This window comes from Quercus robur, chromosome 1, assembly GCF_932294415.1.
Source record: "Quercus robur chromosome 1, dhQueRobu3.1, whole genome shotgun sequence".
Lineage (NCBI taxonomy): Eukaryota > Viridiplantae > Streptophyta > Magnoliopsida > Fagales > Fagaceae > Quercus > Quercus robur.
Genome location: NC_065534.1, coordinates 11,944,085 through 12,004,083, shown reverse-complemented (window position 1 = coordinate 12,004,083; position 59,999 = coordinate 11,944,085). Strand labels below are relative to the sequence as shown.

At 34.2% G+C, this 59,999-nt stretch overlaps 4 protein-coding genes and 1 long non-coding RNA gene across 7 annotated transcripts; 3 read left to right on the top strand and 2 right to left on the bottom strand.

Moving 5' to 3' along the window:
• Positions 1–3,579: 3,579 nt before the first annotated feature.
• LOC126713667 (serine carboxypeptidase 24-like) lies at positions 3,580–8,508 on the bottom strand. The gene is made up of 9 exons (XM_050413500.1): positions 8,243–8,508; positions 6,728–6,886; positions 6,527–6,622; positions 6,315–6,407; positions 6,119–6,204; positions 5,633–6,036; positions 5,302–5,409; positions 3,907–4,012; positions 3,580–3,775 (listed from the first exon to the last, which is right to left on the bottom strand). Exons 1-9 carry the CDS (start codon positions 8,502–8,504, stop codon positions 3,608–3,610), a joined length of 1,482 nt encoding a protein of 493 aa, XP_050269457.1. The 5' UTR covers positions 8,505–8,508; the 3' UTR covers positions 3,580–3,607.
• A 17,456-nt stretch (positions 8,509–25,964) lies between these two features.
• On the top strand, positions 25,965–35,980 carry LOC126721033 (NAC domain-containing protein 60-like). The gene is made up of 4 exons (XM_050423995.1): positions 25,965–26,437; positions 28,573–28,826; positions 35,004–35,276; positions 35,377–35,980. The coding sequence occupies exons 1-4, from the start codon at positions 26,212–26,214 to the stop codon at positions 35,890–35,892; spliced, it is 1,269 nt and encodes a 422-aa protein (XP_050279952.1). The 5' UTR covers positions 25,965–26,211; the 3' UTR covers positions 35,893–35,980.
• Positions 29,094–34,301, top strand: LOC126721053 (uncharacterized). Its single transcript, XR_007653800.1, has 2 exons — positions 29,094–29,407; positions 34,225–34,301. It is a non-coding gene; the product is annotated as an uncharacterized LOC126721053 (long non-coding RNA).
• A 2,303-nt stretch (positions 35,981–38,283) lies between the features above and the next one.
• On the bottom strand, positions 38,284–42,556 carry LOC126721043 (uncharacterized). 3 transcript variants are annotated; one of them, XM_050424007.1, is made up of 7 exons: positions 42,413–42,556; positions 42,282–42,330; positions 41,406–41,607; positions 41,040–41,233; positions 39,825–39,909; positions 38,723–38,788; positions 38,284–38,629 (listed from the first exon to the last, which is right to left on the bottom strand). In XM_050424007.1, the coding sequence occupies exons 3-7, from the start codon at positions 41,487–41,489 to the stop codon at positions 38,537–38,539; spliced, it is 522 nt and encodes a 173-aa protein (XP_050279964.1). In that variant the 5' UTR covers positions 41,490–41,607; positions 42,282–42,330; positions 42,413–42,556; the 3' UTR covers positions 38,284–38,536. The 3 variants fall into 3 exon arrangements, with proteins under 3 accessions (XP_050279964.1, XP_050279973.1, XP_050279963.1); XM_050424016.1 differs by having other exon boundaries at positions 41,040–41,213; XM_050424006.1 differs by lacking the exon at positions 42,413–42,556 and having other exon boundaries at positions 42,282–42,403.
• Positions 42,557–46,198: 3,642 nt separating this feature from the next.
• LOC126721049 (uncharacterized) lies at positions 46,199–53,190 on the top strand. Its single transcript, XM_050424030.1, has 3 exons — positions 46,199–46,484; positions 52,052–52,232; positions 52,658–53,190. The coding sequence occupies exons 2-3, from the start codon at positions 52,074–52,076 to the stop codon at positions 52,823–52,825; spliced, it is 327 nt and encodes a 108-aa protein (XP_050279987.1). The 5' UTR covers positions 46,199–46,484; positions 52,052–52,073; the 3' UTR covers positions 52,826–53,190.
• Positions 53,191–59,999: the final 6,809 nt, after the last annotated feature.

Here is a 59,999-nt window from a genome sequence, read left to right as displayed (position 1 = left end):
GCCCAATTGAACCAAAGAGAGAACCCAATAGGTCTCATCTCATGAGCTGACCATAAAAATTAAAAAGTGGAGATGAAATCCAATAATAGAGCTCCATTGGTCCAGTCGAACTAAAGACAGAACCCAATGGGCCAAAAAAATCAAACTTGTAGTAATGTCCAAGTATGACAATTTGGCCTTTTAATACCATAATACTTTCTATGAAGAGAGATGAGCCTAGACCTTACGAATCTTTTGTCTTATAACGCTCATTTCCCTTTTTTTTTTTTTTTTTTTTTTTTTTTTTTTGTTAATCGCTGAACTGCTAATTTTGTTGCTCGTAGCTTGGGCAATGGCCCTATTTGTTGGGTTTGTTTGTGGGTATCTCATCCTGTTTTGAAATCATACCCTTTCAAAGTATGGTATTTTTAAACTTCATTTTCTAAGTACTAATCTTCCTTCAAGCAGTTCATTTTCAAAAAGTTGAAAAAATTAAGTACTAAAAAACGGTTGGTAAGCTCTTTTGATTTTTTTTTAGATGTTTCCTATCTATAATATATTATAAAAATTAGATCCCAAAACTGGTAGATGCATTCTACAATAACACTTATTCATTTTCAAAGTATTCTATAACAACATATGGCAACTTCTTATATTTAATTGGTATGATTAGACAAACAATGCCATGTGTTCAAATATTATTTTTACATGTCAATGTATTTGTCATAATACTAGACACGTGGCATATAATTAAAATTTGGAATGAAATAAATACATTTCTTAAGACCAAGTTAGAATCCAACACAAAAACACAAGAGAGAGAGAGAGAGAGAGAGAGAGAGAGAGAGAGAGAGAGAGAGAGAGAGAGAGAGAGAGAGAGAGAGAGAGAGAGGGTTGTAAATACCATGCTTCATTGGACCACCAGGGTGGCCTACAACTTTCTTGAAATCTTATGCTCCGGGTCTGATACCAATTTAGCCAAAATATTATATTAGTTCACAACTGATAGGAAGGTAAAGAAAGGGTTAAAAAGCAGCTTGAAAAAAATTGAGATAGTGTTCTTATTAATGTGAGTTGCATTAAGCATCAAAGATTACTAACCTTTAGATTACATGGCTGTTCTTAGAAGAGGCATTCTGTTTTCCCAACAAATGACAGCACCGAATTTTCCAATTGGAGTTTCAAAGACTGGAATTGTCGATCCATCTCCAAATCCCCAAATAATACACTCCATTATTGTTGGCACAAGTTTCTGATGCTTTCCCAGGTAAACGACCTTGAGAATCAAAGAACAGGACAATACAGTAGAGTGTATATCCATCCCTATCACACCCATTACCAAATATACCTTATACTTTCCAGTCATTGTTGCTAACCGGTCAACTTTAGGACCTACATTGTATCAAATAAATCAATTAAACTAAACATACCTATTATTATATGGACTCGTTAAAATCTAATTTAGGCCTCCAAATGGCATGACAAAGGAAGTATAGGTAATTTTTTGTTGTTGTTCTGTGCTGCAACTTGATGTTTTTCATTTAAATCACTCAAAAGACTTGAATATCAAGGCAAAATTTGCCAAACAGTGAAAATTCTGAAAAATTTTAGCCGGACAGCACGCGTACAAACTTATTTAGTTAGTTAGACTGTTTTTGAAAATCGAGTTTGCCAAACTCGACTTTGGGCTGGAATACAGAGACAATAGTGGCATTTTTTTTAGTGGCATTTGTCAAAAACGCCACTATAGGTTCCCTATAGTGGCATAAACGCTGCTATAGCCACTAAAAAAACGCCACTATAGTGTTTGTTTTCCAGGCCAAAGTCGAGTTTGCCAAACTCGACTTTCAAAAACAGTCTAACTTACTAAATAACTTTGAACACGTGCCACGCACCTAATTTTTTCCTAGAAATAGTCTGTTTGACAATTTTTTCCTTCAAATATCATGAGGTCAAAATGACTTGATCTAAAGTTACCATACATCAACAAAAAGCTTCATAAAAAGGGATGAAAAATTCTACAAGCACATACCTGCACACATGCACGCACACACATTTCTATCACATTAATATGGGAATGATTTTGCATTGCATAAAAATTTGTTGATGTAAGGTCCAGCCAGAAAGAAAACCATAAAAAATAGACTTTCATCTCCTAGTTGAAAAGATAATGGAATTTGAGTATCCAAAAATGTTGAAATTTGGTTACATTATATCATAGGTAGGATTTCATTTCAATTATAGTATAGACGTATAGTTATAATAACATATCTAGATATGCATCTTACCTAAACTAATTTAAATCCAACCAATTTAGAACTTGCATTCTTGATGCAATTACAGGAAAAAAAAAACCCAAAAGAGCTAGTTTGTTTTATGATTTTTGATAAATTACTTGCAAGTGAGTCCCAATTAGCTCAACTAGCTGGTAAAATTTCTGGTCATTGAATTAGAGTTAGGGGAAATTTCTGGTTTGGTTTGATGGCCTGGCTCGACTGGCCTTTCCCTCACCCTAGCGGGCTCCTTTTATTGTGGTGGAGGTTTGCAGAAAGTGGAATTTGACCTTGTCAATATCCTTTAGATTTTCCCTTTAGTAAAAATTACTCAGTGTAACACTTCAAAAAAAAAATCTTGATAACTATCTAATGATGCTCAACCATTTGATGTTTAGGCTAAAAAACATGCCTATGTAATGATCCAATTGTCATAGACTGCATAGGTTGGAAATATATTTAGAAAAGAAGAAAACTATTTAATTGGTTATTATGCGGTTTCATCACCCTTCCAATTGTGAAGAATCTTCAAAGGATGTAGGAAATAATTTAGAGTGTCCAATTGGTTTGGGGTTCTGATTACAGTAATGGATGGGATACTATATGGGATACTATGTGCAGAAACTTTCACTTTTAGTTACTGAGGCATACAAGGATGCACATCAGAAGAGTGTCCAGGTCATGAGAATTTCCAGTTTTTTGTATTCGAAACTCTGACTTTCACCTTTGCCAATTGCCATAAAACCGAAAGTCTCAGCTTTTATATTTTTTAGGCCATGAAGGAGAGGATGAGTGATCTTGCTCAGAGCTTGGGAATGCCTCCAGGCATTGGTGAGGGTTCAAAGTAATTATTTCTTCATCTCATACTGTTATCTGAGATGCACTTCAATTTTGTATACGATTACAAACCAAGGCAGGGCTACTTGCTTGTACTATGACCTTGAATCCAGAAATGTTCTAAGGATGTCTTTTCCTTCATTCGGTTAGATTTGTTGTTGAAATTGTCATTCATTTTCCGGGTGCTAGTAATGTGTTTTTTTCATAATATGTGAAATGTCTTTAAAGAAAAATTAAATATGCTTTTGGTCCTTAATTAAGGATTGAATTGGGTTACTCAATTGGTTTCTAAATGGCATGCAACATAGAGAAGCCATTGGTAAAAATGCCACAGTTAAGATTTTATTTATTGGATTTGTGACTTGAAATGGAGAGGATCTTGTTCCATATGTAGAGACACTAATTTTGGATTTGTAATATATCAATACAAATCATGAAACAATTACACTCAATCAATTGCTCAAAGATAATCAATTTTCTTTAGTTATAATATCCAGGTAATTTTGGCAATTCCATAATCAATAATCTATATTCTCATATCCAGGTAAAATTGGCAATTCCTTCCCTGCCAAAAAAGATTTGAAAAGAATGAGTACTCGCTTGGGTTGAAATAGTGGAACCTCGTGGCCAGCCCCTCTCACTGTAGCAAAAGTTAACTGATCGTAGACCTCTGTCCATCCTCCTACCTATAAAAGAAGTTTAATTTTCAGATTAATATAACATTTCTTTGTGAGTATTTTTATCTACTTATCTATATATTTTTGTTAGTGTGTTGGAGGTTTTGATTGATTTTTGGTAAGAAATTGTGTTTAATTACCTGATCATCTTCGTTCCATGGATACCACAGAGTTTTAATGGTGAGATTGAGATGGCTGAGGGATAGCCTAGTGGCAGTCACTGGAACTACTGCATCTGTGTCCCCACTGCATCAACATAGAAGCAATGGCCTTTAAAAATTAGATCTTTCTCGTTGTTTATACTTCTTTATTACTTTTCAAATCAAAAACAATTGCAATTACACTGCTCATTAATCTTCTCATCAACATAGGGGCAATTGCCTTAAAAATTAGAATATTTACTATGCTTATTTTGTTTGTTTCGATATGGAATTGACCATGTTTATAAACAAAAGCTTTAAACTAAAAACAATAAGTAATCAACAATGCATGGGAGGCAAACACAGATGATCATAATATGCATGTAAGATTTTATAAAAAAAATTTAAAAAAATTTGCATCAGCATGTGAGAGCAACATATTGAGTATAGACTACAGAGTGATAATTTATAAAAAAATTCTCTCATAATTAGGATAAAGCATTCAATCTCAAGTTGTTCAAAATATAAATTGTTGCTAAAGGACTCTGGCTACAAATTTGAAGTTTAATACACCAAGAAGTCTACAAGGAAGATGGCTAGGCAAGCCCAAGGTTATGCTCATTATGCATATATAGGGCCTTCCAAATCAAGAGATGAAATCTAAAAGTGAAGGAGTCGCTGACTGCAAAAGAAGAACTTCTACCAACACTAATGTTAAAGTAATTCTAGAATCTAATTAAAAAAAAAAAAAAAAAAAAAACAATTATCTTATCTACCAGATTGTAATTGATTATCGGTTGCTTTCACATAAACCTACAATTTTTTTTTCACAACTCATATTCTGCCACATTGCAGTTATGACAAGAAGTTGTGATAAATTTTGTTATCTTAAACCTTTTCCAAATGTTATGGTGAAAAAGAAAAGAAATGGTGAAAATTTTTCATTGGGATGTTTCTGTGAGTAGACATTGTGAAATTGATTTTCAACAAAAGGATAAGTATTATTGGACTACGTAAGGATATTGTCCATATCACTATCAATGACTTTAAATTGCTCAGAGACTCAGAGGCCTACAAGTTCTAGTAGAGTGCTTCTTTTTACAGTGCGCATGTTATTGAATCAAAGAGCAGGTTAGAGAATTGTTCTTCTTATTTGTTGGGTCGTGTCAAAAATTTATTCACACAGGTTTTCTCAAGTATAGTCTTTTTGTTCATTGTTGTAGTGTCTCAATGTTGTCTTGCCACTTGTAGTTGTACGTAGCCCAATCCAAGTCACCAGCCAAAAATTACTTACCAGTATTGTAATGTGTATTAATACAAGTAATGTTAGTATAAAACCGATAGTACTTTAATTAATTAGAAAAATTGTTATCCTCAGCATTTAAAAACTTTTACCTGAAAACCCAGATTCGTAAACCAGCTGTAAACAACTTCTTGTATGTTGGCAACATAGAAAATTCAGAATCTGTCCAAATTTTGCCTGGTCCGATTCCGAGAACTTCACTACACAATAGAAAAGTATATATAGGAATCAGATGCATCATCAAACGCCTAGGATTATGTTTTCAATTTTAGAAACAAACAAAGTTAACAGCCTTATAGGTCAATTGATATTTTTTTAATGTTTCTAATGAAGATGTTCACGTTCAAATCACTCTTTCCCAATTATTGGATTATTAAAAAGTAAATACATAAACAAAAATTATTGACTCATTAAATAGTAAACCTGCAAACAGTCCAGTTGCGAAGAATTCCATTAACATTTGCATGCATTGCCTTTTGTACTTCCGGCCGATTATAATACTTCTCAGCATAATTTGCACTACATGGATCGTACTCAGAAAGCCTTCGACGCAATAGAGTATTTTTGAACCTTATAGGGCTCATGGTATTATCATGCGATGCCAAGCAAGTTGGTGTATAAATACTGTATTGATCTATGTTTCCAAGCTCCGTAGTGGCATGGTACATTGCTTGTTTACATGGTTGTGGTCTTTCACTTTCTACCACCTTGAAATCGCAATTCTTGAGAACTGATCGATATCTTGTATCAGATATCATTGAATGGCTCCACCAATATTCTATTGTTCCAATTTCGTCATAGTAATAATCAAAAACTGCATTTCCCACCTGCATAATTTGATTGAAATTTTTTAATTAGAGTTATGATCAAACTTGGTGTTCAAATTTGTGTTAATTATGTATTACTTACTATAAATCCTTTAAGGTTGAGGATAGGTTGCGAGAGTGCCTTATTATATTCTACAATTTTCTCTGCCAACTGGGGAACAAAATGCCCTATAAAAAGAATGAAAAGATTAGCTTATGATTATTTAGAATTACTCATAATTGTGTAATAATAAGTTATTAGTTGTTTGTTGCAAATATATATATATACACACACATACCAGCATAGCTCTCCCCAGCAATGTAGAATTCTCGATGTTTGTATTGTGGAAATCTTGACATCCATCTAGTTAGAAATACTAAAGCATCCTCAGCTGTGTCACAAAATTGGTAATGCATAGGATTCACTTACAACATAATCTTATGGTAATCTAATAATAATAATAATAATAATAATAATAATAATAATAATAAAATCATCATAATCTAGTACCAGTCCGTTTATCTCCGGAATTATTAAGGTCGGATCTTGTATTTGTGTACGAAAAACCAACACCAGCCGGCGATTCAAGAAATAAAAGATTTGCTTCTGTAAACATAAAAAGTAAACACATGATAGATTTTAACCACAAATTTGCAAAGATAAGGGTTCACCAACTTGCTGAATATTAATTATTTGAATAGTGGTTGTTACCTCTATTCCATGAATATTCATTGAGATAAAGTGATAAACCAGTCTTGTTAATCCTAAATGGCCCAATTTCCTCTGATGCTCCAAATGCCACCGATGAACAACCTGGCCCTGCACAATTACATAATGTATAATTAATATTTGGATAAAGTTTAGTTACAAAATTGGTTATAGTCTTAGGCTACAACCTTAATAAAATAAAAATTACAACATATTTTGAAAATCTAATCGTTGAATTGTATTTTCTTTACTCTCTTAATACATATGTCAAATTTTGTGTCAATTAGATATTATTTACTATATGATCTATAAGTTTGTATTTTATACATAATTTTAAACTACAAAATCTTGTAATTTAAACAATTTATTGAAGACATAGCTATTAATTTTTAATTTTCTAAAAATTTTGCAAGCATGGAGGTTATAAGAAAAAGATGTAATCCAATGTTGAATTTGTCAAACTTTGTCCAAACTAATTTCCTTAAAGCATTTGTTAACATTTCACATGAGGGATAACAAAATATGTACCGGGTACTTAGTTTAGAATTTCACTACATAATATCTGTATAACCCTTCTAATTTTTTATTTAAAAAAAAAAATATATATATATATATATATATACTATTTATGAGTATCTGTAGTTGTGTGCAACCTTTTCACAAATATATTATTTGTCTCCTTAGTAATCCACATTGAAGCACCTCATCTATGAGGTTATAACCTTCCCCCCCCCCTCTTTTTTTAGTAAACAGTAACACTTATTAGAACACATACAAAAATAGTAATATTAGTGTTTTAAATCGGGTTTGTAATACATTACATAATCAGAATACAACTACAAAAGGGTCTAACCCTTTTCATTAATAATTGTTATTATGCTATATATTTTTATATTAATTCTGATGTCGGTCTCCATTATTTAAACACAATTAGATAGTGACACGTTTTATTGTTATTGATGTTGATTTCAACTATTTAAACACAAGTAGATAGTAACAACTTTTATAGTAAGTAATGTTAGGAGGCAATAGTTTTCATAGTCATTTTTCACATATGGCAAATTATTATAATTAATATAATATCACTTTCATATAAATTCACTATTAACATCATCAATCACATCATATGTCATTTTAAATCAATTGTGCAAAAGTTGGTTAAAATTGTTGTATTCTTTAAACTCATTTTTTTGAATTGTTCTTCTTTAATGAAAGAAACTTATCATCGTCACCATTTGTGATTTCTGAATGCTTATTAATTCATGGCTTCTAATTAATTCTTGTTCTTGCTTCGAATGGAATGTTTTTCTGAAGTTCTACTTTTAATGTTTTCCAAAAGAGAAAGAAAGAAAAAACCCTATGTAATTCATGCTTCCTATATAAATGTTGTGAAGAGTGCTATCAAGATGGATACATTGTAACTCATTCCTAGTAGAGCTAGACTAGCACCCTAGAATTACAGGAGAAGAGTAGTCGGTGGAAATTAAAGATAAAAAGTGAGAAAGAAGCTAAACTAACCTCCGTTGAACCAAAGAACAAGAGGTTTCTTTTCTGGAAAAGCAGTGGCTTCTGTCAACCAGTAGAAGAGAGCTCGTCCAGGTTGCTCGTTGACCGTAACGTAGCCAGAAAATTGAGAAAATGTTACTGGTGGCTGTCCAGGCAGTGCTGAAATTCGATCTAGCTCTTGTTGTTTTGGCAAGGCAGCAATGGCAGTGGTGATGGTTGAAGAGAAAATGAGTGAGGACATGAAGAGAAAAAGGACTACACTTTGGAACACCATTGGACCCTCCTGCAAGCCAACTGAATAACTGATACCTGGATCAGAACTTGGTTAATAGTCAGCATAGCATCATAAATGCATCACAAGAAACCTCTCACTTATGGTTACAATAGTAATTATCCAGTTATCTAGAATGATAGTGACGTAGTATTTTCTCTCTCACGTAATTAAGGATGTTACTAATTAAAATCATCCAAAATAAGGAAATATTATGTCACTGTATTTTGGGAATATCTAGTGATTTTTCAATTGATAAAAACGTCTTAATGAGAAATTATTAGGTTCACTGGGAGGATTGCTGAAATAGTCCTCCCAACCAATGAAATAATTTCATTTATGCAAGTATGTGAGTTAGAATCCTAACCAGCACAAAAATTAAAATTCACTAGATGATATCACATTTGCATAAATAGAAGCGTTTTATTGGTTAGAAAGACTATAAAGACCACTTCAATAGTCCTTCTAGTGGACTTAATAATTTCTCAGTGTCAAGAGTCAAGCCACTGAATCTACTCTCACTCATTTAATTGAGAGTTTAAGATAAAATGAGCAAATTTTAAATTTAATTTTATAGGCCCATTAGTTCAAAGCTTAACCTTTTTTTTTAGAGAATTTTAGCCTACGACATCTGCTAATGATAGCTCTTTAGCATCAGATCAAGACACCAATCGGTTTTTTGTATAAACAGTGATTTAATCTCAGATCACTTATTCAACCATCAAAACTTAACCATTTAATTGAGAGATTAAGGCAAACCAAGAGTATTCTAACTCATTTAATTAGGATATTAAGGCAAACCAAGTTATTTAAGTTTGGATTAGAAAATCCGATTTTATAAAGGAATGTCATTTAACACATATGGTTCGTTTGGTTGAAGATAGAAAAGTGGGAGGATAGAAAATGGAATAGATGATGGAAAAGTAGGGAGATAAAAGAGATTTTAGTTCTAATTATTTGTGTTTGGTTAGAGAATGGAAATGTGGGGAATAGAAAATAGAGTTTGTATAAATTTACTCTCTCATGCTCCTATTACATGAATTTTTTTATACAAATATTTTATAAATGAAAAAAAAAATTATTATTTTGGAATAAAATAAGCAAGTAAAAAATTTAATAAATAACCCATAAAAAGAAAGAAAAGAAAAAAAAAAGATTGGTGGGCCAACCAACCTTTTCTCCTCCCCATTTTCTCTCCGATTTGGAGGGCTAAAAAGTGGTAGGCCCAGGGGAAAAAAACCGAACCCAACATTTTCTCTCCCCCCAAATCACTCTAATCAAACACCCTTCCCAGCTAAAATTTCTCTTATTTTATCTACTCCATTTTCTATCTTCCCTATTTTCACTCCAATCAAAGTCATCAATAGTGTTATTCATTATCTATTGAAAAACATAGTTTTGCATTACATACAACAAAATTGCAGAAGCAAACACAAGGATCTAATTTATTTATGAGAGATAACATACAATTTTAATTCTACAACAAAGAATACAAAACATACCTTAATGTGATGATTCTAAAAAACAAAATAGAAGGTCAATTTTAGGAAACCTTCTACCTTTACCCTAATTCCACTTGGTGCCCAAGATGTGTAGTCTCTTAATCAATTCTTTGTACTTTTCATTAAGATCTTTCTAAGGATTAAGAAGTAAAAGAAGATAGTTTGGGTTGAATTCGAGGCCAACCCAGCCTCCAAGAAGTGTGGAAAAGATGAGATAGGGAATTAGAGAGATTAGGTACTGGTTTGGGTTAGTTCTTCAATGATTCCATTATTGAGATCCTTGTTCCCCTTTATACACTTCAGTTGTTAGCTATTTGTAACAATTCTGGTATTCCTAGACAACTAACTACTAATTCTAGTATTCCTAGCCAACTAAGTACTTTAAATTCAGTTGCGGGATATTTGTAACCAATTCTAGCAACTAAGTACTTTAATCTAATGAACTAACTATTCTAGCCAACTAAGTACTTTAAACTAATGAACTAACTACTTTCTCAATTCTACTATTCCCAGCTAACTAACTAACTACTTTCTCAATTACAACAAATTATTACATCTCAATCTATTAAACATCAGCGCAGCTTTGACACATCTGTAACCTCCTAACTAAAGTACACTCATTTGTAACAGTTTCACGCAACTAACCTCATACTGACCTTAACAAGTTCTTTTTCTTGTGTTATGATCAGTTCGTTTGAAGAGAGATACAAGAGAAAATTGTTTACTTTCCTTTTAATCGTATTTATGTTTTAACTGTCTAGGTATTTATTTTATTAAATAACTTTTATTAAATAACCGGTTGATTATTTAATTGGACTTGCCTTTTTGGGCTAATGCAATTGGGTATTAATAAGTGGCTTGAGTTGGGATCAATGGAACAAATAAGACTTTAACTCCAATACGCTTCGGGCTTCCATTAGCTCCTTGACAAGTCCAAAGTTAACATTAATTACATAACAAGTACCATTGTGAAAAATATACTTACACTCTAGGCTTTATAGTCTTCACAAATAAAACATCTGATTTCATCATCGACTATGAACTACGTTTTTTAGTTTATAAGAAACTTGTGATTTATATCTTTTGTAACTAAAGCACATAGATTACATATCATGCATCTCAAGGACTATATGATAATGTCCAATTAGTTCATGTGCAAAATAGTCTCATGTAATTAAATACTATTACTTAAAATATGACAACAAATTGGATTTTAAGGCACAAACCCAAACATTGTCTTCCAAATAAAAGAAGATATAGGTTTCTAAAATTAAATTGTTTAATTTAACCTCTAGTGAAAGAGTGGTATTTAAATACTAAAGAGTGGTATTTAAATAAAGTAAAGGGTAATTTAGAGAAGTAACCAATTCATGTCTATTAGTTTTTCAAAGGGGTATATATTTTGGGACATCTTAAAATAGAATACAAGGCAAATGAATAAAAATCTTATATCTCACTTTTTTATTCCACTTTATACTCCACTAATTACAACTTTTTAGTTCCCACATACTCCTTTTCCTTTTCATTATAACATAACCAAAATTTAAAATAGAAAAAAAATTTCGACACAGGAATTTTTATTTATGGCCAAAATATAGAATGAAAATAAATTCTCTATCATACTTTTTTGTATTTTCTATTTTATTTTTCATCAACTGCAATATATAATGTGTTTATTTATTTATTTATTACTTATTTTATAAGGAAAGTGAAAAGAATACATGATGATGGTGCAAAGGAAAAAATATCGTAAAAAATTTCAACAACAAAGGAAAACCACTTGGACTTTTAATTTTTCAAAATTGGCCTGTTAATTTACTTTTATTATAACAAATTATCTGTAATTAATTGGCTAATATCCCATGTGGTGGATAGTCCTAGAAAAACTTGTTTATCTGGAGGATCTGATTTGGAGTTTGGTCATCCTTCCACAAATATTGAATCCCTTTCATGTTGGCTTATAATGAAATTAGTGCACCAAATTTGATTAATTGATTAAATTATTAGTTCTTCCGGTTGAAAAACAAATTTCAAATTATGACTTAGCTGAAATCATGAAAATGATTTAGTTATTCCTCACAACTGAGAAAAGGGCATATTTATTAGATGACTTATGAGTGACCTTGAATTTGTGTGCTACCTATATATTACATACAATTTGATTGAACTTGACAAATGAAAAAAATGATTAAATGATGACTAATAAGTGACCTTGTATTAGGCGCACCTGCAATTTGGTTGAACTTGACAAATGAACGTAATTCCAAAGTGTTGGATATAAAAATATGAGTGGAAGTACCAACTGAAGAAAAAATAAAGAAGTCAATGAATTAATATTAACATAAACGGATAAAGATTAAACTTTTAGTTTCACTTTTGGGGGTTAAAGTTTCTATTTAGAGCATCAATGCACTAGACATGATACGATACAGACACTTATCTAATTTTAGTTTGGTTTTTATGTGCATTGTCTTTTTTGGTTCTTCAAGATATCAACTAGTTTTGTTGGAAATCTTTTCTTCTTTTCTTAGCAAATTAGAGATTTTTTATAATGGGATTGTAGTAAGGATTTTATTAACAATAATATTTATGTTGTTATATATATAGGGTCATGTTATCTTGTGCCCTTAGGAAAATTGTTAATAAATAATTTTAGGAAAGTTTTGACACAATTTCATAGGAAATATAAAAAGCGATAAAAAATTTTTAATTTCTTTTTCTTTTTCCATAAAAAGTTTCTAAAAATATATCTTAAACCAGTACCCTTAAGGCATTGATTAAGATTTTCCATATATATATATATATATATATCCCTCAATTATGGAAAATTATTAGGTATTCCCGGAGTACCATAAATGCGTACTCCCTCCTCTCACGGGAAATTATTGTGTACTCCCGAAATATCATAAATGCGTACTCCCTTCTCTCACATGAATGGTGAATCCCACCATGAATTTAATTAGTGGGACCCACTATTTATGTGAAAGGAGAAAGTACGCACTTACGGTACTCCGGGAGTACCTAATAATTTTTCCCCTCTCACATAAATGGTGGGTCCTACCATGAATTTAATTAGTGGGACCCACTATTCATGTGAGAAGAGAGAGTACACATTTATGGTACTTTGAGAGTACACAATAATTTCCTCTCAATTATATAGTATCAAACTTGATTTCTATTTCACCAAAAAAGAAATTGAATTTCTTTAAAATATTCTTACCACATAAGCTACTTTGCTTAGTTGTTAAATTTAATTTGTTCAAAGACTCAAAATCGATGGGGTTCTCCCTTTCCTTTGTGACTCATATAGAGTGGGATAACTGGATAATTGCATTTTCATTTTGTTTTTCTAGAGGTATGTTCCCCCCGCCATTGAGGCAGCTTGTAAGGGAGATACCCCTGCTTGTTTTCCACCGTAGTTTCTTTGAATGAATATGCGTGCAGTTTATCAAAAAAAAAAAAAAAAACTGGATAAGATCAACATTTTTTTTTTTCCTTCAAGTCTCAAATGTTACAATCTATCCCATATGTATCATCAACATTAATTGCATGAGGAATTAAAGAAGTTAGGGGGTGATATTATATCTCTGTTTAGGAAAAGAGTTTAGACTTCATGGAATATTACAAATATTGGTTTCATATGATGGTTATGATCTCGGCCATCGAGGCACTATGTCCCAACGGCTATGGTACCGACTGTTGACCTATATTCTTGCCTTAAGAAACATCAGTTTGCTGCACTGTTTTCTCTCTTTATTCATAAGACTGTAAACAAGTTGAATCTTATTTAGTTTTAGTTTTAGTTTTAATTTTATTTCAGGCTAGTTGCTAATCCGTGTAATGCATGGGAATAGCTACTGGATGAATTTTTTTTTAAAACCATTATTTTTTAATTAGAGTAGTAAGCAAAAATGCATGAAATTAAAAAAAAAATATATATATATATATATATATAAATTGAAAGAAATAGGACAAAGTTTTATTAAAATATATATATATATATATATATGTATATATTGAAAGAAATAGGACAAAGTTTTATTAGTTAGATAGAGGAAAAAAAATGTCTTATTTATTAGTTATTTTGGGGAAGGAACTAGAGACAGAATGTTGCGTCTCTAGTTTAGTTTGTGTTGTATATATAGATATGTACAAGATAGGGTGTAATATATATACCAAAAGGTGCCTATTGAAAGGTCATAACCCTTCAAATTAAATATACCAAAAGACGACTATTGAAATTTCATAACCCTTCATATTGGATATATCAAAGGATGTCAATTGAAATATCATAAGCTTTTATATTGGATATATATTAAAGGAGTTTATTGACCAAAAAAGTTCCTATGAATGAAAATGTGTCTATTGATCGAAAATGAGCCTATTGAATGAAAAAGTGTCTATTGACCGAAAAAGTGACTATTGAATGAAAATGTGCCTATTGACAAAAAATGTACATATTGAATGAAAATGTGTCTATTGAAGGTTCACAATCATTTGGGTATAAATAGTAGTTCATATTCATTTGGTAACTTCTTCTCAATTTCTTATCTTTCATCTTTCTTAGAAACACAAGAAACCTGTGCGTCTTCACTAAAATTGCTTGTTTGTTTTGTTTAGACCCCTGTACACTTAGATTGTTTAACCTAATTGATTAATCAAGTTGATACTTAGGTTTATTATGAGATCAAGGTTAAACACAAACAATCATATCATAAAGTGTAGAAAAAATAAAGAAGACAAGCGATATGATTACCTAGGGAAACCAATAAAACCAACAGTTTCAAGGTAAAAAAGCTTGGGGAGGATTTGACCTAATCTATCCTCAAGGCAACAAATTCACTATGATAGAATGAAAGTTTTACAATAGATTTAAATCCTAAATCTAAAGCTACCTCTTGTAGTACTTAGTCACACGACCACGTGTAGTTCCGAATCGACGGACTCTTCTATCGGAATTTGTTACACACAAACACTCACATTTGTGACTCTGAGATCCCACTCAAAACTTTAAATCATCAGCTATGTATGATTTTGTTGCAGCAACTTCAGATCTATCAATTCTAATAATGTAGATGGAATTCCGGTAATGACTTTGAAATGAGAAGGCTCAATATATTTTAGATCTCAAAAAAGCACCTCCAAAGTCATAATAAAACGTGTATGAAGGTTTCCTTTAAATACTAGGAGAATTAGATCTGAAACTCTAACACTTAATGGGCTTAATGAGCTGTTGGACTTTAATTAAATTCTGTAGATTTGTGTCTCGATTGGTCAAACCTGGCATGTTTCAAATTTCCTAAACTTGCAGTTTCCTTTTTCTTGTATTCTGACTTGCAGCACCTTTAGCATTGTCTAATAAACTTATAGACTTAGGAATCTATATCTAGATAAGTTTGTGTTCACAGTTTGCCAATTATTTTAAACTTTTAGAATCTAACAATCTTCTCCTTTAGCAATTCGTGAAAAAACTTACATACATAATGAAATGCTCAAATACAGGAACAACCCAATTACAATAAAATGTCCAAATACATCATAAATTTCAATCTAATACTTCTAATCCAAAAATTGAAAGAAGAGGCAGAAGGTCTTGATCAGAATGTACTTGTCTTTCCTGAAACACTCAAAAGAGCACATCAACGCATGTGTGGAAATAAAGACAAATAAACAACAAATAACAAATATGCAAACTAACTCTCCCCCTGAGTTAGATACATAAAAATAAAAAATAAAAATAATCTCCCCATTTCAAAACAATTTCATCTAAAAAAATTTCATCTCCCCCTAAATAAAAACAGTTAAAAACCTTTTCAACATGATTCTTAAATTTCATCTATTTCTTTCCCTTTTTGTCACATATTGACAAAGACAGCCCAATTAGAAGGTAGACAAAAAACATACACAACAGAGGGCAAGAAAAAATAGAGAATCAAGGAACACAAAAGAATTATGCTCTATAGAAAATAGAGGCAACTCCCCCTATGAAGAACAAAAAGTTTTAAAAACAGCTTTCTCCCCCTATAAAAATAGGAAAAACAAAACAAGTTTTGGGAAAAACAGTTTTGGGGAAAATTTAGGAGGCGAGGAAAAAAAATACAAACCAAAAAAAAAAAAAAAGAAGCTAAGGATTCACATTAATAGAAATATTCTCTCTTTCAATATATGCAAACTTGATAGTATGTTACTCATAAATAGATGCATGCAAACATTCCAGGCACAATTAGTTAAGATTGTACAAAATAGATCTTAATGATATAAGAAAATTAGCATGCAATGTTTTTTTTTTTTTTTTTTTTTTTGTGTCAAGATATTTTGAACTCAAATCAACCTTAAGATTAGAGAAAATATTTGCACATTTATCATCCACCATATCTCAAAAATATATATCCAATTTTTAGTAGTTCACAAATCAAGAAAAATAGCAAATATTAAAATGTACAGAACTTAAAAATTAATCAATCAATTTTTAAATCAAGTTGAGTGCCCAATTTAGCAAAGTGTATGCATGTTGTGTGTGAAACTATGAGAGATATGACTACAAAAATGCAAGATAGATAAAGAAAACAATGCAATGCATGTGAATCCAAACACAAATGATGCATGAAAAAACTGATCGGTCAAGAATCTAAAACTAAAATTTTCCAATTTCGATTGGTCGAACATCAATCGAAAGAGGCAAAGAGTTTTGAACACAAAAGCTCATAGGTATGATCGGTCGAACAAAGTACAAATCCTCTTTCAAGCCGTTCATTTTCAAAAAGTTGAAAAAAATATAAATGGTAGAATACGGTTGGTAAGCTTTTTCTTGGTTTTTTTTTTATTTTTTTATTTTTTAAATGTTTCCTATTTGTATTTGTCTTTTAAACTTTTCCTTCAAATCGATTTGGGAATCTCTTTCAATCTATTATATGACAAATTTTATAAAACTATCAACATCTATTATTTAAATAAGTCATATGACTCTTTTTTTTTTTTTTTTTTTTAAAGAAGACTTAAATTTTATTCAGAATTCGAAAAAGGAAGTACATCATGAGCACATGTGTGCATAATTTGGCTAGGACACTCCTCAACATTTGTAGCATGCTGAGCTAGTAAATTGGCAAGGACATTTCCTTGCCTTTTAGGTTGCGTTTGGCATTAGTTTAAAAAACCAGCTTATTTTACTATTTAGCTTATTTTTGCTACTATTTATGGGTCTCATTGTATTTTTTGGTACTATTCATGGGTTCCACTATACTATTTCAACTAACTTTTACATTTATCTTCAATACTTTCAACAAAAAAATTTTAGTTTTAGCTAAATAAGCTATTCCTAAATGGACACTTAGTATGTGTAAAAGCAAAAGTTCTGTAACTCTGAACGTGGTGGAGGATTCCTGAAACATTGTTATGAACAGAGGAGGGCACACCCAGACCTTGGATCAAATTACAGATGCTTAGGGAATCACTCTTAAAGGTCGAATCCCTGACCCCTACGTTCATTAAATTTGAAGAAAATCTAAGGTTACTGGTTCAACCAATGACTCTATGATGTGGATTTCATAGGTTATAACCACATGGTAAAATAAAAAAATAAAAAGATTAAACAGAAAAATAACTGATCAAATGAAAACAATCCATCTAAGTTGCACAAAATATAAAAATACATGAAAATGATTTGTAGAAAATTTTCCTTTGAACCAATTCATAAATAAACATTTTTTTGCTCTTTTATCCTTTCAATAAACTTCCCTTATTTTAGACCTGTTAAAAAAAATTACAATTTACCCGCTTATGGTTTGGCCAAAATTTAAGTTACATACTTGTGGTTTAAAATTTGACACATTGCTCACCTGAGATTAGTTCAGTTAAATTTCCTCAACCCACATCTGTTAAAAACATAACTAAATATGTGATTTTGCTTTACTTTTATGTTTTTCTCCTCCAAAAACACAAAAAACATAAAAATACAAGATCAAATAAGATTCAAAAGAGTCTAATAGAACACTTGCATCATGGGATTTTAAACCACAAGTAGACAAGTTAAATTTTGATTAAACCTCAGGTGGGTAAAGTGTCAAATTTTAAACCAGTAGTAAATAATTTAAATTTCAGTAAAATCACAAGTGGGTAAGTCATAATTTTCTTAAAAAAATAGAAATGACGAGAAAGTTTGGATTGGGCTTATTTCTAGCGCGTCGGAATTTTCCCTTTTTTTTTTTTTTTTTTATACACGCGTTTCACTGTTTCAGGAGACAAAGAGCACTGTTCATGCACTGTTCACACATTTTTATTCAGAAAAAAATATTAAAAATAGGTCCCACTGTACTATTTACATATTTAAAAATTATTTTGTTATAGTGTTTTCAGTTTTTAATTTTCAATTTTCAGCAAAATAAGTTATATCTAAACTGATCCGATAACGTTAAAAAGTAGCTTATCCTACGTTTCCTCTGGTCAAAACTAGCCCAATGGAACCAAAGGCAGAACCCAATAGGTCGGTCTCGTCTCTTGTGCTGGCCAACAAAAATGGGGATGAAATCCAACAGAACCTAATTTGCTCGATTGGCCCAATGGAACCAAAGAGAGAACCCAATAGGTCTCATCTCATGTGCTGACCATCAAAAAATGAGATGAAATCCAATAATAGAGCTCCATTGGTCCAATGGAACTAAAGACAGAACCCAATGGGCCAACAAAACAAACTTGTAGTAATGTCCAAGTATGACAATTTGGGCTTTTAATACCATAATACTTTCTTTGAAGAGAGATGGGCCTAGACCTTACGAATCTTTTGTCTTATAGCGTTCATTTTCCCTTCTTCATTTTTTCGTTAATCGCTGAACTGCTAATTCTGTTGCTCATAGCTTCGGCAATGGGCCTATTTGTTGGGTTTGTTTGTGGGTATCTCATCCTGTTTTGAAATCATCCCTTTTCAAAGTATAATATTTTTAAACTTCATTTTCTAAGTACTAATCTTCTTTCAAGCAGTTTATTTTCAAAAAGTTGAAAAAATTAAGTACTACAAAACGGTTGGTAAGCTCTTTTGATTTTTTTTAAAGATGTTTTCTATCTATAATATATTATAAAAGTTGGATTCCAGAACTAGTAGATACATACTACGATAACACTTATTCATTTTTAAAGTATTCTATAATAACACGTGGCAACTTCTTATATTTAATTGGTATGATTGGACAAACAATGCCACGTGTTCAAATATTATTTGTATATGTCAATGTATTTGCCATAATATTAGACACGTGGCATATAATTAAAATTTGGAATGAAATAAATACATTTCTTTAGTATGGTAATTAAGTTCACATTTTTATTCTTATTTATGACCACTAATTCTTAATTTGTTATTTGTCAATTTATTTTCCTAGCGATTCCCATTCCAAAGACTATTGAAGTATATGTGTAATCAAATTAGATACATTAGATATTGATATTTTTTAAAAAACTTATTTTTGAACCATAATTAAAGACATCACAATTAGAAAAGAAGCCTGGAAGTCTTTTTATATTTTCACTCTTTTTTCATTTATCTACATGTATTTCATCCTCTTCCCCAACCTTTCATCTTCCTCGTCCCTTATATATATGTGTGTGTGTGTTCTCTCTCTATCCCTCTTATGACCAACAAACTTAGAAATTTTGATGAAAATTTTGTTTCACAGTTGCATTTTAATTTTTGTTCTCCACTATTAGAGGTACCTCTCTCTCTCTCTCACACACACACACATGTTAACCCGCGTCTATAATATATTAATCTCTAACTTTATTCTCTGATTTGCTTTAATACTTTGCATTTTACATATTGCTTTTTGTATATGGAATTAAAGATTGAACAATATTTAAGACAAAAGATTGATTTATGTATTTTTATTGTTTAGAAATTGTCGTTATTATTTTGATGTTAATGCGAATATATATATATATATATATATGTGGGGGTAAAATTCGCCAGTCAACGTTGGGCCATGGTACCTGTACTAAGCCCAACCACAATAGGAAGCGAAGACATGGGCAGAGGACCCCCCAGCCCAATCATGTTGGGCTGGGCTTGCTTAAGGGGCGTCCGAGGAGGAGTACCTCCTCGAACGCACCAAATGGGAGTCCGATTCACACCCTTTACATGGTGAAAGGCCATCCCAAATCAAGGAAGAATGCAGGACGTTCAAAGGGGGGGGGGGGGGCAATCACAACTGCCGCATTAAATGCAGGGAAGCCACTTTTCCAGCCGCATTAATGTGGAAAGGACAGGAGAACATAATTATCTTGGCCAGTGCAACTCACAGAAAAGAAGGAAGATGTCCTATGGGACAGGCACTTAAGTAGAGGCCCAGATGATTAACAAGTGTAGGGTCATTATCGTTCGAAGGATGCTATATAAGAGAAGAAAATCCCCATGGCCAAGGGATCGGGAGAAGAAGGAGAAAAAAAGAAAAAGGAGTTGGAGGAACAAAGCATAAGATACAGCCCCACGGACTGTTATCCCAAGAAGCTTAAAGGAATATCCCCACGTCCAAATGGTTGCATGGCTTGCTTATAACTACGTTTACTCTGTCAAGACCTAGTTCTGTAACCTACTCTCTATAAATTCATTGTTGAGAAACTTTTGGCCCAGAATCGCTTGCCTGTTGGGCCTGAGCCCCAAAAACCACCCCTACAATATATATATATTGGTTTTTTGATTGGTGGGTGATTTTTTTTTTTTGGGAGAATCAATTAGTAGGTGATGTTCAATTTTGTTATTTTGTATAACTTTTGTCCAATTGTGATCCAAATGTTTATTAGTATTTTCATGATTATGGAATTTATTGTGTATATGAAAGTTTCTAATAGTCACATTTTTGTATCCAGTATTTAGGTTAGAATTGTTTATATTCATCCATAAATTATACAACGTTTTCCTTTCATGTTTCAAAAAAGAAGTTTTAACTTCGTTTTCATGTTTCAAATAAGAAGTTTTAACTCCATTTTTATGCAATTGCAACCTGCTAAAAGATGGTTACATATTGTTTTATATATTCTTATTAAAACTCACTACTAACATACATGATAAAAATTGACACTCTACATTTAAAGGAAAACATTTTTTTAGATGTTTTACTTTCCCCTAATTTGCATCTCATTATCAAATAAATTTTATTATCCTTTTTTTTTTCCTTTACATTAAGAATAATATAAATATATTATATATCATACTATAGTCTCAAATTTTATATAATAATTGTGGGGCCCAATAATTTGTGGCCCTGGCCCATTTTTACATTGGGGCCCAAGGCCCGAGCCAAGGAAGGGTATAGCCGAGGATGGGTAATACAAGTCCAAATAGTCTTGAGACACAGCCGAGGATGATTTTGTCCTTGGCATATCCAAGGTCCCCCTGGAAGAAAGAGCAAAAACGGTATAGGAACAGTTTAGGAAAAAATCTAAAATATCTATGTCAATAGAGAAGGAGACGCTGGATAGTATAACGACCAAGGACAAAGGGAAAGCTGTCATTACTGTCATTCAATACTCTGCACCTGACAGAGCCATGCTCTTCAACTTTTACAACCACCCCCAACCACTCTAGGTATGGGCTGACAGGACAGGTCTTAAGTCCTAGGAAAGTGAGCTCATACATGGACGCTGGTGAGATGATAAATGCCCGTATAAAAGGATAAGAGAGGCAGTGTGAGAGAGGGGGGGGACAACCCGTCCTCCCAACCATGGTGTCCTAGAAGCAAGGAGAATAAGAAGAGCATAGAGCTCCCCAGACTCCCCAGATGAGATTTACTGACCAGAGCCAACCCGAACTACCACCCGGTGACCAAGACCTAGCCTTTCAAACTCACGCTCTATAAGTGATATTGTTTGAGCCTTTTTACGTGCGAACCCAACATTATTATGGGTCGTTACAAATTGAGTCCTTACAATTGGCGCCGTCTGTGGGAAAGGCTTGTGTCTTGGCATAGGTGGTGGGTTGAGACAATCCCTCACATCATTTCCAACAGCCGGATGTAGTGTTCTAGCATAAAGTTCCACTAGGGGCTACGTTTTTTCACTAGGGGCTGCGCTTCGTAGCGTCAGCAGCACGGATGGTTCTAGGGGCTTGGCCAAGAAGCTAATCCCCCTAAACCAAGGTCCCACGCCATAGCCGAGGGGTTAATTCCCCCAACTATTTAAAAATCAAGTTTTGGACAGAACTAAGGTATTGCATGGTCCTCGGACTCAAACCTATGGGGAAACCAACTACTTAAAAATCAAGTTTTGGACAGAACTAAGGTATTGCATGGTCCTCGGACTCAAACCTATAGGGAAACCAACTACTTAAAAAATCAAGTTTTGGACAGAACCAAGGTATTGCATGGTCTTCGGACTCAAACCTATGGGGAAACCAACTACTTAAAAAATCAAGTTTTGGACAGAACCAAAGTATTGCATGGTCCTCGGACTCAAACCTATGGGGAAACCAACTACTTAAAAAATCAAGTTTTGGACAGAACCAAGGTATTGCATAGTCCTCGGACTCAAACCTATGGGGAAAGCAACTACTTAAAAAATCAAGTTTTTGACAGAACCAAGGTATTGCATGGTCCTCAGACTCAAACCTATGGAAAAGTCAGCTACTTAAGAAGAATTCTAAGTCGCTCAGTCCTCGGACCAAATACCAGAAAAGGCTAAGGCTATGAAGGTCATTAGGCAGTTAGCGAAACGCCTTAATTCTCAGCGACCTGCAGGGGCTGTTCATTTTGGGTTATATATCCTCGGATGATTACTTCCTACACGGCACTGAACATTTGGCCATCATCTCATTCAAGTTTGGGGTATACAACCCATTTTCAGGTCGGTCTTATTGTACACGATAGCTCCAATAAGTTCATAATAACATCTTTTTTCTTGATAAGAGATTTCGGCCCTAAGTATTGTTTTCTCAGGTCGGCGTTATTATGCCAGACAGCTCTAATAAGCTCATCATAATATCTTTTTCTTTTTTCTTAGTAAGGGTTTCTGCCCTAAGTATTATTTGTTCAAATCAGCATTATTATGCCGGATGGTTTCAATAAGCACAGAGCCAGGCCTTTTTATTAACTGGGATTTCGACCCTAAGCATCGTTCGGAATGTAAAAATAAAAAAAGAAGTCATATGGTAGTACTTTTATTCACGGCATAACCATTTCAAAAAGAAGAGGTAGAATATACGAAATAAAGCAATGATGATTTTTATTAATATAAAGAGGTATTACAGCGTACAATGAAGGGCTTAAACAAGCCTATATAGAAAACAAATTACAAAAACAATAAAAAAAAAAAAAAAACAAAAACAAAAACAACAACAACAACAACAATAAGACAAACAAACAGCCAGAAGTCTTTTTAAGCTCTGTTCCGAAGTCTTTCCAAATTTTGCCCCAATAGCACCCATATTGAGAGAAGGACCTCCCTTGGTGGAAAATGAGAAGAAGAGGAAGAAGGAAAAGCACCAAGATGGATCTGGTGATGGGAAAAAAGAAGAAGGGAAGGCAAAAGAAGGCACCAGTGAAGGATGAGAGGAAGAAGCAAGGATACTATGTCCCTGTGTCAGTCTTGACTCTTAACACGCTGGTGCCATGTTAGCTATGCTCATAAGAGAGCGGCTGGTACTGATAATGGGTGACCCCAGCTCAGTCGCATCAAAAGTTTGACGCGACGAGCCTCTGCTTCGGATTTTGGCTGAAGGGAGGATGAGAGATATCTTGAGCCTCTGCCATCCCTGTCCTGACCGAGCCATCTTAAGTTTCGGAGGGACAGAACGCTTCTGAGAAGGATGTGATCTTTTCATCCCCACTTCTACTTCAAATGTGTCACACTATAAGCTGTGGCTATGCTGATAAGGAAGACTTAGAGCACAGCCTGAGGGTTGAGGCTTTAGGAAGGTTAAAGAGTCTTTACGCGAAGGGAATACCCTCTTGTTTGGCTTCTTATATGGAAGGTGAATTCAGTGGCATTTAATCCGTACATATCTCCAAGAAGATTTGCAAGTAAGGTAGCGTCTGTTCAACTCCCCAACGTCATCTGTAACTGTCAGATTTGATTGGCCTCGTAAAGGAAATTTATTAAAGACGCGCCTCGTACATTGAAACGAAGGGAGCACATCGTGTGTAAATCTAGAAGAATGTCTCGTAACCTAGCGCATTTCCTAAGTAGATGAAGAGACGCCAACATTAATGAAGGGCAGAGCTAAATGAACCGTAATAAAGGCTTGGCATCATCAAAACCCTCCTCTTCGACCAAGAGGTCGGACAGCAGGATTTTGAGGGGCTATTGTGGGGCCCAATAATTTGTGGCCCTGGCCCATTTTTACATTGGGGCCCAAGGCCCGAGCCGAGGAAGGGTATAGCCGATGATGGGTAATACAAGTCCAAATAGTCTTGAGACACAGCCGAGGATGATTCTGTCCTCGGCATATCCGAGGTCCCTCTGGAAGAAAGGGCAAAAACGGTATAAGAACAGTTTGGGAAAAAATCTAAAATATCTATGTCAATAGAGAAGGAGACGCTGGATAGTATAACGACCAAGGACAAAGGAAAAACTGTCATTACTGCCATTCAATACTTTGCACCTGACAGAGCCATACTCTTCAGTTTTTACAACCACCCTCAACCACTCTAGGTATGGGCTGACAGGATAGGTCTTAAGTCATAGGAAAGTGAGCTCATATGTGGACGCTGGTGAGAGGATAAATGCCCGTATAAAAGGATAAGAGAGGCAGTGTGAGAGAGGGGGGTGGGGGGGGGGGGGACAACCCGTCCTCCCAGCCATGGTGTCCTAGAAGCAAGGAGAATAAGAAGAGCATAGAGCTCCCAGACTCCCCGGATGAGATTTACTGACCAGAGCCAACCCGAACTACCGCCCGGTGACCAAGACCTAACCTTTCAAACCCACGCTCTATAAGTGATATTGTTTGGGCCTTTTTACATGCGAACCCAACATTATTATGGGTCGTTACAAATTGAGTCCTTACAATAATCTTTCTAAGTGTTATATAAAAAATGTTAATATATTAAGAGATTTTTAGCGTACTTTGAATGTAATATTATTAACTCAAATAATAGAAATAAAATTTTATTTGTTGTTCCATTGATAATGTCTATTGATTAGCAATGATTGGAAGCAAAATTTTTTTTTTTTCCAGGATTATGATTATGTTTTTGTTAAATTGCTACTTTTACCTAATATTTTAAATAGCAATACTTATGAGTTTTCATACATCACAATAATAAAAATACTAATTTGCAAAAATCTTTTTTTGAAAAAGTGTGTAATGCACGGGCCTATTTCTAGTTTATATTTATTTTTTAAACTTTTCTTCCAAATCAATTCGGGGAATCTCCTCCAATCTATTATATTACGATTTATAAAATTATCATCATGTATTATTTAAATAAGCCACATTTGGCAAATTTGATTCATTAAATATGAAAAAAGTTTAAAGTTATTGGCTCAACCAATTACTTTGTGATGTGGGTTGCACGGTTATAACCACATGGCCAACCAAATAAAAATATAAAAAAGATTTTTAAAAAAAAAACACCGGATGAAAAACAATCCATCTAAAGTTGCAAGGTTTATAAAAGTACACAAAAATAATTTTATAAACTCCAAGGGTTGTAGAAATTTTTCCTCTAAACCAATTTAGAAATAAACTTTTTTTTTTCTCTTTATCATTTCAATAAATTTCCCTTATCTTAGACCTCTTTAAAAAAAATAAAAATAAAAATAAACTGACAACGTTAAAAAGTAGTAAATCCTACGTTTCATCTAGTCAAAAAACAAGATCACGTGGACTAGCCATATGACAGCCACGTGGACCGACCATGTGACAATCATGATATGTACCAAGTATCCAACGTGCCTATCCTTCTGCAAAGTAGCTATAATCCACGCGCGCAGGCTTACACGCGCCCAGGCAAACATCGACAACACAACATGTCTACTCGACACAATTCGAGAGATCGAGAACTCGAAGAAGCAAAGCAACCAAAAGAAATAAAGAAAGAAAGAAAGAAAGAAAGAGAAACGAATAAAAAGCCAAGGAGGATACACGAAGTGGGGTTTCGAATTTCCCATTCTTTTCAGTTTCCGCTGGTTCCATTAAATTCCATTTCCCTCTCATTTCATAATCCCCATTTGCCAAACACACACACAAAGATACATAGACGTAGAGAAAGATAAAGATAACAGAGATCGATATGGAAGGAACTTCGAGTTCTCGAGAGGCACAGATGATTGGTGGGGTATCGAGGGAAGTACAGGTCTCGATAGCTGCGACGACGATGTTTCCTGGGTTCAGGTTTGCTCCGACGGACGAGGAATTGATTTCGTATTACCTGAAGAGGAAGTTGGAGGGTTATGAGCAGAGCGTGGAAGTGATTTCAGAGGTTGAGATGTGTAGACACGAGCCTTGGGACTTACCAGGTTAGTTACGCCCTCACAAACCATGAAACCAATATATTTCATATTACTCTGTCTCTGTCTCAGTGTCTTCTTTTTGCTAATTTAGTTTTTGTGTGTGTGTTTTTTTTTTTTTTAATAGGAGACGTTAGATTTTGTGTTCTTGTTACACATGTACAACCACGTTTTGTGTTTGTTGAATTTAACCAAAAAAAAAAATCAAATAGTCCTATTTTTGTGGAGAGTAATGCTAGGATATTGCAAAATTTACCGTATCTCGTGCAAAAATTTCTATCTAGTATAAGAACCTAATTTTTATTTTATTTTAGGTAACACCTCATGTCATATATATATATATATATATATGTGTATATATATATATATATTTATATTTTTTTTTTGGGGGTAAAACACATCATATTATCTATTTTACACATTTTTAACTTGACTGATTTTGGAGCTGAAAGGTGTAAAATAGAACCATTTTTCTATTTTGCATTGAATAATTCAAATGCTCAAAGTCTTACCAACAATCACAAAAGGGTGTTTTTTTTTTTTTTGGAAAAATGTAATTCAAACGCTCATTTATTATCTTATAGGTGACACCAATCAGGGTTGTTATCATTCATTTATATGGTGAAATGAAATTTTAAATAACATGTTACCATGTTTACCCTTAGATTCATGAAAACTAAATCTGAACCATGAAATGAACCATCTCCATTTGAGGCAAATGAAGACTTTCTTGATCCTTGTTTCAATGGTTTTTCCTTAAAAATAAAAAAATAAAAAAGAGTTTCAGAACACACAATTTGTTTTATTCTGAAAACATGTTTTCAAGAACTTTTCTTTTAAAACAGCTTCTGACTACATGTCCGGTAGAGCGTCTTTAAATGTTTGGTTTAGTTGAAATTGGATCTCTACTTTGTTCTACACTATGGTGTTGCCATTTTTTTTTGTTACACAGTTATTGAACAAGTCCTGTTTGAGCAGGGAGTTATTTGGTGGTCTCATTTGACCACAATTGTATGGTTAATAAGGCTCAAAATTTGTCAGATGTGATATGACTAAAATTCATTTGCCAAGATATAATTTTTCAGAAAACAATAGATATCTTATTTGAATTTTTGTAAGGTTAGGCTGATTTAGATAAAATATCGCAAATTTTGCATTTTTTCTATATTTTGAGAGTTTAAGGAGTCATTCGATATGGGATAGACACTGAAAGACTTTGACCTGAAGAGGATGGGAAATTAAAAATCTTTAAGGCAGTCATTACTCTAGCTGGTGTGGAATGTAGTGACATGAGTGCTTAATGTGGTATGTTGAGCTAAAATAGTACCAAGATCATTTAAATTTGAATGATTCTAAACTTTTTGAAGTTTATAGCACAGAGTGGCGAAGTTATATCACTGCACTTTTTTTGGCATGAGCTATCCAATGGGATCACTACCATCATCTGGCTTTTATTGCCAGCTTATGAATGTTCTGCAGATTTTATTTCTGTTCATTCAATTTTGTTTCAGATCCCTAGTGAGTGATATGTTGTTTTAAGTTAATGAATTTTAGAAGTTTCTTTTAATAAATTGATTTTGATATATTTAAAAAAAATATGATTTCATTTCATTATTTTGACTTTATAATTGTTCATAGTTAGTATAAGCAAAATATTTTCAATCATTTATAAAACTGGAGCTTTTGTTGTCCCTTCTGTCTTTGCTAGAATATATTTAGAGCTCAAAAATTTCCCTTGTACCACGAAGATTTAAACCTTTATTTGCACATGGGGTCATGGGGTTTCATACTGGCAATTAGTCCAGCATACTTTTAGTAACTGAAATATTTGTTGATGTTCTCTTCTGATATTTAATACTTTTCTGGGTTGAACTATTACCAGAGGTTTTACCCTCTTGTTTCGAGTTTGCTTGATACTGTGGAACTTTTGAATCTTGATAGAATCTAGAAGCTACAAAACTTCAAAGAAAAAATTGTTCATTAAAGTCTGGAGTGCTGAAACATGTATAAATACTTTTAGGTTTTTATATATGCAGTGCTGAAACATGTTACAAATTCATGCATGCATGGTGGTGCAATTCTCTTGAGAAAGTTGTTTTTACTTGGGATTGGTTACTAATTATTGCTGGTGTATTTGTAACCAGCCAAATCAATCATTCAATCAGATAATGAGTGGTTCTTCTTTTCTCCTCGTGGAAGAAAGTATCCAAATGGCTCACAAAGTAAGAGGGCAACTGAAATGGGTTACTGGAAAGCTACTGGAAAAGAACGAAATGTAAAATCAGGTACCAACGTGATAGGTACGAAGAGGACTCTAGTGTTCCACATAGGTCGTGCTCCAAAAGGGGAAAGGACGGAATGGATTATGCATGAATATTGCATGACCGGGATTTCTCAGGTGACTTGTTATCATTGAGAATGTAATTCTTCTGCTAAGTATTTGAATTATATAGGGAAAAAAAAAAAAATCTTTGTTTGCTAGGTATATACAATTTATGCACCTGCAACCTTACCCTTGGGTTAGCAACTTAGGCCCATTTAACAGGGACGTCCAGTACCTCCCTGCCCTGCCCAATAGAGAGTGAGCGATTTCCTGCATAAAATGAGGACGGATATGGATGTTCATGTTACTCAAAGTGGGGTTGAGGTGGAGAGGGGATTAGTTGTCAAGATTCTACAAAGAAAGATAGAAAGGATCATGACAGAAGCAAGGATCAAGTGAAGAAGAAGACTCCCAAGTCTGCTGCTTAAACTACAGCAGAATACACTCTGCTGTTTATTCTGCTGCTTAAACGACAACTTCATAGGCTGTGTTAGTTTTCATTTTATACTGCATGTAGTTTTTGTGTCACTGGTGTTTGGTTTTAGTAAGCACGTGAATAGCACGTGTGTGGAAGTTAGTTTTTATTAATCCGGTTTTAAGGGAAATCTGTTAGATTAGTTAGTTGATCCGTTTCCCCTGTTTTTCCTTTACCAGGTGTATATATATATATAGTTAGCCTCTGTAACAGATCAGATAGATGAATATACAGAAATTTCTCCAAGCTCGAAATCCTTTTTCTCTGTTTTCCTAATATGGTATCAGAGCAATTTTTAGCTTCCGCTTAAATTTCTCAATTCCTTTTCTCCCCAAAAGTTCCTTTTCTTCTTTAGAATCGTGAAGCTTCATCAATGGCTTCTTCTGATCAAGCTTCTGCGATCTTCACTATTGACGAATCGCATCCATTTTTTCTTCATCATGCTGAAAATCCTGGTGCGATATTAGTCTCACAACCACTGATTGGAGGTGAGAACTACCCTACATGGGCGCGATCAATGGAGAGAGCTCTAAGGATCAAGAATAAGTTTTGGTTGATTGATGGATCAGCTTCTCTGACTTCAGCCATGGAGAAAGTTCCTCTATTGGTTCAAAGCTGGTCACGGTGCAATGAAATTGTGGTTTCTTGGATTGTTAATTGTGTTTCTCCCAGGATAGCCACAAGTATGGTGTACCGTAAGACTGCTAAGGAAGTCTGGAAAAAGCTTCAAAACATGTTTTCTCAGGGTAATGGACCTAGGGTTTATCAATTACAAAAGGATCTTGCAAGTTTTTCTCAAGGTGAGCTATCTGTGACTGAATACTTCACCAATCTTTCAATTCTATGGGATGAATTGCAGAATTATGAACCTTTTCCTACATGTTCTTGTGAGAAGTGTGTGTGTCATATAAATGAGAAGATCTCAAATATTCATCACAGAGAGGTTGTTATGCAATTTTTGATGGGTCTCAATGACTCTTTCTCTCACGTTCGTGGACAAATTTTGTTGATGGATCCTATTCCATCTGTTGAGAAAGTCTTCTCCTTGCTGATTCAAGATGAGAAGCAAAGATCAGTTGGGCATGGCAGCAACAATGGTCTTTTTGTGGAATCCACAGCACTTGCAGCTAAGACCATGAATCTTGATTCCAAGACCTTCAAGAAAACTAAGGAAAAGCCTACTTGCAGCCACTGTGGATTGCGTGGTCACACCCTAGAGAAATGCTATAAACTCCATGGCTACCCTCCTGGCTACAAGACCAAGCCAAGGGCTAATCAGGTTTCATATTTTGATGATGCTCAAGAATCTGTTCCTGTTACCACTCATCAAGCATTTCCTTTTACAATGGAGCAATGCCAGAAATTGCTTGCTATGATTGGAGGGAATGATGCTCAGGCCAACACTATTGCCATGGCAAATAATGTTGCTTTCAATCAAGCTTCATGCTCTCAGTCCACACCCCTAGCAGGTAATCTCAAGCACTCCATATTTTCTGCAAAACTTGTTAACAGAACTGCCTTTGGTGTTGATACTTGGGTCATGGATACAGGAGCAAGTGATCATATTGTCTGTTCTGTCTCTCTTTTTCAGTCTTATACTATTGTTTCACATTGTGTTGTTGAATTGCCAAATGGTGAATCAGCACATGTTACTCACATTGGCATTGTTAAACTTTCTAATTCTCTTATTCTTGAACATGTTCTCTGTGTTCCTTCCTTCTCATTCAATCTCTTGTCTGTCAGTCAACTTACTCAAAAATTGCCTCTGTGTCTTGTTTTTTTTGTCTCAATATTGTTTCATTCAGGACCTTTCATGTTGGAAGACGATTGGAGTGGGTGAAGTCCATAATGGTTTGTATCTGCTACAGAAGAGTACTTCCAGGACTACACCTTCTCTGTCAGATCATCTTTCCAATCACAGGTCCTTCAAGTCAGCTTTTTCCTCTTCTGTTTCTTCAAAAGACATGTCAATCTTGTGGCATTTTAGGTTAGGCCATCCATCCTTGAGCAGAATGTCTGTTTTACAGAATGTTTTACCTTCTTTTTCATCCAAATGTACTGATGTTTGCACCATTTGTCCTTTGGCAAAGCAAAAGAGATTGCCTTTTCCTTCTCAAAATAATCTGTGTAATGTCCCTTTTTCATTAATACATGTGGATGTTTGGGGTCCATATTCTGTTTGCACTCATGATGGTTTTAGGTTTTTCCTTACAATTGTTGATGATGCTACTAGGTCTACTTGGGTGTACCTCATGAAAGCTAAATCAGATGTTAAACATCTGTTAATCTCATTTTATAACATGATTTATACCCAATTTGACACTGGTATTAAAGTAATCAGGTCAGACAATGCTTTTGAATTCTCTTTACCTGATTTTTATAATGCTCATGGCATTGTGCATCAAAAGACTTGTGCTTATACACCACAGCAAAATTCTGTGGTGGAAAGGAAACACCAACACCTTTTGAATGTTGCAAGGTCTCTTAAACTCCAATCTAATCTCCCTTCTGCTTATTGGGGTGATTGCATCCTCACTGCCACTTACCTCATTAATAGGCTGCCTGTTCCTTTGTTACAAAATAAGTCCCCTTTTGAACTTCTTTTCCATAAACCACCTTCATTTGATCACCTTAGAGTTTTTGGATGTTTGTGTTTTATCTCTACTCCTCCTGTTCATAGGTTGAAATTTGACTCTAGAGCCCTTCCTTGTGTCTTCCTTGGTTACCCCTTCAATGTGAAAGGTTACAAAGTCCTTAATCTACATACTAGGAAAATCACTATCTCTAGAGATGTTATATTTCATGAATCAATTTTTCCTTTCTCTCCTTCTTATAAGTCTTTGTTATCTGCGTCACTTCCTTTGTCAATTCCTTTACATACTACTTCTTGTCATCCTGTTTTTGATGTTTCTTCTAGTCCTAGTTCTGTTTCTGCAGACACACCTTTGAATCCAAGGACTCCCTCATCTAGTCCTTCCTCTATTTTGGTTGGTTCTTTACCAATTCCCTTGCCTGCTGATCCTGATCAGTCCACTTCCATGTCAGTTGATCATCCTGCTGTGTTCACTAATCAGCAACCTTCCACCATGTCTAATGATCAACATCTTGTGCTGCCTGATCAGCCCACTTCCTTATCTAATTCTGATCAGCCTGTTACCCTTAGAAAATCTACTAGGGTCAGTCATAAACCAGCCTACCTAGATGCTTACAAATGTCATCAAGTGTCTTCTCAATGTCATGCTCCCTCTAGTACTGCCCATCCTTTGTCTTCCTACTTGTCTTCCCACAAGTTGTCCTCTAAACATTTACACTTCTGCAATATGATCTCCTCCATTGAGGAACCTAAGTTTTATCACCAGGCAGTCACTGATCCCAAGTGGAGAGAAGCTATGGCTGCTGAAATTTCTGCCCTTGAAGCTAACCATACTTGGGTTCTCACTCCCTTGCCTTCTCATAAGAAAACTATTGGGTGTAAATGGGTATATAAGGTGAAATATAAGTCTGATGGGAGTGTGGAGAGATATAAGGCTAGGCTGGTTGCCAAAGGCTTCACTCAAAAGGAAGGCCTTGATTATTTGGAGACTTTTTCTCCTGTTGCTAAGTTGGTTACTGTCAAAAGTCTCCTTGCCATAGCTGCTGTGCAAGGCTGGTTTTTATGTCAACTTGATGTAAATAATGCCTTCCTTCATGGTGATTTGAAGGAAGAGGTATATATGGACCTTCCACCAGGCTTCCACAGCAAGGGGGGGCTTGTATGCAAACTTGTCAAATCCTTGTATGGTCTGAAACAAGCTTCCAGACAGTGGTTTGCTAAGTTTTCCACTGCTTTACTCATGCTGGGTTTTACTCATGCAAGTGGTATTAGCTTGTGTCAAAGGAAATACATCCTAGACCTATTAAAAGAAGCTGGCATGATGGGGTGTAAACCAGCCAAGATTCCAATGGATCCTAATGCCAAGCTTAGTAAGTATGAAGGTAAAGCTTTGCAAGATCCTAGTTCCTATAGGAGGCTTATAGGAAGGCTTCTATATTTAACCATAACCAGACCAGATATAACCTTTGCTGTGAATCGTTTGAGTCAATTCATGGCATATCCTAGAGAACCACACTTACATGCAGCCAACAAAGTCTTGCAATACCTCAAGGCAACACCAGGTCAAGGCCTATTCTTTTCAAGTAAATCAGACCTACACTTGAAAGCCTTCACAGATGCGGACTGGGCTTCTTGTCCTGACACTAGAAGGTCTGTGACAGGGTTTTGTGTCTTCCTTGGTGAGTCTCTAGTCTCCTGGAAGTCTAAAAAGCAACAAACAGTCTCAAGATCCTCAGCAGAATCAGAATATCGAGCTATGGCAGTAGCTGTTTGTGAGGTAGTTTGGCTTCTGTATTTGCTTAGTGATCTTCAAGTCAACCATCCTCAAGCAGCCCTTCTGTTTTGTGACAGTCAAGCAGCCCTTCACATAGCTGCAAACCCGGTTTTCCATGAAAGGACGAAGCATATTGAAATAGATTGTCATCTAGTGAGGGATAAGGTTTTGGAAGGGTATATCAGAATGTTACATGTTAAAACTAATTCCCAAATTGCAGATTTGTTGACAAAGGCTTTAAATGCTCATCAATTTTCTTTTCTTGTGTCCAAGTTGAATATGGTCAACATTTTTGCCCCTCTTCCACTTGAGGGAGGGTGTCAAGATTCTACAAAGAAAGATAGAAAGGATCATGACAGAAGCAAGGATCAAGTGAAGAAGAAGACTCCCAAGTCTGCTGCTTAAACTACAGCAGAATACACTCTGCTGTTTATTCTGCTGCTTAAACGACAACTTCATAGGCTGTGTTAGTTTTCATTTTATACTGCATGTAGTTTTTGTGTCACTGGTGTTTGGTTTTAGTAAGCACGTGAATAGCACGTGTGTGGAAGTTAGTTTTTATTAATCCGGTTTTAAGGGAAATCTGTTAGATTAGTTAGTTGATCCGTTTCCCCTGTTTTTCCTTTACCAGGTGTATATATATATATAGTTAGCCTCTGTAACAGATCAGATAGATGAATATACAGAAATTTCTCCAAGCTCGAAATCCTTTTTCTCTGTTTTCCTAATATTAGTCTCTCCCTTCCTTGCCCCACTCCATGTATCCTTTATGTTTATACTAAATGTGTTTTCATAATTTTTGGGGGGGGGGGGGGGGGGGGGGAACTTTTATATAAATAATTTTATGAATTTCTTTTAATTTCTTTTCCATGTATGTACATTTTTTACTAATTTTATGTATTTATATTGTTCAATATAAAAATAAATTAATAAAAAATAAAATATTATATAAGATGGAGTGCGTGTGAAGTAAGGACAGTGATTTACCATGTCTCTTGTTTAACACCCCAAAATCCACCATCTTTCGTTCCTTCATTTCTTAACAATCAAACACCAAAAAGAAATAGTTCCCCCTTACATTACATGTCTTTCCCTTCCTGTTGCACGTCTTTTCTATTTACCCTTGTTGAGAAAGGGCTTATATCATAATATGTCCTAATTTATTTTGTGAACATTGGGATTGAGAATGTTCTTTTACATATCTATTTCTTATTCTTATTCTTTCTGAAAAAAGTTTAGGGATTATTTTCCTTGCTGCTGATGTGATTTTGATGGGAAGTGGTTTTATTGAAATGTGCATTTTCAGTGTACTAGCATTTATTAATTGTAAGATGTTTGATCTTGTTTAACTTTGTTGTATTCATCCTGGAGAAAGTTCATTAGCTGGATTCTTCCCTTCTGTTTGTGCAGGATTCTTTGGTTATTTGTCGCCTCCGGAAGAACAGTGAGTTCCGTCTAAATGATTCTTCAAACCGAGCTTCTCCAAGTCAAAGGATAACTATTCCTACTGGTAATGGTGCAGTCTCTGAAGTTGGTATTGACCAGACTGGATTGTCAGAGGGGGACAGGGCAGCTGGTAGTTTTTCTGATTCTTATTCCATTGACCAAATTGATTCAACATCTGAGTCTGAACCGAGACTGTCAACTGAGGTTACTCTGACAGAAACTTCTAGCCAGCAGAAGGTAGGTCGCATTGTTGGTTAATTGCATTTTTGAACTCCACATGGTAGCCAACAACTTGTCTAACTATAAAACGCTGCTGTGTCTTATTGTTACATTGTAGGAAACTGACTTTGAAGAAGACTGGTTTGCTGATATACTGAATGATGACATTATTAAGCTTGATGAATCTTCCCTGTCACTGGTTACTGGTAAGTTTGAGGCTGAGAGAAAAGATCAAGAACCAGTGCAAGCAACTTTTTCCCGGGTGATTCCTTTACAAGGCACAGCAAATCGGAGAATCCAATTAAGATTACGAGAAACAATGACCTCTGCTGCAGAGGTATCGGAATCATTGGAAACTGGCAATGACAACTACGTCGTAGTGAAAGATAATTGTCCATTGGAAACTGGCAATGACAACTACGTCGTAGTGAGAGATAATTGTCCAAACCAAGACAAGCAACCAGAATGTCTGTTAGATATGCTTTCTCCTAAAACAACCAATCATTGGCGAGTATCGATAGTTTTTGTTATTTTGGCTTTGCTAGCTTTGTTTGTGTCTTTGTGGGGAGGATCCAAGCAAGTCAAAAGGATAACATATACCGCTTTATATGAGCACTTTTGGCAGCGGATGTAAAATTCAGACTGGGTCTTTTTCATAACTAATGTTGATTATAAATGAAGGTTTAAATAGTCAAAACTCAAAAGAGCATGGTGTTTTAAAATTTTGGTCTTTGCCTAGTGGTTTTGCCAATCTTTTTGTATTGACGCCACTTGTTGAGAGAGAGTTGTGGTTGGGCATAATGATTTCTTATGTGATTTTCTGGTGATGTGGCCCCTGAACTTAAGTTGCAATTTAAGGTTGAACTTGAACCACCTTAAGAATACATTTTTCTTTTTCTTCTTACAATTACAATCCTTTTATGACCAACATATAGGCACGTATCATCTCACTTTTTTCTTTTCCTTGGTGGAAAATGGAAATTCAACTAAGAAAACTAAAGTGGTACAAAGTTTAGGGTACACAACACCCCAAATGTCTGCTAGTAATTAGCTTACTTGCAATACAAGGGGGTTTAAAATACAATACAAAAGGTTCCGTAGAACTATTTCCATTTTTTGCCAAAAGATCTACACAAAAGTTTCATTCGTGGTGCAAATTGTGAAGATGAGCCTCCTAAGGATTGGATCAATGATTTGCACTCATAAATCAATGCACAATAAGGGTGAGAAATGTAAGAGCATTCACATTAGCTCATCTAAAAGATTCCGTCTATTTTACACAAAAAACCTACTTTTTCTATTTTACACCATCACTTTTACAAAACACCCACATCAGTTCATCTATTTTATAACCTCTCTTATTTAAATAATCAATTTTTTCAATTATCTTATTATTTCCTTTCAACCAACCCATTTTACCCGTTTTTATACGCGCTCTCTCTCTCTCTCTCTACCATATTTTCTGATTTCTTGCTCTCTCTCTTCTATCTCTCCATACCCACTCTCTCCCTCTCGGTCTATCTCTCTATACTCATCTCTCTCCCTCTCGGTCACAAACGAATCCACATCATCTCGGTCATAAGCACCGATCCACAGCTCCGATCACAAGCATCGATCCACAGCAGCACCGATCCACAGTTCCGATCACAAGCATCGATCCACAACACCGATCCACAGCTCCGATCACAGCTCTGATCACAAGCATCGCATCGATCCACAGCAGCACCGATCCATAACTCCGATCACAAGCATCGATCCACAGCAGCACTGATCCACAACTCCGATCCACAGCAGCATTAATCCACAACTCCGATCCACAGCACTGATCCACAGCTCCGATCACAAGCATCGATCCACAGCTACACCGATCCACAGCTCTGATCCACAGCTACACCGATCCATAACTTCGATCACAAGCACCGATCCACAGCTCAGTTCTCCCTAGCTCTGATCCACAAGCACCGATCTCCCTAGCTCCGATCAGGCAAGACCCATACCCACGAGCTTCAATCAAGCGAGACCCACGAGCTCTGATAGTTCCGATAAGCACCGATCTGCGTCTTTTTTGTTTTTCCGTTTGGGTTTGTTTGTGTGTGGGTGTGTTTGTGTATCTCTCTTTTTTTTTTTTAGCAAGTGTATCTCTGTGTTGATTTTTCTGTGTGGATGTGTTTGTGTGTGAGTGTGTTTGTGTGCATCTGAGGAAAAGAAGATGAGGAGTTGAGGTTGTTGTGCACGGAGAAGAGAGAGAAAAATTGGTGCGAACAGAAATTAATAAAAAACTAAATACACATGCTACAGTGCCCGTGTAAATTTACACCGGTACTGTAGCTCGTTGAAAATTTTAGATGATTATACATGATTTTAAATGGACTAATGTAGTTTGTTTTTTGGTTCAAAATATGTAAAAGTGGCCAAAATGTATATTTTACACATTTATACAAAAACTTATGTGAATGCTCTAACTAAGCTTTCTTGTACTATGGGAACAGCGCCCTTCCAAAGGATTTGGGAGTGGAAATTTGCTGATATGACTTCAACATTATTCGCGCTTTGAGTTTATCTTCTGTCAGCTTTTCTAATTGAAGTGTGAATACCTCCCTGTCTCATTCTCATGTACAACAGTACAAGTAACGATCAACTGACTCGCTTTATAGTTCCAAGACTTAAAAATTTGGCCTTCTTGATTTGAGCATCACCCATAACTCAATTCCTATATAACTCAAATATCATAACTCAAACTCAATTCTCATAACTCATTTCTCTAACTCTATTTTTTCACTCACTCTTTTAACTTGTTTGGTTTCATATTTGGTTGCATATCTCCTCTATTTACAAAAGTGTCATTGAAACACTTAACTCAAAACTCAAAAATAGATGAATTGTGTTTTAAGTTTCCGTGAAAAGAAAAAAAAATTTATATATAAATATATATAAGGGTAAGAAAAATATTAATTAAAAAAGATTACTTCATGCGAAAAGATCACAAAGCAGTTATATAGTACAAGAAAAAGAAAAAACAGTGATATAATTCAAATTGGGACCAGAAAGTCCAATTTCTACCCAGTATTATAAAATTTTTAAGTGTAGCCATGTCTTGCTCATTGCTAGGAAGAGAAGACAGAATTCATAGGTTCTTTTGATTGGTAAGTTACACACACCAGTGGATTTTGAACCCATGATCTCGTACTGCACCTCTAGAATTTGCAAGGGGAGGAGGTGCCAATTAAGTTAAAGCTCATTGGCTACCCCGTAACTAATTTATATTTGTCAAAAGTAGACTACCTAGTTCTGGTCTTGACAAACTTGGCCCTAGATGCCCTTTTCTCCATCTTTTCCCTCTTCTTGCGGGTCTTTTCATCCTCCGTGTCTCCCTATTTCAGACACAAGGATAGATTAAATCATACCGAGTACATGTTATCTGCTGCTTTTCAAATATAAAACAAAATCTAGGGAAGAAATGGTACCTCTGAACCTTGTGACAAGAATCCTCTAATGAAACCAAAAGATTTATATCCTCCAAATGCTGGTATCTGGAAAACAACAAGAAAAATTAACTGTGTTCTTGCAAAACCTACCTTGTTTAACTATCAAGATATTCAAAAAGTATTCCAGTATACCACTAAATAATTTTCTCCCTCTATAAAAGTAAATATTAGCGTAACTTCAATCTATAAATGCTTATATATGTATTTCAATTCTTCTGAACATCATAAATACAGTTCTGTCCTTTTGGTTGGAAGATCCTCAATGCAGTTAGTTCTGTATATTTGATCAAAATATCATATCAAACATAAAAAGCTAGTTGAACAATTCATAATGAAAGCCTCCACCAAGAGGTTTGTGCTGTATATATGATCACATAAAGTAGACAGGCCTGAAATGATCAATAAATGGGGACAAACAAACTCCCAAGCCAGTTTGTCTCCGAGCAAACACTACATCAACTTAATCAAAAATAAGTCGATCAGAGATGATTGAGCTTGTATCTTCTATAAACAGCATGAACACAGATTATTATCAGAGATGTACATACAAATGAATATCAAGTGGTCCAGCATAAGGTAGTAGTGAATATGCTAATGATATACTGCTGTACTCTGGCTCTGTAAATTGAGGTTATTTCAACATCAAACAACAGCAACATTTAGTGAGCCTCAGTAAGACAGTAACCTCACAAAACAGTTGCTGGTATATGACATATACCCAATCATCAACATCTGCTCAGACATGTTTATATTAAGTTTTACCTCAAGGACACACAGATCATGTCAAATGGGAGAGATAGACCAATTGCACAAATGTATTTTGTTTTTCTAGTCAATAAAGACAAAACAGCAACTGCCCTTTTTTTTTAATCGTTTTTTTTTTTTTTTTTTTTTTAATTTTTATTTATAGCTTTTATATCAGAAATTTCTGAGTCAAATCAAGAATGTTTGTGTAAGGTTGGCCCTTCCCCATTCTGAAAGCATAACACAAGCATGTGTATGTGAATTCACGTTCACTCACCCAGAAGAAAAATTTTCTAAATACATGTTTACCAAAATAAAATGAGTAAAGAGATCTTACCACCAAGTATATATACCAAAATTTTGCAGAGATGATGGACATGACTTGTACGAAGCTCGTAATGTAAATTATATCATGTAAATAGCTGCAAGACATTACCAAATACGAGTCAAATATTTATTTCCAAATTGAAATTTAGAACAGGGGCAGCAGGGATGGGGAAGGTAGACGAAGAAGAAGAAACATTGCAGGCCATACTGGGCATAATTACAATTTATAATGTTGATAGAACAAAAATACAAACTACAGTACCATACATTCAAATATCATCTGACTACCTAATCTGTGAAAAAAAAAAGTGCCTTAAAACTCATTCCAAAAGGAATCCCCTAATATCAAATTGCTAGCATATCTGTCAAGCCAAATTTTAAGATTAAGAATAGAACAAGAAAGGAGCATAAGGACCAAAGAAGCTTAGATAAGTTTTAGGGGAAAAATATTACACAATATGGATAAGCCAACATGAATTTTTTTGCAAAGGTAGGATCCGCTATTGCAGGAATATATGTTCATAAATATATGCATTATCCTATATAAATGTCAAGTTGTATCCTCCCTATCCTAAACCTAAAAAATCATCTCCTAACATTCAAGGTGCATCTAATTGTGTCAATCAGTAACCAAGAAGTACCTTATAAATTTCAAACTTGAAAGTGTAGATGCTTATGTATCATTTAAGAATTGAAAAGTGTCTTAAAAGTATCATATGATCATATCTGATTAGATAGAGACTGCAGCTTAGAGGTATGCTATATAACTGAGGGCTATATAATAAAATCAATCTCCTTTAAGTGCACCCTCTTGCAAAAGCCATGTCAGCAAACAGCTAGCATCAAATCTAAGTTCAGCATTGCACAGAACTTTGGATACACATCAAATCATTAAATGAATGTCATTTGGGGCCACATCATAGAGTTGCCTCAGCAACCAAACAACCTTCTATTATAAGGTCTGAGGAGTATGTCACTATCAGATCCTCAATTTTAATTTTGAAATATCATGATATATATCTTATGGAACAAACTTCTTGAAGATTCAAAATCTGGGCCCAGGACACACCCTGCATTACCTATTTTAGCAAGCAGAACCAATTGCAGTCATGCAAGTTTACAAGAACTAAGTTCCTCTTGGATAAAAAAATATATGAAGCCATAGCATGCATTTTACACACGCACGCACGCACGCACACACAAAGGAGGGCACAAGGAGACACACCCACAAACTCCACCAGTACTCATATCAAACCCGCCATCAAGAAGCTCCCCATTATCATCATAACTAGGTTGAGCCATATTGGCAATTTGTTGATAGGGAATTGCATAAGCCACAGATGTGAGAACCAGACCAATCCAATGCTTCCAGGTGAAAGTTGAATGGAAGATCAGCATCCTTACCAAGAAAAAGATAACCTAGATAAGCACAAATTAGACCATCAATGTAATGCATTAAGATAGCAAAATAAACATCATGATGCAAATATTCAAGGTTAACCAATTAACTATCCCAAGGAACAATGCTAGCTGATAGCTGAGTGATTGATCGTAGTAGTAAATAAGGAAATGATAGCATGAGAAGGCATACATTGCAGGCAATGATGAGGCGCTGGAGATTCTTCATGTGTCGAGCATTCTCTTCCCTACGCTTCTTTGCACCTTGATTCGCCATATCTCTGAATGTTTGCCTCTGAGTTCAAAGATGCCCAATTCTAACCTGTGTGCAACCCTAGCAGAGACCCAACTTATTTAGTAGCAGAGCCTTGTGCAAGATTATTATGATCGGGATCCTACACAAAATCAGCAGAGGGACTTAATGGATTGACAGAAGATCCTAAGATCCTAGTTTTCATTGTAAAACAAAAGAACGTTGGTATTAGACTTGTCTATAAAAAAATAAAAAATAAAAATTTGAAATTATTTATACAAAACTTAGGTACAATAATTTATGTACAATACATTAGGTTCGTAATTAAATTCAAACACCTGTTTACATTGACCAATAAAACACAAACAATGTTATCATTTCCAACCACAATTAAATTCAATGCAGCTATGCACCTAACGTATAAACATTTTTATAATCCACGTGACTACATCTAGTGGCGTGTTCGGATTCGGTGATAGACTTTTCTAGAAAATTACTCTCCATTTTCTATATTGCCTCATCTTATCATCCAGATACCCCCATATAATCTTTTCCTATCCAGCATTTTCTCAATAACCAAACAGACCCAAATTGCAATATCCAAAAAAAAAAAAACAAAATAATCATACCAAGTAGCTGGATAATCATATAATTTCTCTCATTTACATGTTCTCAGCTCTTTTTTCATATTCAAAATGAAACCAATGAACTTGATATTAAAATATATGTATCTCCAAAGTCATCGAAACCCAAACTAAATGAGTAAATTTTACTGAACAAGCCAATACATAATAATCTGACAAAGAAAGAACTTACCTTTGTTAGCCGGAGAGAGAGAGAGAGAGCTGAGAGTGAACCGAAAAACCTGACAAAGAGAGCTAGTGAGCAAACACGAGATTAACAGACACAGAGAGAGAGAGAGAGAGAGAGAGAGAGAGATGGAAGACCAAAAACGGCAGAGAGCTTGCCGGAAGAAGATCGGCGAGAGCCGGCGGCGGCGGCGGCAGGGCGAGAAGAGAGAGTGAGAGAGGGGGCTCAGCGTGGGGAAGACCGGAGATTTGAGATTAGAGCATCGGATTGGCGTTGCCAAGTATTTTTAATCAAAATCTAATTTTGTCTTACTCGTCAAAATTATTCATGTCAAATGGGTCGGGTCAAAGTAAAACGGGTTTGGATTTGATCGGATTGCTTTCGGTTTATTTGAGACCGGGTAAAAAATAGGTCATTTTTATTTAAACGGATTCTTCTTCTTCTTCCTTTTTTTTACATGCCACAAAAAAAAAAAAAAAAAAAAAAAAAAAAAAAAACATAAATTCTTAAATTTACAGTGTTTAACAAACACTAAATGATCCAAATTGATTGCCTAAACTACGTTGTTAGTTAATTTTGGATGGATAACCATGATAGCTGAAATGTGATTTGTTTATTGTGTTGCTAAGCCAATATGGATCATTTTATTGATATAGCTAGGCATGTTAATTGGACCAGCCAATTGGCTTGTCTGATGCTAGTGCTTAGGGATTTTGTTTTGTTTTTACTAAGGGTAAAGAGCCTTAGCATTGACATAGCTACAAAATTTAGTTAAATTTTAACTTAACGGACCCTTTTTTTTTTTTTAACTATGTTTTTAACCTACATTCTACTTTTAAATACACTACATATTCAACTTTTTTTTTTTTTTTTTTTTTAACGAAGAACCTTGTAACTCAAATTGGTATCTTCTAGGATTTCCAAAAAACAAAAAAGATTAATGGTTCAAATCCTCTCTTCTTCAGCTATTGAATTTTTTTTTATTATATATATATTTTTTACTATTGCTCAATCATTCTGTCATTTTCTTTCTCCCTCTTCCTTCACGATCCTCCAACATTCCCTTCATGGTCACTTCAACTCACCTTAGCCAAAAGCCCCCAACTTTGCCTTCATAGTCACTTATGGAACTCCATCCAAAGTACAAAGAATTTCATCTTTCCAATTTCAAGTCACACATTGGGACCAAGGCATGAATCGCAGTTGATCTTAACCTCCATCGTTAGTATTCATGTCGTGACATATCTTACCACCTTTCTATTCCACAACATAGCATTTAAACTTAGTCTAAGAGCATCTCCAATGGTCTATGTAAACCCAAAATTCTCTCTATAATAGAGAGTGAAACCCAAAAAATGCTCTCCAATGAACTCTCTATTCCTGGATTTTTTTTTTTTTTTTGGCTCATGAACAGTAGCTCATCAAGTCTGATGAGCTATTGTTCACTCTTCAAATGCTTTTTTTCAATTATAATAATTAGATGTTAAATAAAAAAATGTTGGAAGATGTGTAGTTATTAAAATAATAATAATAATAATAAATGAAGAAATAATATTTAAATGAGATAGAAAATATGATAGAGAATCTGTTGGAAGTGTATTTGAAAAAGTAAGTAGCTAAAAGGTAAAAGTCACTCTTTATTCTCCAAATAGTATAAAAATTTGAAAATTTTGCTGGAGATGCTCTAAGGAACATATAATAGGTTTCATCTATGTGTATATATATATATATATATATATTTTTAATGACCTTTTTGTACTAGATTATAGTAGATTGTTTGGCTACAGAGTCGAAGATAAGCTTATTTGGCCTCATGTTCCCAACGGTGCCTACTCTGTGAAGTCTGGCTACAGGTTCCTCGTCAAAGACAAAGCTGGCCCATTGTCGCATCAGTCCTCACAAGATGTGGTTCCAAGTATTTGGAGTCGGATATGGAAGCTTTCAGTACCAAACAAAGTCAAAAATTTTATGTGGAAGGCTTGCAAGGAAGCTCTGCCAGTCAAGAAAAATCTGGTCCGGAGAAGAGTCCTTGAGGAAGACGTGTGCTGCCATTGTAAACGGGAAGCTGAGGACGGTTACCATGCTCTGTGGGACTGTTCTGAGCTTGCTGCAGTTTGGGAAACTAACATTATGTGGCTATTTTGCAGGTCCAAGAAGTTTTCAAATTTTTTTGAGCTTGCAAGGTTCGTGTTGGAGAATGACAGAAAACCAGAACTGTTTGCGACGATCACGTGGACGATCTAGTTTCGCCGGAACCAACTACGAACCAGTAATAAGCCTTTCCCGTTAGGCCAGATCATACCAGCAGCAGAGCAGATGCTTCAGGATTTCAGCGAAGTGCAGCCAACTGCTTCAGTACCGGTTTCAGCTCCTCCACAGTCTCGGCCAAAGTGGGAACCTCCCCCTCCGTCGCTCCTGAAGATAAATTTCGATGGTGCAGTCTTCAAAGAAACAAAGGAGGCTGGGTTAGGAGTGGTGGTTCGGGATTCACATGGCTAAGTGCTTGCATCATTAGCAGAGAAGATCAAGCTCCCATCATCTTCCGACGAAGTTGAAGCTCTTGCAGCAGTCCGCGCTATTACCTTTGCTATGGACCTCAATCTATCCTCTTTTATTGTCGAGAGAGACTCTGAGGTGGTTATTTCAGCCTTAAGGAGTAACGAGGAGTCTCTATCTTCTTTTGGTCACTTAATATCTTCAGTTAAGCATTATTTAGGTTCTTGTAATTGCGTTTCTTTTTGTCACATTCGTAGGTCAGGAAACTCAGTTGCTCATTTTTTAGCAAAACACGCAAAAACTATTGATGGTGTTTCTGTGTGGATGGAGGATGTTCCACCACAAGTTGCTGATGTTCTTTTAGCCGATTTGGCTGATTTTAGTTTATAAAATTTGAAGTCGGTTTCTCAAAAAAAAAAAAAAAAAAAAGATTATAGTAGATTGTAACTAAGAAATGATGATTATTATAAATAAATAAAAATACTAAGAAATGATTCTGTACTTTATTTTATTAGATTCTACTTTTTTGTTGTTGAAAATACTAAATATTTTAAAATACACACATATGAAGAGAGGGGAGAAAGTCTTAAAAAAACTGACAGTGGTATATATTTAAAAGGGTCTAACTTTTGGATATACTGCACAGATTTTAAACCTCTTTAACTCACATTCATTTTCTGATGTAGGATTAACCCATTAAAAACCTCTTTTAAGAATACTAAGTATTTTAATACATACAAAGGAAGATGTGAGAAAATCTTAAAGAAATTAACAGTGATATATATCCAAAAAAGCCACTCTTTGATACACAGGCTTATTAGATTCTACCTAACACCAAAGCTATATAATTTTTATTTGTAAGCTTTATTGTAATTTATTTATTTAGTAATTAAGTTTTTGTTTTTGTTTTTTTTTATTTATTTAAGAAAAGGTGTTATTTATATTAATAAAAAAAATCAGCTACCAATACAAGAAGAATTTTTTTCATTCACACCAAAAAATTGCTAACATTTCTAGCAATATGATGAGCGACATAATTAGTTTGCCTTTTAGCATGTAAAAAACTACAAACAGCAAAAAAATCAGCAATGTCTTTCGCCTCTTCGATCAAACAAACATAGGCAAAAAGAGAAGGGTGTTGACTCTTCAAGGAATTGATAATAAGCTCAGACTAATCAAGTTAACATGAGGTTTTCTCAAAAAAAAAAAAAAAAAAAGGTTGTAACTAAATGATAACTTATGCAAATCTCTTGGGTTGGGGAACAATATATACAGTTGAATCTCCGCCTTAACCATTTTCTGTCAATTTATAAACGGCGTCTTTCACTATACAAAAGTAATTGGATCTGTCTTTTGACGTCACCGTTTGCTTAATACTTTCAAAAAAGCAAACTCGAAAAATACTAAAAACAGAAACTTGATAGATAAACCTTAGCTTCGAGCATCAAACTAGTACCTCTGTTACTCAACCCAAAACAAAAAAAAAAAAAAAAGACAAAAACCTAGTACCCCTGTAAACTCTTATTTAACTCAATTAGCCTAAAACACAAAGACTTTTTCTTAAGTACTGTGGAAAAAGAAAACCCCCCAAAAAAAAAGCAAGCAAACGCAGTTACATAGCGTTTCTGCTACTCAGAAAAGAAGTTCAAAGAACTAGCTGGAGTCCAGACGAATTCTATCATGAATTTGGGGTTTTCTTGCTGTCATTGATTTGTGAGTTTTTTTCTTTCTTTTTAGTATTCCATTTTGTATTGCTTGTTAATCATGAGTTTTGTTTTCTGTTTGGTAGCTGAGAAAAACATGCTCGAAAATAAATTAAATTTAGTGTTTTTAATTTATTTGGGACCTTAATTTTATGGTTTTTTTTAATTATTTATTAATTGCTTAAAGTAAATGAAAAAACTTAAGTATATAATTAGTTGAACTGAACCTAATTTTAACATTACTCAAATTGATAAAGCAGAAATTCTGCATTTATTTTTGTAACTTTTGTTCTGTTCTATGGTTGAATTGCTTTCTTTTCAGTATTAATTGCTTACTTTTATTATTTATTGATTTTTATTAATCTCTTACTTGTTTGTTTATTTATACGTTTTGGCTAATCTTTGGTATAGTTATTGTGAGAGTTACGTCAGATTCTGGAATGATAGTTTAATTGCTTTGAGTTACTTTAGTATATGGGGATACAGTAAAGAAACTAACAAAAACCCAAACTATCCAACAACTCTAGTAAGTTTGAGCTAGAAAACACAACAGATGCCGAATTCCACTCGTATAAAGTCTTCCCAAAAAAAAAAATACTTCAGCTTCATTGAATGTAACTCGTTCCTTTCAAAACAATGATTTATCTTCAAATATGCCACATTAAGCACAATGGAATAACTTTCAAAGTCTCCCCATTGCTTCTTTTCTTTTGCCAAATTGTCCTTCCAACAAGATAATAAGTCCATCATGGGACTAGGCATTACTCATGAAACATCAAACAAAGAAAATACTAGAGACCACATTTCTCAAGCCACTGCACAATGGAGAAAGAGATGATCCATTGACTCTCCATGATTTTTAAACATATAACTCCAATCCATAATATTTATCATTCACTTCCTCAGGTTATATGTTTAAAAAAATTTCCGCAATGCAACATACCATGAGAAAAAGGTCTTCTGTGGTACATGAACTTCCCATATGCTTTGCTAAGGAGAAAATGTCCCCTTCTTTCTCTCAGTGCCTTGTAGGAACTCTTTGCTTGAAAACAATAGTTTTTCAATGGGATCATCACCAAATTTTCTATCTCCTCTCCACAGATCTTGGTAGCATATAGGTCATCCAAAAACTGTTTCATCTATTCTAGCTCTCGATCATGAAGCTCTCAAGAAAGTAATGGATTCCAATAAGAGAAATCATTTATGTATTCTAGATCATAATCTGCTACTGACATCTCTGTCCATAGCTATTAGAAAAAAATTTCAGGATAGCTTTCCTTGAGTGTAGCAAGACATTAAAATGGAATCCAATTGACCAAAAAAAATCCAATTGACTTCCAATATTAAAAATAAGATTAAACTATATTAAAACTTTCTTTGCGCTTCCCCATCACTATTGCTTACAAAACCCCCTTCAATCTATTTGATGGTACTTTGGCCAAAATTTTGTAAGTACTCCCAAAAGGCTAATGGGCCTAAAGTTCTTCCACTTTTTTTGGTATCAAAACCACAAAGAAAGCTTTTGGACTTTTTTCAACCATTCCTTTGTCATGGAAATCAATGAAGAAGCTGATTATGTCCTCTATTACTACACTCCAGTAGTTTTGGAAGAAAGTAATGGTAAACCCATCCGGACTTGGAGCTTTGTCTCTATTCATGCCTTTTAAGGCATGTAGAACCTTTTCCTCTCATTGTCACTCGGAAAAGGCTGCTGTTCTTGCATGGACAACATCCCATCCATTCTAGGTCTCCAAGCTTCCTATTCCTGGTAAAGATCATTGTAAAATTGTTCAATATGCTCCCTGATTTCATCTTGGTTGGTGGCATCACCAATTTTTAGGCTTCCAATGAAATTATTCCTTCAGTGAGAATCAACCAAATGATTAAATAACCCAGTCTTCTTATCCCCTCCCTTTAGCCAAAGAGCCCTTAAAGTTCTACCTCCAACCTGTCTCCTCTGTGAGCATTATCTTTTGAACCTCCTTTTTAGAGTCTTTCCTTATAAGTTTCTCTTCAATAATCAAGTTTCCTTCCTCCAATCCATCTGTTAAAGTTGTTGGGTGATTCAAGATGTTGATGCATGTGGTCTCATGATGGAGCGTGGGCCTGTATGATTTTGGAGGCTCGTGGGCCTGCATGACGCTAAATGTGTGGCACATGGGCCTGAGTAAGACGCTCACATGGAAATTGATGTGGCACCCATGTTGACGTGGTAGGCAATGTGACACACTAATGTTTGGTTGAGATGGCAGGACCCTGTGTCAAAACATGACAGAGCATGGCATACTGACATGGCTAGGGCTAACGTGGCAACACCCTATAACGCCATGTGGCCATGCACATGTGGCATCCCTTTTTTTTATTTTTGTGGTTTTGTTGGAGCTACGTGGAGCCCATTTGTCGTTTGCAAGGTACCACCTTTGTTTTAGTTGAAGAAGTGGGCTTGGAGAAGGCTATCGAAATAATGACCCAGCTTCTCAAAGATTTGTCAAGCAAACAGTTGTATTGATTTGTAAGCCTTCAATATTTCTATGATTTGGTGACATTGCTTTGGTAATTAGGGAGAAAACTTTGAGAAGTACCTTAATGTATGCTATACCCATGTTTCAGAGTGTATTCAGTGCAGCAGAACTATCTGCTCATATTTCCGTGCTGATGACGACATGTCAAAGTACACCAATTCTTGAAGAAATGGAATTCTGAATGGGCTACTCATATCCAAATCATAATGAAACATTGAAACAACCACACACATGAGCAGCAGCCTTTCAGGAGTCAGCTATTTTGGCCCTGGTTCTGGCACCAGTACAGGTATAGTCAAGTTAGGTATGTAAAGACTATTGGCTTATTGGAAGTAGATTTGGTGGTGTCAATGCTCGGAGGATCCAAGATTGATGATCAGTTTCGTTGTCGTTGGAGGCAAAGCACACATGGTGGACGTGTTGGAGATCATGCACCACACAGCATATCTTGTTGGGCTTGGCATCAACGAAGACTAGCTTGCAACTAGGTTTTGATAAGCTAGGTTGCTGTGGCATTAATGGCACCGTGAATGGTGGATCTAAAGCAGTTTTTGGTGGCAACACTAGGGTTTTGGCCAAGGTGATGGTGGCCTTGGGGCTTCATTTGGGTTTTGACAGAAACTTGGATGGGTTTGGGTACTCGAATCAAGTTTGGTGATGGGAGATTTTGTTGTGTTTTATGACTGTAGCATGCGTTCATAAGTACCAATGCCCTTTGACAAGGCCATGACAAAGAGAAAAGAGATGGGTTTCAAAAAAAAAAAAAAGAGATTGAAGGACTTGGTTGGGTTCTTGACCAACTGGGAGATACTTGGTGGGTGGCGACACTGTCCAGATTTGTGATGTTGTGCACCACCTTGCAGCCTATCTGTGATGGCTATGGATTTTTTTTTTCTTTTTGAAATTGGGAAACTCAAAGGGAATGGATCAGCCTAGCTCCGATACCATGTTATAGTTGTTGAGTGATTGCAGGAGAGAAAAGAGAAAAGTGGAAGCAAAGCAAGGATTTAATGTGGTTGGGCCTTACACCCATAGCGGAAAACCTTTGATAGCTATTGAAGTGTTTATTACAATGGCTCAATGTAGGGTTTACATAGTAGAGAACTCTAGACTAACCCTAGGGTTAGTTTGCTTACTCTACAAGCACATGGGCTTACATTAGGTTTGATCTCTTGGGCCATAATATCTTTAACACCATGCAGCTTCCTAATTTCCTCTAAAAGGTTTTCCTTCCTTACTGCAACATCTCCAAGAGTATCCTTATTCCAAAATTTCAAATCACTTTCAAGTATTTGACTTTATGAGCTAATATATAACCAGGAGACCCCTGGTTATGATAGCTCCCCCATCAATCCCAAATCCCTGTCATTATTTTTAATGTCCCCTCCTTTCACTTGGGAAGCAAATTATGTTAAAATCCCCCTTATACGCCAAAGCACCCTTCATCAAATCTGGATACCTGCCAACTCTGTCCAAAGCCGCCATCTTTTTGCATTAGCAATAGTACCGTAAACTCCCAAAAAAAATCATTTAAAATCATCATCCACACTTTGAAATCTACATGAAACAGAATAATCCCTAACAGCCTAACTGCATCTTCAAGCTTCTCTACAACTCTTCTATCTCACATCAGCAGAATACTTCTTGAAGCTCACAATGAGTCTAAATGACTCCAATCTAAGAAATTATCCCCCCAAATGCTTTTAACTATACTTCTATCATTTGCCCCATCTTGGTTTCTTGAAAGCATACAACTGTTTTCTAGTGCTGCAGTAGATTGTTAATTCTTGTTCTTTTCTCTCCATCATTCAACCCCCAAACATTCTAGGATAAATTTTTCAGTTGCATGATGATTATAATAGAAAGACTCTTGCCTTTCTTGATACTGCTCCATTTCACTCTCCTTTGTGTTGTAATTAAGGGAACTAGCCATAATTTTCGGTTCCCACACCTCCTTAGCCACATTTCTTGGCCTCTGTTAAGCAACCTTGCTTTATTATATTATTCAATTTTAGAGAACAACCTCACAATCTTGCCTTAAAATTCTGTAAATTATGTTCCCAAGAATTTGCTAAAGCTCTTTAATCATAGCATCACCCATTTAGAGAGATCTACATCTTGGTTGTCATCCTCCGTCTCAAATCTTTTTGTGGGTAGGTCACTAATGGTTGAAGTTCCATGGGACCTTCATATAGTGCCACTTTCAAACCTGTGAAGCCATTCTCATCACCACTTCCCATCTTGCAAAATAACTTTGTCCAACTGAGCCCATCACTGCCACTGATTGCATCACTTATATCTTCTCTTCCTTCAATATGAATTACTATTATGCTTTGTCTTGCTGCTGAAATCATTATTGAAGCCTACAGCACATGGTCAGTGTGAATGCACAATTGAGAGTCAAGAACTTTTGTTGATCCAACTTGACCCCACTGTATATGTGTTCCAATCACCTCGGAAGCTATTATGAACACACGTAACTGGTTGGTTAAATTCTTTCCAAACTTGTATAACGCATGCAGATTCCTTTCCCCAGTTAATTGAACTGCCCACACCCTTCCAAACTTCTCTTTACTCATCTTGCCAAGTTTAACAACTAGCCTGGTTTATAACTCCAGCTCTGAGTCTCTCACCTATACATGCCGTGGATTTTAGGGGCTTGGGCCTTTAATTGATTGTCCATCCCAGCTAACACAATATTTCAGCCCCCTGCTGGGCTTGCTTTAACAACACGACTTCCTGTTAACGTTAACATTATTTGGTTGCTAAGGAAAGGAATGACTTGAATTCAATTTAGAATTTTGAAATTTGGGGGATGCATTGTTGGAAAGTCACATACTCTAAAGGGTACTCCATATGGCTATGAGGTTGAATTGAGGAGATATTCAGTATATGCTAATTAAAACATTAGTATGTAACATATATAACTCTTTTTATACTCTATTTTTATTTTTCTTTCCCTGGTTTTCTTTGTGTCAAAATGAGGGTTTTGTTGTGGGAGATTTAATTGAATGGCAAGAGTGGACAATGATATTTCTTGTACAATGCTGAACAGGTTTTGTGAGCTGCTTGTAAGGATGTCAAGACCCATGTTGCTTGTTTTCCTGTTGCTTGTACTCATAATCACTTCTCAGTTTGAATGGAAACAACAGCTTGTGATTGACCTTGACTCAACTCCGAGCATCTCACAGAAGCAGCACCAAATTTCAAAGCGGGAAGAAGTTGTAAAAGAGAAGGTTAAAACTTAAAAGCCAACCTTATTTATTGTCATGTGTGCCCCTGTAATTTGGTTGGTGGGTGAAGATGGTGGTTGTGCAAAATGCTTTTGAATATTAAGATGCTTTCAGTTTATCGGTAGGCAGTTGAAATTCTTTGAAATGCATGTTGTTCTACACATGCTACACAATCAATACATTGCTGGTTCTTGAGCATATTTCTTTTATGAATTTGGTTACTTAGTTAACAAGTTTCTACCTCCTAATTTAGCAGTTGCAAGCTTATGAATTCGCTTGTCAATTTCTATTGTGCCATATCAATCAAGCACTTTGATACTTTTTTGTTGGATACAAAATAAAAATTCTACACTAACCTAATCTGAGTGTATAGGTCTATATATGTGTTAAGCTCTCTGATACTTTCTGATGTGTCAAACTTGCTGCAGATCATTTTATCACAAGAGAAGAGCATTCAGAGACTTAATGAACTTGTACGTAGTCTCCGAGAACAATTGCAGCGGTGTAGAGACAATAATGAGACTACAAATGACAATGCAAGCCCTTTGACTGAACATGTTATTGAGCTTGAACGACAGCAGATTCTGGGAAACTAGGCTGGGACCATGCAAGTTCCTGTTGGTAATGCTCAAATTGTAAAAATTCACCCAGGTTTCAGTTTGGTGCAAGTTCCACATCTTCATATTCATGATGTTAAAGGTCCATTTGCCCTTCGATCTTCATTCATGTGAAGATGCCATTAATATTTAAGGGTCACTATGGATCACTATAATGGTAATTATTATAAATTGAAAATCATTAATAGTTGTACACCGTATTAAATGTAAAGTTATTAAAAGCTACAATGCCATTGGAGCAAGCTATGAACGGATGCAAACAATACTGTAGAGAATGTACACCGTACTGTTGTCAGCGGAATTTTCGTTTGCAAATGGTAACAAGCTGCAAATTGTGCAATTAATACGTTCACGAAAACTGAAAACTTCGGGTCCATGGCTCTCAATTGTTGTACGATTGCTTTTCTTTTATGGGTTGAATTCAATGTATACTTGGTGTAGGTTATAACAATCCACTCAATTTTTTAAGTGGAAGAGATTTTTTGATAAATTTACTATTTGGATTATATTATGTTTGTATATTTTTAATGTTTGCAAAATTTTTAGATGATCAAAGATCAACAGTCATGTTATCAATCAATTGTTTAAATTCAAGTTTTTATAATTTAAAATAATACATAAAAGATGATTTTATGAATTGAATGTTAAATAATATCTAATTGACATGCATATTAAGAACATATATAACATATAATTTAGCAGTGAGATTTTCAAAATATGAATCTAATAACTTGTTATTGAATAGTGTAATATTGCTTAAAGTGTAATTTGAATTCAATGCTTTTTTTTTTCTTTATATATATATGGACAACATTTAACTAAAAACTTAGTTGTAACCTAATGTTACAATTTTCATCAATATCTTTTTATTATAAGTAAATTTTGATAAATTCACCATTAAATTACATTATTTTTCTTATATTCTTCATAAGTAAAATTTTCAGAAAATCAAATATTAGTAGTTATGTTATCAATCAATTGTTTAAATTGTAAATTTTTGTAATTTACAATTATGCATAAAAAATAAGTTTATGGATTATGGAGTAGATAACATCTGTTTAGCACACAATATGACATGTGCATTAAGAACGTACAAAATATATAATTTAATGGTTAAACTTTTAAAATACAATAGCAATATTTTATATATAATTTAATAGTTACTAAACATGGGAGTGACTTTAGAAATACTATAGGATCTTCCCCTGTAAGATTTTCTCCTATAACTTTTGACTAACTGATTATCAGTGAGGATCTTCCCCTGTAACTTTTGATTATCAGTTAGGCCATTCCCCCAGCCACCAAAAAAAAAAAAAAAAAAAAAAAAACCTTAATTCCAAGCCACTGCACAAAAACCCAAAAAGAGGAAAGATAAAAAAGTCCTCAGAGAAATTAAAGTGACCAGCTTACACCATGGCCCATAGGGGTAATGAGGTGGTGGGTTTATTGCTCTGCACTAGGAGAAGTTATATTGTGCTCCAGTGTATGTTTCTGCTCCCTCACATGAGGGTGGACCCTAAGATATTGTATTCCGGTACATGTTTCTGCTCTCCCACTATTCCCTCACATGAGTTGTGTTCCGGTGCATGTTTCTGCTCCCTCACATGAGGGTAGACCCTAAAATATTGTGTTCCGGTACATGTTTTTGCTCTCCCACTATTCTCTCACATGAGGGTGGACCTCAAGTGAGGGAACAGTGGGAGAGCAGAAAAATGCACCAGAACAAAATATCTTAAGGTCTATCCTCATGTGAGGGAGTAGAAACATGCACTTGGGGTCCACCCTCATGTGAGGTAGAAGAAACATGCACCGGAAATAGGATATAGTTTTTACTAGACTAGAGTATGACTTAAACTTGAAAATGGCACGAAATGACTAACCATTAACTACAAGTCATGAGTCACCCACAATTCATTTATAACCATGTCACTTTTTCATACAAATATATTTTGAGAGAGAGTGAGTTCTAATTAGTTTAATTAGTAAAATTTTTTATGGTTGAATAAAAGATCTGAGGTTCAATTCTCGCCTACATAAAAAATCGATTGATATCTTGGTCTAATGATAAAGAGTTATTATCAAAAGCGAACGTCATAGGTTGAAATTCTTAAAAAAAAAAAAAAAAAAAAAAAAAAAAAAAAAAAAAAAAAATTTGAGAGGGAGAAATTAGTCAAATTACCATATGTTTCTTTGGCATTTGAAGTTTTGTGGTTAATTAACCATATCCACTTTTGGGCTACAAATTCCAGTGGCCATCTTGTGGGGTATATGCTTACCCATACATAATCGTGGTAGGTTCACATCATTGTATCTTTATATATATATATATATATATATATAAGAATCCAAATTATATTTTAATACATTTAAATTTTGTACCATGTATTATTTTAACTGAAATATAATTTTATATCAAGTGTCTTAAGACTTTCAATAAAATCTAATTTCTTGCCAAGTGTTATTCAAATTATGTTCTAATTTTGGTAAGATAATATTTACACGCAAATTCATAAACCTAAACTTAAAAAATATAAAAAGACCCTATTCAAATTTAATTTAAGTTTTAATATAATACTATGAATGTATAATATAAGCTAGTTTATAATTATCAATTGCTTTAGAGAGATAAAAAATTCACAACTGTCAAGGTGACAAATTATTAATGAAAGATCAAAGAGTAATGTAAGTGGTGAACCTAGAAGAGAACTAATAAAAGCTTGTCCATAGAGGTGTGCACCCAACCCAACTACCACATATATATTCATTTTATTACCTTTATTTTATTTTTTAGTTCGATTTATTTTGGTATTTTAAGAAATTGTTTCAATTAATTTGGAAATTTGCAATATAATTTAGGCTTATTACGTGATTGTAATAATTTATTAATAAAATAATTAAATAATTAATAAAAGTCCAATTTATTTACAAGGCATGAAATATGTAAGCACACTAAAAGTCTTATATCTTAATTACACCTTCTATGTTTCTAGCAAAGATGTCCAGTTCAAATATCTCTTTCCCTGTAACTATATTACTAAATATATATATATATATATATATAGAAAAAGAGATATTCAAGCGCACCCATTGATCTCAATTTAACTCGATCCATGTGTGAAGGGTTGGGTTGGTTTCTACATGTGTAGGCTGAAAAATTTTCAACCCTACAAGATTGGATTTGATTGAAATAATCCTCCAACCTAACCCAATTGATACATTCCTTATTTGTCAACTCAGTTATTGTAAAAATATTGTTTTGGCATTTCTTTTAATTATAATGGTGCAGGTTGTTTGGGCTTTGGGTGTCTGAAATAGTAGGCAAAATCTTTATTGCTTTTTAACAGAATTAGTCAGCATATCATTCTCAAAAAAAAAAAGAAAAAAGAAAGAAAAAAAATTCAGCATATAATTTTATAGGTTTGCGTCAGAAATCCATTAAATTCTCATGGTTGAACTTTTAAACAAAATATATATTTTTTGTGTGTCTTTTGGATATTTCAGGAAAAACAAGTCCATGTGATGCATTAAAGAAAATAAATAAATAAAAACTTTTAATTTGTATATAAAATTAATTACCGTGAAATGATCTTAAATGGAATAGTGAGACCAGAGCGAGTGGCTAATTAAATATTATAACAACTTGAAGAGGAAAAATATACAAAGATGATTGGGGAATTGAGTGAAAGGGCAATGACTGAACTTAAAACTTTATACTTCGTTTTTTCAATTGAAATAGTATAATAATTAGTAACAAACAACTTAGCAGCACATAAACATTTTTGAACTAATTAACAAAGGGGTTTTTGTTTGTTTGTTGGGTAATTTAGTTTATATTCGTTGAAATAAAACATAATACTTATGGTAAACCCCAAAACCATAGAAGGGAAGAAACCAACATAGGAACCTTCTTGCTACAACAATCAAATTACAAATCTAACTGTAAAACCAAAACAAGCCAAATCAAGTAGTAAAGTAAAAATGCATTAACGAAAATGTTTTGATATTCACTCCAAAAAAAAAAAAAAAAAAAAAAAAAAAAAACAAACAAACAAACAAACAATACACACACCTCATAGACACACACTGTCTCACAAAGCACAGTCATATCAGTTTGCTATATCCACTTAGGTTAATCTTGTCTTTAAGGATCACATTATTGACTTACTAAAAAAGAAAATTTTTTATAAAATATCTAGGAAGATTAGGATAGTTTAATTATATGCACACATCAACAAATTAAAAAAAAATTAAATGAGAAAAGGTTCAGTTGGATTTAGAACCAGGCAACCAAGAACCAACCCATTATATATTTGAAACATACTTCTTAAAATTCATTTGTTGATGCAAAGATGATTTCCATATTTATATTGCTATAATAAATCTTCAAATAATATAAAAATAATGAAAAAAATGATTTTATTACAATAAGGGCATGCTAGTAAATTGATATAAATAACAATTCATTTCTTTCTTTTTTATATCTAAAAAATTAATTTCTACCTCTTTGATTTACCAAAGGATAAAGTTTGACTACAAACTTTGTTGTAGCCTAAAACTACAATTTTCATTAAAAAAAAAAATTAAGTGACTATATGTTTTGAAAATCTAACCGTTAAATTACATGCTGTTTATATTTTTAACACACATTTCCAATTTTGATGTCTATCGATATTATTTACTATTTGACCCATACACTTATTTTTTATGTATAGTTTTATATTACAAAAATTAACTTGAAATTTAAATATATGATTAATGACATACTTATTGATATTTAATTTTTTTAAAATTTTGCAAGTACGGAAAATAAATTAAGAAAATGTAGTCCAATAATGAATTTTTGAATATTCACATGTAATAAAAAAATATTAAGTAAAGTTATAGCTTTAGGCTATAACCAAATTTTTTTTTTTTTTTTGCCAAACTTTATCCTTTACCAAAATCTTCATCTATTGACTAATTTTTTTATTTTTTTTTGGGATGAACTTCATCTATTGACTATTATACTATACACTGCGTAAGCAAAAAGATGGTAATAAGTTCAGTCGAGTACAGCAGTAGCTTGTGCATGCAATGCAGATACCTACTTACTGTGTTACCTGGTACAAATGTCTGAAACTAATGCGAGAGAGTACTATTACTAAAACTATTTTCTTTTCTTTTTTGAGAATCTACCATTACAAAAACTAGAATTAAAATGAACAATACTAGGGGCGGAGCCAGGATTTTTTGTTTGGAGGGGCCAAATTTTTTTACTAATATATTAGTCTTGAGTTAAGATAAACAATCACACATATGCGTAAACGCACATACACAAATATAAACATTAATATTTTGATACTAGAGTAGTTCATAATTTATAAATATATTGTGGATAAAATTAACAACTTTCACATATGTATATTCGCAAGATAATTTTTTAGGAGAATTTATCATCTTTTAAACCTCAATACTATACAAAAGCAGTCTAGTTTGATATTAAACATATACAAAAAACGAATTAGAAAAAACAAAAATTATCTTGTCTCTATAACTACTAGACTAATTGACAAATTCTATTGGTTTTTAAGAGCATCATTGGACTAACTCAAATATTTTTGGGGGGGGGGGGGAACTTGTACAAAAGTAGTCTAGTTTGATATTAAATATGTACAAAAAACGAATTAGAAAAAACAAAAACTACCTTGTCTCTATAACTACTAGACTAATTGACAAATTCTATTTGTTTTTAAGAGCATCATTGGACTAACTCAAACATTTGGAGGGGCCAACTTCTATTTTTGTAGCTAAATATTTAAATTTTTAATACTTACACATAATAAAAAATAATTTTTTAAAATTTTGGAGGGGCCATGGCCCCCCCAAGCCTTGCTATAGCTCCGCCCCTAATTACAGTACAAAGATGGGGCGTGGGACTTGGCTTTGGTGGCGTTCATAAAACTTCCCTTAATTTGCATAAATACCAGTGTGGATTAGCGTTCCTAACTAATGTTCTGTCGTTCAAATTTTCAAAGGCACTCTTATCTCCAGATGAAAAATTATTAGGTTCACTTTAAGGACAGTTGAAATGCTCCTTCTAATTTTTTTTTGAAGTGGAAGATATATATCATTAAAACCAAAAAGGAGTATAAATAGAACAGATACAACAGGAGCTAAACCAAATACAATATATCCTTTTGGACCAACGCAGACACAGCAGGGGGGTAACCCCATTCCACGTGCATGAAGATTCAGTCCTGCGAGCAAACTGAGCAAGCTCATGCTCCTTCTGATTAATAAAATATTGTCACTTAAGTGTGATATTATTTGATAATTTTTTATTTTTTAGTTCTTGTATTGATTAAAAAACTGACACGGTACCGTGCGGTGTCCAATAAATTATCCAAAAAAAAAAAAAAAAAAACACAAATTTTTTTACCTTTTCCTGACATAAGTTTTGTCTTTTTTGTTTAATTTATGACAATTTTTTCATTTTTGTAGTACTATTTGAGATTTTTTTCAACTTTTTCTGACTAAATTTTTTTATCTTATATGCACTCCATCAAATAATTACTCCAAAGGTCAGAGTTGCACAATTTACGAGGGATAAAATTTAAAGCCTCCTTTTTTTGGGGGGTTTACTTTATTGCCTCCTTGAGATTCCTTTGCCTGTGTACTTTTCATTCTTAATTTATGCATCACTCACAGTCACACTACAAATTTAGCAAAATTACTGCAACGATCTAGAGCTCAAAATCTACTTATCAATAGCTATTTACATGAAAAACATGAGTACATATTAGTTTTTTTGTATATAACTGTCTAGACACATATATTGTTAGAAATAAGTAATTTTTTTTAATAGAAAAAAAATAAATAAATTGACAGGTTTTACCCTAAATTTGACGTTATAGCTAATCGTCCTAGATATAAAGAAAGCATCTACGTTCCAAGGGGCCGCCATTTTTTGAATTTTGATTTTTTTTTTCATATTGAAAAATAATATTTTGACGACCATTAACTATATTTGTTTATATGTTTCCTAAAATGTGACCAGTATTTGATTCTCAAAAAAAATAAAAATGTGACCAGTATTTAACTGCACTTTGAATGCCGCATAAAGAAAATTTGCTTGAAGGGACATGGCATGTGTAATTAATTGTGTAATTACAGT

Bases quoted from the DNA above. Each gene is read 5' to 3' on its own strand.
- LOC126721049 (XM_050424030.1), top strand. From the start codon at position 52,074: ATGTCAAGACCCATGTTGCTTGTTTTCCTGTTGCTTGTACTCATAATC. The intron at 52,233-52,657 runs GTTAAAACTTAA...AACTTGCTGCAG, and splicing joins AAGAAGTTGTAAAAGAGAAG to ATCATTTTATCACAAGAGAA.
- LOC126721033 (XM_050423995.1), top strand. From the start codon at position 26,212: ATGGAAGGAACTTCGAGTTCTCGAGAGGCACAGATGATTGGTGGGGTA. The intron at 28,827-35,003 runs GTGACTTGTTAT...CTGTTTGTGCAG, and splicing joins GCATGACCGGGATTTCTCAG to GATTCTTTGGTTATTTGTCG. The intron at 35,277-35,376 runs GTAGGTCGCATT...GTTACATTGTAG, and splicing joins AAACTTCTAGCCAGCAGAAG to GAAACTGACTTTGAAGAAGA.
- LOC126713667 (XM_050413500.1), bottom strand. From the start codon at position 8,504: ATGGTGTTCCAAAGTGTAGTCCTTTTTCTCTTCATGTCCTCACTCATT. The intron at 6,408-6,526 runs GTACTAGATTAT...TTTGTGACACAG, and splicing joins TTCCGGAGATAAACGGACTG to CTGAGGATGCTTTAGTATTT. The intron at 6,037-6,118 runs GTAAGTAATACA...CAAATTATGCAG, and splicing joins TCAACCTTAAAGGATTTATA to GTGGGAAATGCAGTTTTTGA.
- LOC126721043 (XM_050424007.1), bottom strand. From the start codon at position 41,489: ATGGCGAATCAAGGTGCAAAGAAGCGTAGGGAAGAGAATGCTCGACAC. The intron at 41,234-41,405 runs GTATGCCTTCTC...GTGCTTATCTAG, and splicing joins GCCTCATCATTGCCTGCAAT to GTTATCTTTTTCTTGGTAAG. The intron at 38,789-39,824 runs GTAAGATCTCTT...GTTGTTTTCCAG, and splicing joins TTTGGTATATATACTTGGTG to ATACCAGCATTTGGAGGATA.